Source organism: Polyodon spathula, chromosome 3 (assembly GCF_017654505.1).
Source record: "Polyodon spathula isolate WHYD16114869_AA chromosome 3, ASM1765450v1, whole genome shotgun sequence".
In the NCBI taxonomy this organism is placed as follows: Eukaryota; Metazoa; Chordata; class Actinopteri; order Acipenseriformes; family Polyodontidae; genus Polyodon; species Polyodon spathula.
Genome location: NC_054536.1, coordinates 48,919,659 through 48,980,606, shown reverse-complemented (window position 1 = coordinate 48,980,606; position 60,948 = coordinate 48,919,659). Strand labels below are relative to the sequence as shown.

Below are 60,948 nucleotides of genomic sequence, written 5' to 3'. Positions count from 1 at the left end.
CATTTAGGCCAAATAATTCAATTTTTGTTTCATCGGACCACAGAATCTTTTGCTACATCTTTTCAGAGTCTCCCACATGCCTTTTTGCAAATCTCATGTGGGATTTTACATGGGCTTTTTTCAGAAATGGCTTCCTTCTTGCCACTCTTCCATACAGGCCAGATTTGTGGAGTACCTCAGCTATTATTGACACATGGACAGTTTTTCTCATCTCAGCCATGGAACGCTGCTCTTTCAGAGTTGTCATTGGCCTCTTGGTGGCTTCTCTGATCAATGCCCTTCTTACTCAGCTGCTCAGTTTGGTAGGACGGCCTGTTCTAATCAGATTCTGGGTGGTGCCGTATACCTTCCACTTTTTAATGATCGACTTGACTGTGCTCCAAGGGATATTCAGTTCCTTTTTAAATGTTTTTATACCCCTCCCCTGATCTGTGCCTTTCCACAACTTTATCCCAGAGTTGTTTTGAAAGCTCCTTGGTCCTCATGGTAGTATCTCTGCTTTGAATGCACTACCCAACTGTGGGATCTTACAGAGACAGGTGTATTTAATCTGAAATCATGTGAACCACTTTTTTGCACACATATGGGCTCCATTTAACTTATTGTGTGAATTCTGAAGGCAATTGGTTGCACCTGAGCTTATTTAGGAGTGGGGTGAATACTTATCTAATGAAGACTTTTCAGGTTTTTATTTTTAATTGATTTGTTTTTTTATCCCCCCACTTTTTCACACATTGAAAGTGTTGAATAGGTTGTGTAAATCAAAGGAAATAAAATCCCATCTAAATGCATCAAGATTTCAGGTTGTAATACAACAAACTCTGAAAAAGTCCAACGGGGAGTGAATACTTACTATAGACACTATATATATAGTGTAGCGTTCGCGGGGGAACAGCAAGGCAGCAGCAAGGCTGGTAGGTGACTTAATCACACACAAAGACATAAGCCGGATGTACGCTCCTTGCAAAGGAGCCGGCTCTTTTGTACAGCAGTATCGGCACAGTGCTTTAGTGTGAGGTCCCAGGTTTGTGCCCGCCCGGTCCTCCAACGCCTGCGGAGTGGGCCTCACCCTGTGTGACGGCCAGAATTGGCTTAACCGGTATTCTATATATATATATATATATATATATATATATATATATATATATATATATATATATATATATAATTCAAAAAAAAAAAAAAAAAAAAAACACATCAATAGATTTAATGTGTTATTAAATGTATCTCAATAATACAATTATCATTATTTCTTAAAACCGGTATGCAGACAGTGGAGATGGATCAGAACATGAGTGACTTCACAATGTCTGGTAGTGATTTGTTTTCTCACATACAAGTTCCTATCTCAACCTGAGTGTTGATTGCAAGAAGACCAAAGCAGAAAAGACACATTACAGGACTCTCCACATTCCTTACTCAGATAATAATATATTTTTTTGGTCCAACAGAAACAACTCACTTATTGGTAAAAGGAGCATTTGTGAAAAGCTGGGTGGAACCTGTCTTCAGGGGAAGGAGTAGCCAAAACATTTAAATGAATAATAATTGATAGATAAGCAATGTGAGTTAACCAGAGTGATTAAACAATAGGTTTAATCACAAAAAGCTACACCTGAGTTAATACTTGGTGGAAGCACCTTTGGCAACAATTACAGCTGTGAGTCTGTTGGGATAGGTCTCTACCAACTTTGTATACCAACATTTGGCAATATGTGACCATTCTTCTTTACAAAACTGTTCAAGCTCTGTCAAGTTCCTTGGGGAGTGTTGATGGACAGCAATCTTTAAGTCATGCCACAAATTTATGATTGGATTTCAGTCAGGGCTCTGACTGGGCCACTCAAGGACATTTACCTTTTTGTTCCTTAGCCACTCCAGTGTAGCTTTGGCTGTGTGATTTGTGTGCATTGTCATGCTAAAAGGTGAACTTCCATCCCAGTTTCAGCTTTCTTGCAGAGGGCAGCAGGTTTTCCTCAAGGACTTCTTTGTACTTTGCTCCATTCATTTCCCCTTCTATCCTGACAAGTTCCCCAGTCCCTGCTAATGAGAAACATCCCCATAACATGATGCTGCCACCACCATGCTTCACAGTAGGGATGTTGTTCTTGGGTGAAGCGCTGTGTTGTGTTAGTGGCAAACATAACGCTTTGCATTTAGGCCAAAAAGTTCCATTTTAGTTTTGTCATGGCTACAGAATCTCCTGAGTGGTTTTTTTTGCATACTTCAAACAGGATTTAAGGTGGGCTTTCTTGAGTAATGGCTTCCTTCTTGCCACCCTACCATACAGGCCAGATTTGTGGAGTGCTTGGGATATTGTTGTCACATGCACACTTTGACCAGTCTTGGCCATAAAAGCCTGTAGCTCTTGTAAAGTTGCCATTGGTCTCTTGGTAGCCTCTCTGATCAGTCTCCTTCTTGTTCAGTCATCTAGTTTGGAGGGACGGCCTGATCTAGGCAGGGTCTTGGTGGTGCCATACACCTTCCACTTCTTAATAATCGTCTTGACCGTGCTCCAAGGGATATTCAAGGCCTTTGATATTTTTTGTTTATACTGATATCCTGATCTATGCCTTTTAGCAACTTTGTTCCAGAGTTATTTTGAAAGCACCTTGGTGCTCATGGTTGAGTCTTGCTTTGAAATGCACTACCCAGCAGAGAGAACCTACAGGAACTGTTGAATTTATATTGAAATCATGTGAATCACTACAATTTAACACAGATGGAAGCCACCTAACTTGGTGTGTGATTTTGAAGACGATTGGTTACACCTGAGCTAATTTAGGATTGCTATTACAAGGGGGGTGGACACTTATCCAACCAAGTTATTAGAGTTTTTATTTTTAATTCATTTTCTACAAATTTCTAGAATATTCTTTTCTCTTGGAAGTTGTGGGGTAGGATGTGTAGATAAATGAAAAAAAGCCTACTAATGCATTTTAATTCCAGGCTATAAGGCAACAAAAGGTGAACAACTTTGCTGCTGCCTTCCCCTGTGCACACTGCAATACATTCACAACTTCAGCTAAGCTTATAATGGCGTAGAAAGTCGATACTCTTTCTCCATCGTCATGATTTTTGTGGCGTAGCACACATACCACATGCTATATGCATCTAAAACATTCCTCAAACTTTAAAGGGGGATAAATCACCTTGTCACATTAAAAAGCTGTACAATTGACCAATACCTTTTTTGTGTGTGTGTGTGTGTGTGTGGAAACATATCCGGAAGCCATACCTTATGCTTATGAGACTTCAGCAATGAAAATCCCATTTATGATGTAACCTTGTGGAACTTTCTACTATAGGAAAGACCATACAAAGCAATCCTTTAAGATTTGCACAAATATTTGTTTAATCCTTCTACACTTTTGTTATCTTCGTGTTTGGTGATCAAAAAGAAAAATTACTCTTTAAGTAGCATCTAAAGTATTTGGTCAGTTAGAAAATGTGAGACAAGGTGGGAAAAACACAAAGTTATTTCTAATTGTTTAGTTGAATGATATAAATTAGAGATTCAGCTTTATAATAAAACAACAAATTATTACATAACACGCACAAAATGAAAAACAACATCTAAACACTAATATTTGTATTTGGGCATCCATACATTAGTATTTTGTGTGCTCACCCTTTGCTTTCTTTACAGCTTGCAGTCTGCCAAGGGACACAGACCCTGGGACAGCCTGTTTTGAAGCAGTGACTGTCGCATAAGATTGCGGACACAGTCTCGACTGCGTATGATGGTGCCGACTTACCCCCGCCTGGGCGGGTAACCGCACATTCCACGAGAGGTGTGGAGAACACCATTCTGATCTGATAATGCAAGAATAGCGTTTTATTAACATCTGCTATGGATCTGGAGTTTGTTGATGGGAGTTGCAGTCTTTTTTCCTTTCCATGGTTTCACCACTAGTAGGTATTTGAGATATACAGTGGTTTGCAAAAGTATTCACCTGCCTGCAAATTTTTCACATTTTGTTGGCCTTTGAGTGTACTCCACTACGCTTTCAAATTAGACTTTACACGCAGAATCTACACAAACTACTCAAAAGTAAAAAAATGCATATAGAATATAAATAAGTAAGATTTACAGAGAAAAACATATTAATCTTAGTTGCATAAGTATTCAACCCCTTTGCTACCACAGCCCTAAATCAGCTTGGGTGCAAATGATTTGTTTGAAAAGTCACAAAATTTGTGAAATGGTTTCAGCCTGTGTGTACTCAAAGAGGTTTAACTTGTAGATCACTTCCCTCAGGCATATAAAGACTGTCAAGCTGCAATTCACATAGTGAGCCAACAAAGCAACTATGAAAAGCAAGGAGCTTTCGAAACAAGTCAGAGTAAAAGTGGTAGAGGCACAGAGCAGAAGGGTATTAATGGCAGATAACTTTTGTGATTAACGCAGATATTTCTTGTGAGATTAATTTTAAGGTTATTCGCACTCCTGTCTTGTCCCTCTTAGCATACATTAATTAATTTCCTGCAGCACCATTTTAGTGCATGCCAGGACTGAATGACTGCATTCAACGTTTGAATATAAAATTAACAACGGAACCACATTATGTACAAAGCACTTAAACTGAAGGACTTGTGAATGGCTTTTATTTAGATTTAGTTTTTTATTTTTTTATTTTTTTATTTTGACGGTTCATTGGATAGAAAGAGGGTTAGTTGTATTTACTGTCAAAGTGAGTTCCAGTATCACAGAAGTGTATCTAGTCTGAGGTATCACCTGTGTGTTAAACATGCTTTCATTTCTCAAAGTATATTCCAGTAGTTTCTCTGCTACAGACCACAATGAATGAAACCGGTCAGTTTCGACACAGTACTCGTAGAAACTAGTACTAGTAGAAATTCAGGATTGCTGTGAACCTATGAACCAGGTTAAGTACGATACTATAACCAGTGCTGTTGGACAGCTACCTATTGCAGACCCAGTAGCTTTGTTTTATTTCAATAACCACTTATTTTAAAATTATACTATTTATAACAGTTACTCAGTGAATGTTTTTTTTTATTTAGGCAATTTCAAGTTATTAATAAAGATAATTTAAAATGATTATTATTATTTAAACATCAATGAAAAACACCAGTTTGAGTAAAGAAAACTGATCATTCTAAATGCAGTAAGGTGAGTAATACACTGACTCCACAGTGATTTAGCAGTTGGTTAAAACAATTTAACAACAAATGCTGGATTGTAAATAAATATAAAACTATAAAGAGAATCCAGAAATAGGAAGAGAGGGGTTTTCTGCTGGGTTATTGTGTGGATGATGATGATGATAGTTTATGTGTACTCAGAAGCCAGAGTTCTCCTTTCAATATTCTTTAATTCCTTGCCACTGGTTTACTGCGTTTAGTTATAGCATTAGAATACAGCGCTCAATGGAACTTGCTCAAAGTACCCCATGGTAATGATCTCTCCTTTAATTATACATTATAAGTGACCGCCTCTGCACATGTAGCTTCACTGCTAGTAAAAGTTTATCCTTCCAAGTCCCAATGTCTTATTTGCCCTTTTTCATTTTCACCACCTTCTCTTTTCGTTTCTTGACATGTTTCGGCATCTTGTTTTTCCTTTTCTCCCTCTGTGCTTCTTTTGCCACCTTTTTCCGTTCCTGAAAATGAAGAGCAAAACAAAACAAGGCTTTACATTTTTGTATCTAATAAAGTTGTGGTAAGGTTTTAAAATCCATCAGCCTACCCTCGATAAAGCCCAGGTCACACTTTTTTTGTTTTAATTCAACACATGTTGGCACCCCCAGGAAATATTGAACTCTGTCTGAAAGTTTCGCTAAAGAAGGATGCCAAGCAAGCCACATTTCACTAAAATTACAGCAACCAACAGAAGGTTAAGAATCGGGACTTGTTTGCCAGAATAGACTAAACGTGTAATAACCATGGATTAATTTATCACTCTCATAAACCTCATTGTTTTGCAGTGGACTTTTTCCCCAGACTATCTACTTTCACTGACTCGGAAGACACTTTTCCTTTATTACCAGTAATACAACCCCACCTGATCCTTACACTCATAGGGTTAAGTCCTACTACCTTTAATATAGAAAGGGCATGGAGAAAGGGAACCATGTGCTACTATTAAACTTAGTATTGTGGTAGGACCCACTGATCAAATAGGCCAACAAGTACTAATTAAGGGCAAGTAAATGTTTAAAAGCCGTGTTTTGTACACCTTCAACAGAGACTTCTCTAGTAGAAAAGGACAGGTAACTTTACTCAAAACAGTAGACCTGGAAATGTACCTAGTATATGAATATCAATGTTATTTACTTTTCAATACAAGACACCGAAAGCAACTAGTTACTCAAGAGTTCTGTAAAGTCACTTCAAATGACAGGCTTGTATGTTTACACTTGGGCCTGAGTTGTCAAGAGTACTGTAAACTCAGATTCTTAATTTGAGGCACCTGTTTACTCTTGAGCATAGACTAAAGCTGTACGTGCATGCATAGCTGCTGAACTGCAGCAAGTGGACGATGATGTCATATTGACCCCCCCCCTTGCGTGAAGACATCCCCCCCACCCCATGTGGAAGTGTTTAAATCAATAACAAGCCTATCATTTGCGTCACTTGGGTGTTTCTACTTCAAGGTGGTTGTTCCATGCTAAATTAAGATTTAATTTTTACATCAAAAATGGAGGGCATCATCGAAAACTTGCATATCGGTACCGTCTATGTTGCAGACTCTTCAGATAAGTAAAAAACACCTTTCTTTAAATGCCCACTTTGAAAGTATCTTCTTCAGTGGTATGTGGACATTTAAAGAAATAGGTGTTATTGTTTATGTTTACAACGACAACTGTTCTCAGCTGTAAATGTAAACAATACATTTTATTTTCTTACCCATGAAAAACTTATTTTTTCTATTCAAAAGTGAAACAAATTTGTTTAACAGCTAAAAAGAAACATCTTCGACTTTCAATTGTGTACTACGTTCTCCCTCCCGAACTCAAATTTATTCACCATATCCTAACAATGCATCACAGTACTATCAATGGGCCAATTAAAAAAAATAAAACCTTTCATAAAATCAAAAGATTTCCTTCTAGGGGCGAATACAGTGCTTTGTTAAAAAGTGAAGTGGTTTTGGACCTGAAGAACAAACATATTCACATCACTGCACTTATAATAATATACTTTAAAAACTAAAGCCTATATATTTAAACTGATTAAACTTCCACAAGCTTGCATATTTATTTTCAAACTGTATAATTGCTAGTGCCGTGATGCATATAATTAATTAAGCGCTTGAGCAGATCTAAAAGCCTGTTACTTTTAAACAAAGGACTGTATTCGCCTGTGAAGGAAAACATTCATTTTCTTAGCAACTGTAATGGTTTGATTAGTTCTAGATAGTACACACAAACCTGAACATTTAGTATATTAAATACGTATCAAAATACAAATCACAAGTTACATTTGTGAAATATATTTGACAAGAACAATTTTGGCAACTAGGTTTGTTTCACATTTATCCCACATAAATTACACGTTGAACTGTCGATTCACATTAAAGCACAGATATAAAAAGTGTTTGTATTCTGGAATCATCTGCCTCCGTCTCTCTCGGTGTTCTGTCAAACATGTTTTTTGGTTCTGTTGTCCAAGTAACAATCCCAACTTCCTGTTGCTGTTGTCTGAGCTTGTTTGGCAGGCATTGCCCACGAGTGCACATGGCAAAAGTGAGCCATCTCAGGTACTGATGGGTTCACAGTACAGCAAAAAAGACTAAAGCCGACTTTTAAAGAAAAAAAAAAAACCTAAGCTGCCTCAAAGCCTGCTTAAAAATGGCTAGTGTAAACGGAGTACTAATGCTGAAACAAAAAGTTATTATCTTGAAAAGGGTATCTAAATAGTTCCCACATCCCCAAAACAACTTTGCCCAGGTGTATGACTGCAGATAAACCCACCTTCTTGTCCAAATCAGGCTGCTGTTCTATGTCTTTGGGATGCAACCCCTGCTCTTCGTCTTCCTCTTCCGACCCAGACTCTGAGCTCTCTTCACCCGCAGAGCTGGAGTTCTCATCTCTGTTTGCTGTGCTTTCCAGAAGAGCAGGCACCTAGCACAATCAACGCAGTAGACATACCAGATGTTAGGGAACTGGTAAAATCACCGAGAGGGTGAAAGACCAGCCAGGTTCCTGTGCCTCTATTATCAGACCTGTCCCAGGCCAACATACCATTTAATAAACACAGAGCCATTTCCAATCCTATATATTTAATAGGGTCTCAAATATCGGAACCCCTTCTCTAACGCACATTGTATGCTCTGCATTCTTTCTTACTGTCAGTTGTACGGCAGGTAATAACCTAAGCGTTGAGCATTGAAATAAATGGTTCAATATTTTCTGAGAATGCATATATGGCAACAGCTGAACAAAATTGTTACTTTGGTCAAAAGGGGAATAATATTAAACTGTTAAATTACCACATAGCCACATAGTAAAACCGGCAAAATGTTTAAAGCAATGCAGCAGTAAAAGGGTACATCTTTACAGGACATGGAACTTTAGTAAGACAATCCAAGTATACAGGTGTGTACCAAAGTTTAAGAGAAAGTATATTGTCTCTCTGCAGCTGTAACTGCACATGACCTTAACATGACAACCATATAAGGTCAGATGACAATTTCATGGTCAGCAACGTGTTCAGCATGCAGGGTTTACGGTACGTAACAAATGGTTTGAGACACAAATCTTTGACTGGAAAGGGTTCATTGTTTTTGTACAACAACCACAATCAAACTTAGAGAACAACAGAATACACCTGGGTAAAAAGTCCCATGGCAACAAAATGGTGGCCATCTTAATTTAGGGGTGTCATTCTATTTTCAGGGGTGTGGAATTCATATCGCCCAATGCCCAACAAGATTTGTCTGAGAGACAGCGAGTTTTAACATTATACTATTCCCGTTGGACAAATACTTTTGTATTTATTTTTGTGTTTATTTTGTTGCTAGAAAAACACTCCTGGCTATATTTCTACAGAGCCTTGCAAGTTTGCACAAGTCTGGCACATGCACACAGATATATAATATTGTATAATGCTCACTTCAGATGTATCCATTTCACACTGTAAAAAAAACAACAATAAATAAAACATAGAAGCTGGCAACTGACAGAGAACATAGTGAAAAAGAATCCGTATTTCAGCGTTTCCCTTTTTGACACTTTAAATAAACTTACATATTTACGTAACGTCATTTTACTAACTTTTAAAAAACAGTGTCTGAGTACAATACCTTTATGCTGTGTCTGCAAAATAACGCATTTACTGTAGACATTATGATCATTTTAATTTATAGAAATAATGAAAAAAAATGTGTGATCAGTGCATTTTATCTCACTTTCTCTTTTTTTAGGTAGAGGTATACAAAAAGCTAGCACAGGGTTTAACCTGTTGTAGAAAGAAAGTTCCCATTTACTGACATCAATATACATTTGAGTTTAATTGATGGCCTATCAGCAAAGCATTTTTAACCTTGCCCTATAAAAACTACAGACTGCTAGTAATGCAAATGGATCGTATTCCCATGTGTCTTTATAAGGTTGCGTGGTTTATTACTTGCGATACGTCATCATAACTTGCTGTTATTCCTGGAACTAAGGAGGCTGTGTTGTTTAGTGGTTAAAGAAACAGGCTTGTAACCAGGGGGTCCCCAGTTCAAAACCCACTGGCTTTGTCTGACCCTGAGAAAGTCACTTAACCTCCTTGTGATCCGTCTTTCGGGTGAGACGTTGTTGTGAGTGACTCTGCAGCTAATGCATAGTTCACACACCCTAGTCTCGTATCTTGTAAATCGCTTTGTGATGGTGGTCCACTATGAAAGGCACCATAAAAAAAATAAAGGCAGCTGCATAATAAAAATCACGCTTCAACTTTGGATTCAGGAAAAAAAAAAAAAGCCAGGATATAGAAAAAAGCAATGAAACAGATCAGTGTAAACCTAGAGCCAGTGATAATACTGCCACTTTTTATCTAACGTTTCATAAAACAAAAATGGTTGATTAATTGTGTTCACTGTTAAATAAAAGCACAAGTTATATTCAGGAGGAAGAAACAAATTGCACACCCCTGATTTTGCCTGCAGTATTTACATAGCATGGAAAATGTTAAGTTGACAACTGAAATGGTGTGTGAAATATTAGCACCAGTAGGTGTGGCGGTGGCAGGTTGACAAATTCAAACAGTTTGTACAGGTATGCTTAGTAAGTGATAAAAAAGGCTGCTCACAACAACAAAAATAAGCCCTTTTTATCCCTTTTCTTGTCTGTATGTAGATGTGAAGCCTGTAGATGGCTAAATATTCAAATTTAAATTTATATATATATATATATATATAATATATATATATAGATATATATATATATATATTATTTAATTAGATGTTTTTGCCACTGATCAACACAAAAAAAGTCCATAATGTCAAAGTGAAAAATAAAATCTACAAATTGTTCTAAATTAATTACAAATATAAAACAGAAAATAATTGATTGCATAAGTATTCACCCCCTTTGCTATGACCTCACCCCCTTTGCTATGACACACACAATTCATTCTATATATATATATATATATATATATATATATATATATATATATATATATATATATATATATATATATATATATATATACACACATACACACACACACACACACACATACATACATATATACACACACACATAATTAGTACCTGTGAAATATATTGCAAACAGATGGTGTGAAGGCTTCCCATTCCTTTCAGAAGTTAAAATCCTGTTACTATAGTCAGTATTAACTTTCAGCTCTCCCTCTCCCCCTCCCCCATTAGCAAACCATGAGTCAGTTTGATGTATCACATTACCTTTTGTACTCCAGACAAATCCTTCCTTAGTCCTGTCACTGTCTGATACAGGATCTAATAACCACAAAAAGAGAGAACATGTTACTAGCAGTCCTTTATGAATTATACTTGTTTGTCACTTCATGAATCAACCCCAAAGGCCAGATCAAATAAACAATGTGTTTCTGGCCACAAGAAAAACCTGTATATATTATTCATAATTCAAGAACAATGAAAACACCTGTCTTGGCTGTCCATGTAGGCTTTAACGATACCCTTATGGGGCTTCTAATTTATGTACCTCTCAGGTAACTCTAGAAAAAATATTTTTGTATAGTTATCTGTTTATCAATTATCCTTCCTCTTCCAGGGCGCTGAGAGTGCCACTCTGACCTATTACAGGAGGAAAATGATTTAAAGCAAGTTCTAGCTCACAAGCACATTTAATGAAGAACAGTTTGATGGGCAAGACACTGCCATCTGTATTTACACACCCGATAAGTGAAGTGGGATATTTTTCTTTAACTCAGCAGTGTCCCTACATCACACTGATTGATTCCTGGTATTAATCCTTTACGCTACCCCCGACTTCCAATATGATCAAGTAGTCTTCAAAACATTGTTACTCAAAATAAGCTTGCAAGTCTCTAAGCATAACCCAACCTTAAATTATTGTGACTCACATTATCATGCTGTACATTCAAGACTGTATCCTCTTTCATGTTCATCATGATGTCGACATCCCTCTCATAATTTGTTACTTCAGTCAGCGTTCTTGGAATGTAGGCATTCTTAAACACCTGGTGTACAATAACAATAATAATAATACATAACAACAACAATCTCTACAGGGAATTAAACTGAGGTTCAGGTTAACATGGGTCACCAACAGGTCAATCCAACATTGTTTGGAAAGTATTCTCTTATTTCAAAAGAGGAAAGAACATTCTTGGGATGGTCACCTGGTCAATTTGTCAGGCCTTGAAAATAAAGTGGAACAAACTTGGCAGACGGAACAAAGGAAGACAGTGAAGCAGTGCAAAACAGACACAGTTGTACTAGGCCGAAGCAAGCATTATATAAAGGACTATCTTTACAATTTTTATTATCTAAATTTCTCAGTGATGGGTGGTTGAAACCATAATTTAACAGGAAAACACAATTCTGTTTCAGTTATCTTGCAATATCACCCAAGGATAAGTATTCAGTAATACTGAATACATTTGCTTAGGTTTTCAACTTTTGCCAGAGGTATCTATCTACATCTATGAACACACACACATATAATACAGTAAACTGTCCAAAAATAAACCAATACTAACTAAAGATAAAAAAAAATCACAATGCTTTTTATTGGCCTAATTAACAGTTAGTGTAGCATCCAACTTACCTCATCATCTACTTTATCCCGATTGGATCTTTCCTCCGCTGTTCTATCAGCAGCTTCCTTCATTGCCTAGATCACCCATCACAGAATACAACAAAGGAAGACTGTTTTAATGGGCATAATACAACTCACAACACCACTTTTTTTGTGAGATTAAACAATGGTTGTATACTTTTCATTGTATATATATATATATATATATATATATATATATATATATATATATATACACACACATATAATATATATATATATATATATATATATATATATATATATATATATATATATCCTGCAATGTCCTTTTCCTAAGTATACCTTATGATTGTGCCTGCTTATCTGCCTGTATTGTAGACATAATATTGTTTATTTAAAAAAAAAAAAAAATCACACCTTTTCCAAATATTCATCGATGTTTTCACTTGTGATTGAAGGGTCTGTTACAAACTCAAAGAGCTCCCGTACTGTCATCACTGGAACTTCATGCTTCCAGAAGAAGGCTGTGAAGGAAGTGTACAATACAAGAATATAATGTCAGAAACAAGGGATATTATGATAGAAAATTTAAATGCCAATGTATACTCCAGAACTGTAGATAGTGTGACCAATCACTCTACTTGTTTTTACTGCACATAAATGTGTTGTTTTCTATCAGCACCTGGTGGTTTTAGCAAAACATTACAAGATTATTACAACCCACCATCTGTGGTTACCATTTTTATGTTAATTGTGTATCACCATAAAAAGTTGGGCATCTATTTCTAAAAAAAACAAACAGTCATGTGGCAGTGGATTACATTTAGGTGAAATAATTCTGTCCAAGACAGATGGTGAAATATATATTCTGTATTTTTATTAAATAAGGTTCAAGATGGTAAATTGGAATATTGCCTTCCAAAGTTTTTTTTTTTTTTTTCTCTCTCAAAGTGCATACTCATAGTAATTTAAAACAGATTTAAAATCTGATATTAAAAAAACACAACAAATCAACCACACAACCACACACATCTGGCCATCTCCGACACAGATCTATTAAGGTTAAATGACTTGCTGTTGTATGAATAAGAAATCCAATTTATAGAGGGGTTAATCTACCAAATAAATACATGGCCCACCCACCATTAATGTTAGCACAGTCCTTCCGAAGAAACTCCAATGCATGTGGATGGTCGTGCTCCACAGACTGGGATACATCAATAATTAAAACTTCTCCATTGTGGTACCTTCCAAAAAATTCAAATGCATTATCAGTGAATGATGCATTATTTTTTTTAATGTTTTTTTTTTTTTTATGGAGGCATTGCCTAGAACAGTGGTTCCCAAAATGTTTTAGTGGTCCCATTTGTGGCTATATTTTCCTAAAAATACCAATTATATCATATGACAAAAAGAAAATACAGACATGTACTTATGCATTTCTACATTTTTAAAAAATATATATTTCTATAATAAAGTCAAAGTGTTTCTCATTTAATAAATACAGCAGCCCCTCTCAACTCTACTGGATATTCCAATAATAAACTGGAGACAAAAATCAGATGTTAATCAATCGCTGATATAAATTAATACAATACCTAACAGAGGTCGTGTTATTGCGTCCTAGATGCAAAATATATCCATTAGACGGAAATTTTTTTGATCTTGCGTTCATGGGACACAGACATGCAAATTCGTGGTAATCTATTACACTTCACCAAAATAACTGTAAAATATTTTTTTTAAAAACACTGTTCTCGAATACAACAGCCTTGATTACACTCCGGTCCTGGAGGTGGCACCAATAAGCCTCATATTTGACTTACACAGCAATACAGTCAGCACTCACATATCCGACCCTATAAAAGTTTGACTTTTACACATTTGACACGAGTGTAACGCACATCTTATTATTTCATTTTGGCCCATTCCAACCTTTTCTGTTTTTTCAGGGAACACAAAAAAAAGATAAAAATGCCAAAAATACACAGCTGAAAGGATGGTTTTAAAGCAATTAGGTTTCTTTTAGATGTACTGTAGTTGGTTTAGTTGGTAGAGTACTATATTTAATAGAAGTAGTACTTAAATTCAGAACGATATGATTTTGAAAATATCACTTGCCAAACGAGACGACCATGGACATGTGGACTGTAATACAGTATGTACTTTTAAATCCGGTAGCAGTATGCAGCAGTATGTAAAATTCCCAGTTAAATTCCCCATTAATGACCCAACAGCAAACAGCAAAATGTTACCCATGCACAGAACTGCGTAAAACGTAAAAGGCAATGCGATTCAGCAATTTACAAAAAACATTTTATTTTTATTATGTTATTATTTAAAAAAAAAAAAAAAATTTTTTTTTTTTTTTTTTTTTTTTTAAGTACATATCAAATGTGTGCATCTCACTTACTGTACTATGTTGTTCAGTCATACTGGGGCTTTAAGTGCTAATGGAAATGTTTTGTGTGTACATACTATGTAATTAGTTTATGTTTTATGTTCTTTCTAATAGTATTTTATAACAATTTCAGTGGTAAACGAGCAAAAAAATGCATGTTTCCAAGTAAAACAGTAAAATGCCAGGTGCTGCTTTGTCTTACAGATATGCATTTCAAGGGGTTTGTGGCAGTAGGGCTAGAACAAGGCTGCATTCACACTGGGTCTGTTTCAAATGGACTTGGTTTGGTTCGCTTCATTTGAAATAATGTATCAATGTGCTTGCTGTTCACACTTATCTGCGAGCGAAGGGACTGAGTTTGTTTGGATGCGAGCTAATCATTTTTTTTTTGGTTCGTTGGTGTTGTTTTTTTTGGCCCAGGACAGTTTATTGGTGTTAGTGCACTCGGTCTGTTCATATGGTCTGTGAACGGGATGTTTAAAATATCCTGCAATGTATCTTGAAAGATGGCAGCTATTGAAGTATTGCTTCAGTTTTTAACAGCATGTTTTATACTCTTATATATTGCTGTTGAAGAAAGCATGGGAATGGGGGAAGCATGTCGCTAATTTAATTAAGACATGTGTTGACTGCCTGCAATAGGAGAAACACAGTTAGGCAATACTACAGTTCTCTTACTGTCTGCATTAAACAAAGTAATCTGAGAAAATATATTCTATTTGTGAGTTTTGTCCTGTTCAGCTTGGCTTTTGGTGTTTGACCAAATTTCTATGAGACTTTAGTTCCTCGCATTGTCCACGTAATAGAACATAAGAACATAAGAACATAAGAAAGTTTACAAACGAGAGGAGGCCATTCGGCCCATCTTGCTCGTTTGGTTGTTAGTAGCTTATTGATCCCAAAATCTCATCAAGCAGCTTCTTGAAGGATCCCAGGGTGTCAGCTTCAACAACATTACTGGGGAGTTGATTCCAGACCCTCACAATTCTCTGTGTAAAAAAGTGTCTCCTATTTTCTGTTCTGAATGCCCCTTTTTCTAAACTCCATTTGTGACCCCTGGTCCTTGTTTCTTTTTTCAGGCTGAAAAAGTCCCTTGCGTCGACACTGTCAATACCTTTTAGAATTTTGAATGCTTGAATTAGGTCGCCACGTAGTCTTCTTTGTTCAAGACTGAACAGATTCAATTCTTTTAGCCTGTCTGCATATGACATGCCTTTTAAGCCCGGAATAATTCTGGTCGCTCTTCTTTGCACTCTTTCTAGAGCAGCAATATAATATGGGGTTGCCAGAGTGAAAACTGGAATTTTTTTTATTTTTTTCGTTAATTCACTTATGAACAATAACACTAATAGTCCTGTGAAATCCAGTTTCAGCCAACTTCTCACAAATTATTTGTAAGACGTTCACAGACGTTTCCATCCAAGCTTTTCTGGAGCAAATGTTTTTTGTTCAGTCTGGCTCATGGTGTGTCTCAATCAACAAACCATGAATTAACAGAAATGGCTCAAGTTCCCTGCGGAAGTGAAACCTTCACGCAGGCCTGGTCGTTTGCTACTTCTCTGATTTTCAAGCACCCATCATGTATTTGGTCTCGCTTGACCCAGGTTAAAGAGTGTCGACCCACATCCTGAGGGGTACGTGTCTTCACACTATGTGGGATTGTGACCCAGGTCATGATCCAGGTCGGAGCGCCAGTGTGAAAGGGGCTTTATTTGTTTAATAAGCTATTTACACTTAGGGCTGTGTTTGATCGATAGCCAAGAATTCGAAGGTAGTTCTAAAGGAATTAACTTCTTTATGATTCTCATTCATAACTTTAATAAATCGCAATGATTGACATTTTAAAAAATAATGGCATACCAAAGAAAGAAAGGGTATTACAGCAGTCTGTTTTTTTGGTACCAGAAGAAAAAAAAACTTAACAGGACAACATGTGAATGACTTACAGCAGATTGAATTCACTGAGATCCGCATGGACCAGCCTTGCATCCTGATACATTCTCCTCATGTACTGAATCACCTGCAGGTATAGCTCCCGGGATTTGGACTCTGACAGTTGTGCATTCCTTAACAGTGGAGCAGGCCTGAGAAATTACAGACAATGTAAAAAAAGTTCCAAGCATCATCGGTCTTTTCTATTGTCAACACCTAGTTGATAATCCCACATCTACAAAAAGGCAAAGGCAATCTTTTTTTTCACCCCCAGGTAAAGGGTACAATTCTTTAACATTAACCCTTTACAGTCCTATGTCGGACCAGGTCACACATTACAATTTTCCCTTTGCTGTTCGATGTCATCAAAAAGACGTAAAGCACAGGTCTCTAGTCATTTTTTCTCCGGAAAAAGCAGAGAAAACTGATAAGAAAAAAAAGCCAAAAAAAAATAAAAGGACGTATCCGATAGCCCCATGCAAAGAGATAACATGAACACAACCAAAGGAAATAGCTGCTTCCACATCCAGCTTTCAATGAATATCATGGACGTTTGCAGAGGTTTTTGTGATGTTATAGTAATAAAATAATGACTTGGACCGCATTATTGAGGAGTTGAGGAGTTTGGTGATAAAACGAGTGCCATTTTTCAGAGTAACCTGTATTACTCTGAAAAATATATATTTTAAAAACTGTGTAAAATAAACAGCTCATGCGAAAATAAATTGGACCTGACGCGCCTGGCAAGTGCTGAATAAACGGCCTGCAAAGGGTTAATAAATATCAAATTAACGTTGCTAATTAAGGTCATTTTTGTTATCTGCAGATGACAAAGCTTTCTTTTGTTTGTTTATTTTTCCAAGCTCGTTACTGCGGGCCTGATTTTTATGTTTTTTTAAAAAAAAAAAAAAAAGGCACACGTTACAAGCAGCCATTACATGCTTACTACTGGAGATATAACGACCATGACTTTTCTGCACAGCATTTGGAATAGAATCTTATAAAAAATCTTGATCAAAATATAAATCAAAGCAGGCTATAGTAAACATAGTCTTATTTTGACATACATATAAAGATAAGTAATTGTAAACTGAACGTCAAAATTTAAGTTAAAACTTACATTTCATTCTTGCCAATGAATGCCATGACAAGAACGTGACCTCTCAACATAATGGGTTCTGGACAGGGTATTTTTGCTGTTTGCAGCCTAGAAGACATAAGCAAATGTATTGGCAAGCAAACTACAGAATAAAATATATCTGAAATGTAAGAATACTTAAAGCCACAGACAGCATTAATTTGTAGCTTTCTCATTTTAAAGTTGGCGTCCTAAATATGTAATGAGAATTACTTAAACAAAAAAAAAAAAAAAAGGTAATTCATATCTTTGTAGTCATAAACATATCTACACTTTGCAGCACAACTTTTAATATGCACTAGTTAAGCAGCTTTGTTTGTGGACCAAGTACCCACCTAATCAAGTTCCTCATTTCTTTCTCAGCCCAGGTTCTGACCATTTTTCTTGGATTTCCTTTACAGTAACCATGACGAAATCTTAATTAAAACAGCAAAAAAATTTCATTCATTCATTAATTGCTTTAATTCAGCGGTGAAAGGTTTCACTTTTACTGGACCAACACTGACATGGAACTTAAGTAAGGTGATCAAAGAATACTTTATAACAAACATTAAGATATTAACTCAAGATGTACTGTCTCAATGCAGCGATGGTTTTTTTTTTAATAAATAAATAAATAAATAAAACAAGAAAAACACATGACCTCAATATGGCAGCTATATTAAGGCAGTGGTCAATGTTTTAGTCAGTAGCACATTTAGCATGCAATGTTCATATAACCCTGTAAATATGAAGCAAGTACCTCGCATGCTATGAAACCATACCTCAAAATCATTAGGTCTTTGACATGCAGAAAGCAAAAAGTCACATGACCCCAAATATGGCAGTCAGCTTAGGTCAAAGTGAAGGAATGCTGTTATAGTTTGCACAAGGAGTTTCCATAACACAGAAAATATGAAGTTGCCAGCTTAAATAGTAGGTGCAGCAGTTTATTTGTAAACTCATGCAAGCACCCTTCATGGGGATGCTTCATTAATGAACTTACCTAAACTCACCACTGACATATTTATCCCGATCTTTAAAGATCAAAATGGAGGTTTTATAGATCTTTAAGGCTCTGCTTTCCCCCTGTGCTGTGGTAGCATGGTAAACGTTGGCCTGCATTTGGAAATGAAATGTTACCAGAGGTTTAAAAAGAATAAGGTAAATTTGCAAGTTCACATTCTTGATTTTCTGTAGTTTTACTTCACTCTTTTGAAATATATTATACAGTACTTTATTACCAGAGTATACAGTATTGTAGGCCTAACTTCGGTTAAAATCGGTGGGTAAAAGTCCACAACTGGACAGAATTAGCTAAATCTCCAAGGTAATGTAACCATGTCCTTGTCTTATTTATAATTACATGTGTTGAATCTTAACAGTATCCCAACTCAAAGTTAAGTTTACAAATAAGGAAAGAAAACACACATAATAAATGCTGACAATGGTAACAGAAAATTTTACCTCCTTGCCAGTACTTATGCAACCATTGATTTCTGATATGACCCCTCTGCTCAGCATTTTGAAGAGAATCATCCGAGTTCTTGGATCCAAAACCTTGAAAACAAAATCAATTTAAGCTGTGTCCAAAGGGTGTGATTCTTACCTGTTTTAGCTGTCTAGCTCTGTTCTTACCAGAATTATGACCAGCAACCCCAAACAACCAAAAGCTACTGTCTGTTTCGGGAATACCCCCAAAAAGAAAAGAGGCACTGGCGTAATGCAGCCATTGGGTAGAAACATAGTACATGTTAAATCTTAATTGCAAGATTCAAGGGTATTCTTCTCCATTTCTGATCCAAGACAAACAAATCAAATAACTACCTGTTCCACTGTGGCTCTGTCTGACTTGTCCTTAACTCGATACCTGAAAACAATTTACATTTATTAACAGATCATGAAACTAATAAACTGCAGCATTTTGACATTTGTTGCTCAGACCATCTCATGCAAAATATACAAGAGGTTCATCTGTTACAATGATAAGTATCCACTGAGTTTGGTTGTAAGCAAGTTTTTTTTTTATTAGTGTGAACCCAGTTACTTACACTGCTTCATAGTCTAGTGTAAGCCTGCTTCAGGTGTTTAGCTTTATACTAAATAACATATGTTCTGGACTTCTCTTGTGTAACAGGGCGAGATCCGTGCTGGCTACCTGATGGATGCATAATCCTGTAAGATCTGCCTGTCAGTGACACAGAGATTGGGTTAGGGCGTGTTGTCTCTCCCTCTCTCCGAGTGGTCGGGAGGCAGGTCACTCGACAACAGTGGGAGCCCTGTTCGTAAGGTTTGGATTTGTACACAGAAGATGGCTAGTGTCTGGAGCGAAAGAGAGATAGGCAAGCAAGGCTGAGGAAGACAGCCGGACCAAAAAGAAAAGTGTCAGTTATGTACTCGAGTGGGGACGTGTGTAGTTAGCAGGAAAATCCTGGGCAACCCCAGAGTATAATAGGGGAATAACAAAGCGCAGACTGAAGACTCGAGCTGTGTGGGTAGCGACGGTGGGAGAACTCTGCAAGAGCAGCAACTTTTATTTGTAGTTTTGTTATTGTGTTTTATTTTTATTTTCGCCCTTTTTTTGTGTTATTTGACACACGTGTGTGTGTGCATTAAGTATTCTGCTCCTCCATCATCAGTGGTATTGGAGTAAACCATCAGCACAGTGCCATCTTGTGGCAAAATTAATAAAGTGCACCCCAGCAGGGTGTTTCAACACCACTTTCTATCTTGTGTCCAGTGAATTCCCACACCCTCCCAGACCTTGGAATACCCAGATCCAGTTTGATTTCTAGAAAAGGCAAACACATGGTAATATTACATTGTATTTTAATGGGACAGCTTGATTTAAGTGACAAGTGATGCACAAAATGTATTTTTGTGTGCAACATGCAGAGATAATCAAGAGTTTTGACTTACAGTTCCGCTTCTCTTTGTCTTGACTTTCCTGTTACTCGATTTATTACAGAGTCAGCATAATTTAGTTTATCTATAAAAAAAAAAAAACAGGATTACAGTACTGCACAGTTGATATATGATTTGGCTTATTTACTACAAATGAGTTCAACCTGCAAATTTAAAACAAGGCTGTACATACAGTAAACTTTATCAAGTGGTTCTGGTGACAAGATAAACAACGAGAGTGAACATACAAAGAGAATTAATGTATTTTAATATAAAATTGAAGGGTGTTTGACAGATGGCATAGAAACAGCATGACACCCTTTGTGTTAGAGTGTGTATGTATGTAATGTAATATATATATATATATATAATATATATATATATATATATATATATATATATATATATATATATATATATATATATATATATATATATATATATATATATATATATATATATAATGCTGCTGTATAAAACTCACCTAGATTGATTTTATGCTCAAATTTTCTTAAGACCTTGTCTGTAGGAGTGGACATCTTCAAAGTTTTATTACTGGGATTCTGTCGGTTTGCCTGAAATAAATACATTTAGAATATCAAACCAGCTTTCATCCACTGTGACTCGGTGACTCAAAGTATTCAACCACCCCAGCTACCTTACTAAATATCTTCGTATTCCTCAATGTGTCTGTGGCAGGGCAAAAGCCCTGCACAGGAAAGTAATGCTTTGTTGTGTTTTGTTTATATCTTGTGTTAACCCTCTACCTCTATGGTCCTATATCGGTCCAGGTCCAACATTACAATTTTTCCTTTCCAGTCCGATGTCGGACCCTGTCCGACATCATCAAAAAGACGTCAAGCACCGGTCCCTAGTCGTTTTTTCTAAGGAAAAAGCCGAATAAAGCTTTCAATGGCTAAGTGAGGCCAATAGAAACCGAGAGAAGCCGGACAAAAAGGAGGCAATATGAGCAATATGCATAATCCCTTCACCACAGAGATAACACGGACATAAACAAATAAAATAGCTGCTTCCGTATCCAGCGCTGAAAGACTATCACAGACATCTGCCAAGTTTTTTGAGATGTTATAGTAATAAAATAATGACTTGGATAGCATTATTGAGGAGCTTGGTGATAAAACTTTTCCATTGTAAAAATAAAATAGTATAAAAATAAAAAAAAAATTTAAAAACAAACTTTCATAATGAAAAAATACAAAGGGTAATTTGGCAAAATAAATATTCATTGTATTTTTGCTACAGGTCAGCCTGTTAACAAGAGCTAAATATAGTGCTCGTCTGGGTCCTGTAACTTAGGGTAACCAAGTTCAACTGGATTTCATATGTCTACTGGAGAAGCGAACGTTTAATCAATGCATTTTGAGATTCACGGAGAACTGGATATTACTGCACGGCACTGCTTCTAATTCAGTTAAATCATGACATCCATGATCACTGAAAAATTACAGCCTTATACAACAGCACAAACAAGCAATGTCAGTGAAGGGAAAATTAAAAAAAAAAAAGATATATTTTCAGGAAAACTGGCTGAAGATTTACCCATGGCTGGAGATTAATAATTATAGTGGTCAACTGAGTTGTTCGGTCTGCAGTATAGTGTTTGTTAACAGTTGTTAGAAAACCTGTACAAACAACATGGCTTTGAAAAAAAAAAAGATCCATGTAGAAACTTGGTCAGGCAATGCAGTGTGTGCTGCATCTCAATGGTTTACAGCTGGATTTACATAAGGTTAGACGTTTACATTTGAGACTTTATATAGTTTCACAATTTGTGAAATTTACAGTTGCAAAGGTACAGTTGTTATGGTGCACTGCTGGATAATCAATTCAGGGGAAAAAATTATTGCTGTTTTTAAGCATACACATTCTAACCCCGTGAAAGCACAAGTTTTACTAGTTAAAAAGCAGAACTACACAGGCTAGTGAGAATGCATTACATAAAAACAAATTAAAACAGAAATCGATGCACTTCAAGATTATGTTTCATTCACTATTATGTTATCTCCTTGTACCATATATAGGGTTAGGAGTTTGTCACCGAAAAATTGGACGTAAATCACAAGCAGTCATGGTCAATGTGTTCAAAATCACAGAGAAAATGACAGAGGGAGAATAAAGTCACAGGGATAAAAAATAAATAAAATAACTGTCTTTAACAAAAGCATATTGCAGCGTTGGTGCGCACAGGTTCAGCAAAGAAGCACGAGACAAGCAAATTAAATTTCAATGCGTTGCTTTTTAATTTGCTCTGCAATGGTGACTATCTAACAGTTGCATTTATAAGCGCTGAACTAAGCAATAAAAAGACATTGACAGGGGAAAGGGTAAGCAGACGAGAAGAGTAACACACTGGGGGCGAGAAATACACACACAAGGATCACACAAAGAGGGTGTGTGGCACCCACAACCACCATTACAAAATCCCAGCCCTGACCCTATATGATCACAGAAAACGCGATTATATGTAATGTGGGATATAATACATGTGTTTTTACTAAGCATAAAATTAAAAAAGGAAATTTAAACATAGGTCTACATTACCGGAAGGATATTCACATGTATGTGAAATAGCGGACAGCAAAGCATCGAAAAGAATGCCGTTGCCTGACCATCTTCCTAGAAAAATTCACCTGGGGGTTTTCAGACACGCCGAGTTCAGAAATGATAGCTATTTTTTAATTTTTTTTTTTTTTTTTTTTATTTCCCCTTTGACCTTGCAAAGGTCAACCTAAAGTGAGCAAGGGCCCTTGACAAGAAACATCACCCTGGGTGCAAGTTAGATGCTACCATCGTGTGAAGCACCTTGTTCTACTCATAACGTAAAATTTTTTGCTATTTGTACCAAGTTTAGGCCGTAATAACCTGCGTGGGGGGGACTCAAAAAAATCACCCAGAGATATGTTTGGATAGATGTTGATGAGATCTACAAGTAAAATATGTTGGCATCTGGGGATCTGGGAAATTTGCAGTTGCATTTGTCATGCATCCGAGCATTGCTTATGGCCACTTTGGTGAGGCTAAAGTACCACATAGTTCTATCCAAACTGGCTATTTCTTCAATTGTGCATTCTCTGAGGATTGATCTAGAGGAAAAAGCAACAATGTGGGCTTCCAATGGCACTAGCTTGGAGGTTATGAGCTTGCATATGGGACTTGGGACTTTGTTGCTATGACGACACATTTCAAACTACCAAAACCTTACTTAGTTGGATTTTAAAAACCAAAAAGTTTTTTTTTTTTTTTAAATAAGTTGTGGTGCCTACCTAGGGGGATAATTGATTGACTGACCAACCATTTGTGAAAAAGCCATTTGCTGCATTCTCATGCTAGCCAATCAGTCGATTTCAGGCACAAGTGAAAGTCTTTGGTTTAGGAGGTCTTCAATGACAAAGAGAGGTTGTGACAGAGATCGAATGACTCTGTGTTAGATCTCCCTACCGACCTGTGAGGGCACTATGTAAAAGGAACAGAGTACCCTTAATCAAATGGCATGACAATTTATTCCTTAGGGTTGGTGGAAGTCAGTCATTAGGAAGGGGGCTAAACTACAGCACCCAAGCTCAATGACTTGGATGGGAGACGGAGGATTGGAGGAGTAGGTGCATTCGTTAACCTAGGGTTCATGAGCGAGGGTTTAAATAGGGAGAGTAATGTAAACGATCTGCTCCTTGGTAAATGGTTACTGTTTTAACCTACAAGGAGTCTGTGTTGTCGTATTATGAAACTGTGAGTTTTGTCTTGTGTGTATTAGTGTTTGTTAACTGTTGTCTGTTTGTTAATAGACTACCAGTAGCACGATCAGGAGCTGTAGTGAAAGCCAGCATAAACCCGGACATCACTTTCACCCCTGCATTTCACAGAGAACTGTAACACAACACTAGCACTTATTCACTTGTCACTAGGAACTGTTTTTGGATTTTGTGTTTAGTGCTGGTGTGTAAAAATTGGACTTTTGGGTGACAGGTCAAACCTGGGGATTTATAAATACCAAGTGATACATGCCGCTGTATCACTCCATCATTATTTACATGTGATTGCCATAACGCTCTGGACATTGCAGTAATTTAGTACCCGGATACCATGATATTTTGGTTGACACTGAGCAAGTTTGTGAATCTGTTGCTGTCTGTTATTTCGCACTCTGATAGTTGTCCCTTCCTACCGTCCAGCTTGGGTGCTCAGAGAGGGCGCACGGACAGCCAATTAATTGATGGGGCTCAGTCAAGGTGGCTGTAGGTGCGTATTCTGAGGCACGCATGACCATAGACTGTGGACAAAAGCAACAAGTCACTGAACTGGGATGCCTGTGTGAATTCCAGGAATGCCAGAGCTGAGATCACCGGGCACATGAACCAGGACTTCTTGTGTGTAGGGTGAGTTTATGGGATCCGGTTGCTGAACCCCAAGAGTATAGCGAGGGTTCAGTAAAGCAAACACTGAGTCAACACTGAGGCACAAATTTATGAAAGGGGAAAAAGCAACCGCAAAAAGCCACTTAATGTGTGTGTTCAGTATGGCCGCACTTGTCAAAATAACAACCTATTTTATAAAGCTAATTAGGTAAAGCAGACGATTCCGCAATCAACCAATTTAAATACCCCTCATTGCAATTACTGATGGAGAACCACACACCTCTCACAATAAATAGCAGGTTTGGGTCAACCATGGATGTGTAGGCTACACATTCCTAAAGAAAATTAATGAATGATGATGAGGATGCTCAGAAGCAAAAACTGAGGATATCTAAATCAGTGGATAGCCTATAAACACCGGAAAAAAACTGTGAAATGGTTAATCAACTCATGTTGACTTTACCCTTTTTCCATTAAAAAATAAAACCTACTACAAAAATAATAAAAAATACATTTCCCAGTGCTACTGGGCAATGTCCCGCCTTCCTGACTTGCATCTAGCATTGATTCGTTCTGAATACTTTAAACCTGCCCCAGAGTGACAGCACATTCCTACATTTCTATTGGAGACTCTGCTTGCGAGATTTAAAATGAGATTACAATCAGGATGGAGGCTTGTTAGCGGGATTTAAAGCTGTATTACAGTTAAGATTTGAAGGATTTAAAACAGAATTGTGGCAAAATATACAAAAATGCCTACATACAAAAACCCCAGAAGAATGTGCCTGTGACCATAGGGATTTCATTGTGGAAGACAGCACAGGAAAGAAGACACAATTTAAGTGTGCAAGTACTGTCGAGTACTTATTAAAATAACGGTGGAGGATGAGACCTCATTGTATACGAGTAGGGTCCTACATTATATGCAACCTGTTTTTTTTTTTTTTTTCAATTGTAATTCATCTACTATCCCCTAAATGTCCCTGCAACCACTCAAGTTATAGTAATCGAATTCACAATTAAGAAATCAACACATTATGCTTTGACCAATTAGAAAAATAAAAGCCAATTATGATGAGTATAAATGGTAATTGAATAAAATGATGCGCTAAAAGAAAAAAAAAAAAATCGAAAGACCTAAACATGGAGTCAAAGACATAAAATTCAAAAAGCATTTCATTGAGCGAACGCACGCAACAATATCCACCTGGTGTTCTGTAGACTGAAGGGTATCATTTATTTTGCACAACTTACAATTTATCTTTGGACCACACTCGAAAGTTAACAATAGACTGACATTTATCATCAGAAAAACACAGAAAACAAAAGGCTGAGATTGACAGTTATAAGACGGCGTCCTCCAGTAAAAAACGTAAAAACGAAAATTATGAACGCCGATGAGATGTTATTTTCGATTCGAGTATTAATTGTACACATACATTTTCAAACCTTGAATACAGTATTTTCATTTTCTGACAAGCACGCCATTATGTGCATGATAAATAGCTGAAATACGTTTTCATGTATATGTATACTTTATTTGCCCAGTCTGATTTTCTGCATTTTGCATATTTGACACTGAATGTTATCAGATCTTCAACCAAAATCTAATATTAGATAAAAGGGTCCCCGAGTGACCAAATAACACAATTTTGATACTTATTTCATTTATTTATTAAAGAAGGTTATGCAACACCCAATGCCCGTGTGAAAAAGTAATCGCCCCCTTAGACTCAATAACTGGTTACGCCACCTTTAGCAGCAATAACTGAAACCAAATGCCTCCTGTAGTTACTGATCAGTCTCTCACAGCACCGTGGAGGATTTTTGACCCACTCCTTTATGCAGAACTGCTTCAACTCAGTGACATTTGTGGGTTTTCGAGCATAAACTGCTCGTTTCAGGTCCTGCCACAACATCTCAATGGGGTTTAGGTCTGGACTTTGACTAGGCCATTGTAACCCTTTCCAGACTGAAAAGCATCAACAACTTTTTTCCAGAGGCCTTCAGGAATTTCTTTTGATGGTGGCATGATTTGCCTCTAGAACCTCTGTGCTGACAACTTCACTCTGATGGTAAGGGCCAAAGTTAGTCAGATTTATTTTGGGCAAGGCTGGCCCAAATCAGGTCTGATTGTTAACCAAAGTATTCAAACAGCTGACCCTATTTATCCCTTTGATTGGGTTGAATTAACTAGGGGGGGGGGCAATAACTTTTTCACAACTGAAGATTGCATGTTTGATTACCTTGCACACCAAACAAATGAAAGCACCACCAAACTTTGGTGTCATTTTTTCTCTCAGACTCCTTCTATACACAACTACCATAACCCAGAAAAAGATCTGACCAAATTCAATGCGAAAAATGTGCAAAAATGCAGAAAATCAGACAGGGGGCAAATACTTTTTCACAATACTGTAACTACAACAGCATATATTGAAAGGCTTCGCTTAGCCACTTTATTAGAGACGTGGGCTCTCTGGTTACCATACACATTATTAAACATACGGAAATGAAAAACCATCATGAAAGAATATGCATGTGAGCTAATGTTTTTTTTTTCAGAACAGAGTCTGTTTGTATACATAATGCAGTTTGCAAGTGCACTCAGCCCGTTTATATGGTGTGTCAAATGCATGTTTATAACATCTTGTAAGGCATATTGAAAGATGGCAGCTACTGATGTATTGCTCCAGTTTTTAATATAGCATGTTTTAGATTCTTACACATTGCTGTGGAAGAAAGCACTGGGTAGCACTTTGATTATTTAATGAATACATTTCTTGAATGCCTACAGTAGGATGATGCAGTATTAAAGTAATTTGAGAAAAGATTGGATATGTTTTACTATTTTGGTGTTTAACTGAAGCTTCGACCAGCGCTTCAGTTACTCGCACTGTCCTTGTAGTTTAGGATTACCAGATTTCCACAGTGAAAATAACCAGGGATTTTTTTTTTCTTTAATTTTACAGACACCGTACAATTCTAAAGCTAAAAATAACAGTATATAAAATAACACAATAATACTTTAAAAATTAAACATCGGGTGAACTTATTGCAGATGATAACTAATATTTATGTTTTGACTAGGTGACAATATAAAAACAAGTTAAATGTAAACAAAGCCAGATTTAAAAAAATAAATAAATGAATCAACTATTACATTTTAAACATATGGTATACACATTATCAGAATGGTTAAACAAATACTCCATAAGACTGTTTATTTTATTTTTGAATGGCTATAACACACAACCTATTACATTCCTCTGCTATTAACTTGCAGAGCAGGGTGATACAGTGGGCGCGCTGTTTATTCACCGGTTGCTCCACCAGTGAGCCTATGTGCTCACCAAACTGTTGATTAAAGTCAGCCACCAGACTCACTCCGGTGAGATTCACTGTAAACAATGTATAGACAACATAAACGCCCCCCCCCCATGGCATCTGTCAATGTGGACTGTGGGCAGACTAAATTAATTGTATAGTGGACAAGAATACTGTAAATTGCGAAGTAATAAAACTCCTACCAAATCCCATTAATTTAGGAACTTTTCAACCTTTAAATTAAGTACTCAAATTATAAAAGTACATTTTTTATTATTATTATTTATTGGTCACCAATTGTTTTTATAATTTTTTCTCCAAATTTGGAATAGCCAATTATTTTTAGGCTTAGCTCACCGCTACAACCCCCACGCTGACTCAGGAGTGGTGAAGACAAACAGACGCTGTCCTCCAAAGCATGTGCCATCAGCTTGTCTTCACACTGCAGGCCCACCATGCAGCTACCTCAGAGCTACAGTGTCACAGGACACTATAGTCAACAGGCGCCCGGCCAGACTACAGGGATGGCCGGTGAGCCGAGGACACTCTGGCTGACATTATGTTTGAACAATTCTAGTACTAGTTGCCATATTTAATGTCATCAAACTGTTGTTTTAATCAAGTCACCGGTCAATGTACTTCCGGCTCCCCAATACATTTGCAGCTGTGAATAAAACAATGCGCCCAGTTTTGTACTTATTATTGGGCCAGTTAAAATTGTATCCGGGTCAGTAAAAACACTACCTCAGTGGCCCAAGGGGTCAGTAGTAAAAAATCCAAATGTAGAGCCCTGGAAAGTTTTTTACGCATTTGAAGTTAATTTTAATAATGTGACTGGATTTGTCTCTGATAATGCCAGTTACACGCTCAAGGCATACAATTCTTTGAGGTTTATTGCCAAATTCAGTACATTTGACTTGTAATGCCCACATAATAGCCCTGACAGTAATATCTGGGCAAATAGTTTTCCGAAAGCAGACAAGCTGGTTGCAACCGTTAAAAACAAATTGTTTAAACATTGCCCAACTACATTTTAATGACCATATGATAGAAGCAATCCAACAAGAAGGCTGTACTTTACTCATATTTCACCAAACACTGCAGTGTTAAAGGACCTCCAGAAACTGATCAGATGTGCAAAGTCTAAAATCTCAACTCTCCCTAATTGTAAAGTATGCCAAGGGACTGGTGGATCTTTTTCAGTGGTTTGAAAGCTGTGAAGTGAGAGTCCATCAAACATATAATAAAGAATTAATAAATACACACAGAGCAATGGCACAAGAGGTATGCAGCACATGCTGCAATAAACAAACTGTGTAAAAACCTTCAATAACATTTCTGAAAATCTGACAAATTACTACAACCTGGATCAATGCAAAAAGAAACCATGTTTTTCCAACCAGCTCATAATTTTCTGATGGCAGTGAGGATATTTGACCCATAACAAGTGTGTAGTTTGGATCTGGAAGCTCTCCCAATATATTCTATTCCAGTTTAACACGAAAGGCTAAAATATATTTGTCAGTTGTTACCAATAATGTAGATGCTTCTTATGGCCAAGTTTTCACAGAACAACGTCAATCTACGAAAGAAGGCAGGGTTAACCAACTGACGATGCTTAAGTTTAATAGCAACATTTAATGCATGGGACATTTTCTTTCATGAAACTAAGTGACACAATCTGCTGCTTGCGAACAACCTTGCATTATTATTATTATTATTATTATTATTATTATTATTATTATTAGTAGTAGTAGTAATATTACGTTACAGCATTGATGTTCCGGGAATCAGTGCTGTATTTTTTTTTTTATATATATATTTTGTTGACAAATTATTTATTCTTACTAGTAAACTGAAACATTTAAATAATTTATTTAAACATTCTAAGAAATAATATTGAATAAAACATATTAGTAAAAAAGGAATGCATGACTAAATTGTCTGTAGCTGCTGCTGCCGCCTAATCAACACTTCAATGCATGTTAATAGAATGACTAATTGAGAAGATTAAAGGAATCGGGAGATTATAATCAATTAGTGGTTTAATTAAGCAAACTACATGACCATCTTCCGGTGGGAAGAATGAAGTGCAGCCTAAGAAAGCAGGTCGCATAAAACGCAGGGCCCTACATATAAGACTTTCTTTCATGAGCCTCAGAATATCGTTCCATCTTTCCTTAATCTCCTCCACCGTTCTTTTAATAATGCCTACACTCTAAGAAGTAAAGGCTCTTGTTGCCAAGATCTTTTTAGGTGCTTCTATGAAACTTTTTTACATGGATTTTGTATTCTATCTGCAGACTTTCTGTTTTGTCATGCAAGCTATGAAACGTGTATTGAAAATTGGAGTTAACAAAAAAATACAGTACCGGTATTATAAACCATAATTTAACTGACTTGATCAGATGGGTTAAAAAATGAGATATTTGCAAAATGTTATTAAATGTTTCTTTGTCCTTGAAAACGATGTCACTTTCTTGCTGCAGACAAGCCTCCCACATCACCTTGCCTTTCATATAGCATATTTTCTGACTGTGGCAAATTAACGCCTGCTTTTCAGAGTTCTTAAAATAATCATGCAAATATGACGCCCGCAATTACTGGCAGCTTTAATAAATTAGACAGAATATTTAGTAGACCTCATTTGCAAAATCCCCTGCCAATGTTAGCGGTTTCATTCAGAAAAGCCGCAGAATTACATATGCAAATACAGAATTAAATATGCATCATGGGCTAAAGCGCACAGAGCCATTGCCCCTGCAAATCACATATTAATTGCATGTTTATGCCATTGTGTGTGCTTTATAAATCACATCCAAGAATTCAAAACCTTCAGAGCCCGTTTTACGGTTGTAAAACATACGCAGTCCTTTTATAAATCTGGGCCTGAGTGTTTTCTCCCACACTAGGGATAGCATTGTTGGTATCCTAGTGACAGCCACATACCACTGCACTACAATGTGTAATTGTAGCCTGTGAGGCGTGACAACTCACAACCCTTAGAAAGAACCCTTTCACAGACATAGTTCCCTCTTCAAATCTATCCATGTTATACATTCACCACCAAAGCAGAATGGCTGTGTGGAATATTTTTGTTGTTATTTTTAATTTAGAAAAAAATGCAATTCTCACTTCTTGAATAAATGCAGGTACCTAACCCATTAACTTTACCGCAGCAATCAGGGATTAGGTACCTTGCTGCTGCAGTGATATGGAGTATGCAGTGATATTATTAACTAGCAAGTATTTTAATGCATGATTATCACTGTCTTAAGAAAGCAGTTTATACCATGTCATTAACAAGATTTTACAGAAACAAAACAAAAGTATGAACTGCCACAGACCTGCTGGTGGTTTCCCCTGGAAGCTGTGTAGCGTTTGGTGAGGTCTCCCCCAGCATCATCCCAGTCCCAGTCTTCCTCCTCCTCCTCCTCACTTTCACTGTCAGCTCCATCTTCCCCTGGAGTTGTTAAACTGAGATTCTCCACTTTCCTTTCCACTGCTGTCACAGGAACAGATTTCTGACCAGGACTGTGGTCCGCACTACAAGACAACAATACAATAACCTCAACAGTTGACAGTACTTAAACAGTTATAACTATACATTCACAGACCATGAATATTACACTATTTGGATAGTCTCTGAAACTACTGGTTCAAGCATAAAAAAGTTGATACATTATACACACATTTTTCATATAATGTACTGATGGCACATACATAATTTTTATATAACATCACTATAAAAGGAACATTTGCAGCTAGACCAAACTCTAAGGTACACCAACGAAAGTGTAGGTTTGTTTCCTTAAAGATGGAAAGCTCTTTTTGTCACGTGCCTTGTATCATGGCCAGGTAAAGTGCTGTCCCAGACCTTAATTTTATCATATCAGTGAAATGGCCCAAACTTCTTTAAAAAAATAAAAAAAAATAAAAAATAAAAAAGCAGCTCATAATACAACAATGTACTCTCTTGTACTTACAGCAACTAGCTGTTATTCTATACAGTAATCGAACACAATGTTTAATTTTAAAAAAACAGTAAGCATATCTCTCTCTCTCTCTCTCTCTCTCTCTCTCTCTCTCTCACACACACACACACACGGTATAGTATAAAATATGGGAAAATATGTCTCCATTTAAAGTAAAATGTCTAACAGAAAACACACGTGAGCTTATTTAATAGAAAAAAACTGACGTCACGTGTTCCAGTGTTTTGTGTTAAATCAATTGTCAGATGAGGCATTAGTATACAGATGCTGGATTGCCCTAGTAAATACAAAAATAAACATTATAAATACTAATGTCCTTGCAAAGTAACTATCCCGAGTCCACAGAAGTAAATGCGACGTTTCTGTTTTAGGCCGCCAGGTATAAAGCAGTATGTACAAACAAGTGTGTTGCTAACCCATGACACAGTAACAAAATAGCATACCTGTCAGACACATCAGCATCTTCAAACTGCCCCGAAACGATCGTACTTAGCAATAACCCTTCATTTGCCATACTAGCCACTAATTTATTATCAATATTTCGTACTACCGATTTCTACTTGAGCAACAGGCGCTGCAAAACTACATTAAACGTGGTTATGTGTGCCCAATCCTAGTTACGGGTGCTCAGATAGTTCAAACATACAAGAGCATATACGAACCGCGTTTCTCCAGCCTAGGTACGGGTGCTCAGAGAGTTCCTACTTACACGAGCATTTACGAACCGCGTTTCTCCACCCAGGTTTTAATTACCATGTTCTTCTTCTTGCATTATTTGTTTCAACAGAGTAACGCATTTTATATATGATTATGTGACAGTTTAAACTGATTTTGTAATGTTGTCATGTTATGTATATGCGTTTCCTGATTTTTGTTACGTTGTTTACATATTTATATATCTAATAAATATTCCTCAAAGTTCTGTTTGAACGTACTATCACAGTTGTCTGATTCCTAGACGGATTATTTATGCACTTTATGATTTTAAGTATCTATGAGGAATTATAGCTTAATTTGTATATGTAGGGTATTTTTTTTACCTTCTTTGTAATTGTATATTGTAGCGATCTGAGTTCCCGTAGGAAGGCGCATCACACAGGGCGAGATAATCCACATACAGGCGGAGGGCTGGCGCGAAGGTGGGACCCCTCGCACTCGCAACATAGCACCGATATCGCTGTACAAAAGAGCCGGCTCCTTTGCAAGGATGTCGGGTTTATGACCCTGTATGTGACGCACGCTGTAATATATTTGTGTGAATTTTGGTTTTATTTTAATGCCCTGTTAAAGGTGTGAATGCACTCAAACGTCTGTTTTGGCTCTTTTAAAATATGTAAAATTAAATTCTAAGAACTGTACTTTCATCCATATGGAGTTGCCTATATCTGTAGACGTGACATGAAAAGCCCCTCGTTATGTTAACACACATCAAGTCACATCCTTGCGTAAACTCGTGTCATAGTAACGCAATAAATAAGGACAGGGTCAAGTGTAGGCTACTTTTGTCAGGAATAATAACGCTACTATCATACCGTGCTACCTCTATGTTTGTTGTACACATACCCAATGTTGTCCTCTTAGATTATTTACAGTATGTGCTACACCTGCTATCTAGACTATCTATATACGGTATTGACACCTTTAAATTACTACGTAAAAGTGACATCATAAAGCACTCAAACCATATCAGCAAATGCATCAGATGGTTTTAGTTTTTCAATGTACGGTACTTATTCATCTGTAATTTCAATTCAATGTTCTTCTCGTAGAAAATATTAAAACCGAGGAAGACGTGTGTTTATGGTCTGTGTCCTTGCTTTCGCCAAAAAAAAAAAAAAAAAAAAAAAATCTGTGCTCCTCACTTGAGTTTTCGAAAACTTATGACTACTGATAAATTCCGGCAAATTTCAGGTAAAACAGGAATTCATTGTTTTTTTTTTTTGTTTTGTTTTTTTGTTTTGTTTTGTTTTTTTACCAAAGTATGTAATTGTCTAAAATAGCTATTGTATGATACTGTATTGTGGATATAAATGTTTTCATTACAAAAGTTTATTATTGATGTATATTGTAGCGATCTCAGTTCCCTAGGGCCTTCAGAAAACATGTGTAGTGCCTGTACGTTATTTTGTACTGCATTTTCATGACAAATACGTCTAACGGTTTTTTGTCTGTTTGCCAAAAACAGACAAACAAACTTTTAAAGCACATTTTGAAGTATTAACAAGAGGGCTTTCCTAAAGTATTTAATTATATTGTTAATATACCATGACTTGAAGATAATATACAGTATACCCCCACCCCACTTTGATGTACTTGGATTCAGCAATATTGTAAAATGTAACTCGTTCTGGGACACTTTAGCTTAAAATAAACAACAGCACAATTTGGATTGCATGTAAATTTACAGTACATATTAACATCATTGTATAATAAGTATTAAACATTTTTTATGTTTTTATCTTTAGTTTCAAAAAGCAGTGTCCTAATTATCCAACATGGATACTAAAGGATGATTGAGTACTCACAAACTGTCCCAAAGCTCCATCTTCTGAGGGTCAGTACTTTAGCATACAAATATTACTTTATATACAGTTATGTGCATGAAAAAAGAGTAGCTATTCAAGCTTTGTCTGTTGATATACATATTCTTTTTTTAGAATTACACTCATGAAAATGATTACAGTGATAGCTTCACCAAACTCCAATGTATAAAGGCCTCTAGTTTGCTTAAGGAAGGCACAAATAATCCAAAAGAAGTAATACCCATAATGACCAATATGCCAGCTATTTTAAAAGCCACTAAAATAATCTTCATGACAGAGATCTGCTTTCTGGTAAAATTTAGACGCAAATGCACAACGTGCGTATCAATGCCCCGGAAGCAGCTTGTTACGGGACGCAAATGTTGATTAGATCAAATTTTTGTACATCCCTGCTGCAATCTGACTCATGCTGTGTCTCAATTAACAAAAATATGGCTAAACAGAATAAACAGAAATGTTCCTTGCGGAAGTGAAACCTTCACGCCGGTGTGGCTGTTTGTTATTGCACCGGCTCACAAACGACCATCATGCATTTTGTCTTGCTTATCCCAGGTCAAAGCGTGTCAACCCACATCTTGAAGTGGGTCACTCGGACCCAGGTTAACCCGGATACTACCCAGGTACGTGATTTCACACTATGTGAGATTGTGACCTGGGTAGCCAGTGTGAAAGGGGCTTAATACTCAGATTTCTTGGTTTCATTACTCTCTTTTAGTGTCCTAATTATCATTCATACTTTTTGGATTACATTTGTGCATAATCTGATAAACTTGGTTTTATACACATTTTATAATTTAATTGTGAGACTCCTATGTCAGTTTTTTTGTACAGGTTCTTTCTTTATTCGACTCAGGTAGATGTACTAAGATGGGCCAGTCACAGCGCAAACATATTGTAATTTGCATTTTTGTTCTCTAGCATTGTACATTGCGAGAGTCGTGCAAAATTGTTTATATAAATAACAGGAGTTGAGTTATGGTTTGCTGCAGCAGAGGGTGCCCAAAGGATAACGTCTATACATGCAAGGGTGCAAGAAGCAAAATAACATTGTTTTTGTTAAATGTAAATGTCATCTGTACAATGCATTCTGTTCCGTCTTCATTTTACCTATTTTAATACTGTTGAAAAATGAAAGGCGGTTTAATCCCATCAGATTCTGTAGTGGGGCCCCAACCTTCACCCCCAAAAACCTTTTCATAATCATACATTAGCCCCTCACTAAACCAGACATATTTGTCCGACATAAGGAGGTGTCAGGTTTAAAAACAATACAATAAAATCCCACACACATACATTTATAGTGCTCAGTGCATTTTAAATATAAATCATTGCGCTGAAATAACACTAATGTGTTTTGGGTAGGCTACACAATACATTATGTAAAAATATAAATCTGTACAGTAGGCCTATGCCGTATATAGTATAGTAGTTATACAGTACAGTAGTAATGAATACCTAGCACACTTTCTTTTTACTTTAACCTACCGGTAACACAAAATAAATCATTCTGCTGCATTGTGCACATTGATTATTTAAATTTGTTGTTGTTGTTTTTTTAATTACTGTTTTTAACTTGGCCTACTTAGTAGCCTAGACAATTAAAACAAAATAGACTACCGATGCTGAGAAAGAGCTGGAGGGGTTAGTGGTACATGTGTGCAGTCTATTGCTCCCAACACGTTGGGAAACCAGAAATATGTGGGCTCGGTATGGTACGGATACAGGTACAGGTGGCTCTCCACTGGCTATTTGTCGAGCCAAGCGAGATCCAAACTGTGAAACTCTGGCCTCAAAAGACATCTGAATCTGTCTCGGAACCAAGCCGGGCCAGGACCAGGGTTAAGGATTTTGATCATTACATTGCATCAGTCAGTATGCTCCAGAAAGACAAACAACAAACAACATGGCGGGTAGTGAGGGTGATGAGAGAAAAGTACAGTCTTGGGACTCTGAGGAGTACAAACTGAAGCTGTGCATCAGAAATGAGAAAGTTTATGCCTGAATTTGTAACAGTTTGAAGCAAATGGACATAAACCGTGGGTACGGTACATTTAACTCACACGCATCGAAACACAAAATTCTACCAAATTTCTCATCCTGGACCTTGAATGCAGAAAAGAAAACAATTTTAAACTTATTTACAAAAAGTTAGTAAAACAAAATACAGCTGTACCATACATACAGCTACGGATCTCCTTGCTCTCGTACAGCAGCAGCTTCTTAGCACCCAAACAAAAAATTAAAAAAAAACAACGAGATGTCTTTGGCAAATCATATTTTTAAAGCCTTCTAAAACCTTTTAAAACCTTTCTTCACCCTTCAGCAGAACTAATTAAATTTTATTAAGTCGATATAATCAGTAAAATTTGTGGATTTTAAAGAAATTCCTAAATATATTTACAAAATATAACGATACAAGATACCGTTGGTCTATTAATTTTTGAACACCATTTGTTTGCATATTTTTTGGCAACTGTCTTTTCGTTGCGTGTGACGTCAGTAGCACGGCTTGGCTCTGCAGTGGAAAAAACCCAGGCTTCCCTTAACCGCACCGTGAGGGCTCGGTACAGCCCTGGCACGGCTCAGCTGTACAGTGGAAAAGAGGCATTAGGTACTTAGGTGTTCGCCTCAAAAATACATAGAGCACAACTGGCAACATACAAGAAAAAGCAGACATGCCAGCAACAAATGCGACTTTAAAACATGCTTTCAAAACAACAGCTAACAAATTGATGCAGTTGTAAGTGTTGCAATTGCCGGCAGCTTTAGTACGTCTCATAATAATATTTGAGAACCCTCACTGGCACTATCTCTGCCCCCTTTTTGTGAATTTATACAGGAACGTCCCTAATTACATATTCATTTAAGGTTGAACTGCAAAGAAAAAGTATTCCCTAAAAAGTCGCTAACAGCATTGCGCATGTTTAGTACATTTTACCCTAGACTTCAGACTCTTGCAACAGCCACAAAAAGTACATCTACTACTCAGTTTTCAATAATTACTTAATCAACAATTGTAATAAATATAACAAGTTTTCAATAACACAGCTGAGATTTGTATGTGCGTGTGGCACTTCTTTTATTAATTGTTATTTATTCATTGTGTGTTTTTAGGAGAAAACAAGCAGGTTTTCTGATTATGAAGTCCATGGTAAGATATAATTTGTGAAAGTGATAAATACTTCTATAGGTAATAAAACAGACATTTATAACAGATACAAATGGCTAAGATACAAATTTAACCAGATAGTAACAATTCTGTTTATGGAAAAACAAATTCTGCTGTAAATTGTGTGTGGGAATGTAAGGTTAGCAGGGATGGGGTTAAATCTATCCTTGCCAGAAATCACAGGTGTGACCATACCCCAATTAGGTAATTGGTGCTAATTGGGGTGTAGCCACATGTATAAAGGGAGCCTGAAATTCTTTGTTGGGAAGAGGAGTTTGGGGATATTTGTGCTGAGTGGTTTTTGTTGTGATTTTTGTATTGTTTTGTATCTGTAGTCAAGGCTCAGCCTATAAGTGGTTTATTCTTTTGCTTGAACATTTTATTTTGGCCCTTGTGCCAGTTTATTTTGTTAGTGATGAACCTAATGATCCTTGTGAACCCACAGGGCAGCATTAGATTTTTTCAGTGTACCGATGACAATAACAAATTTAGTGAAAGCCTACTTTGGAGAGTTGCAATTTAGTTTTTCAGCTTCAGAATTCAGCACTACATGGCAATGCCTAGAGGTTGGAATAATGGCAGGATGTACCATTTCTCCACTGGCTTTTACCATGGCAATGGAAGTAATCATTAGGGCATCGAAATGGGTAGTAGGAGGAGAGCACTTGGCTTCTGGAATGCGACTACCACCAATTCGAGCATACATGGATGACATGACAACCATGACTACAACAGTAGCCTGCACTAATCGGTTATTGGGCAAATTAACCAATAATATTGAATGGGCACGAATGCAATTCAAGCCCACTAAATCAAGCAGCATCTCTATAATTAAAGGCAAAGTAGTAGATAAAACATTCTTCATTAATGGTGAGGCAATACCAACAGTCTCTGAGAAGCTAGTGAAGAGTCTTAGGAGATGGTACAACGGGGATCTAAAGGACACAGTTTGTGTGGGAGAAGTTAGACAACAAGCAGTGGAAGGGTTGAAGAGCATAGACAGCTGTGCTGTACCAGGCAAACTAAAACTCTGGTGCTTTCAGTGTGGTCTACTGAAGAGGTTGCTGTGGCCACTGACTGTGTACGAGATTTCTTTGACAACAGTAGAGAAGCTGGAAGCTTTAATCAGTTCATACATCAGAAAATGATTGGGAGTTCTACGCTGCCTCAGCAGAGTGGGACTTTATGGTAAAGGAATACTGCAGCTACCAGTCTCCGCTGTAACTGAGGAATTTAAGTGCACCAAGGTCAGACTAGAAATGACATTAGTAGAGTCACGCGACAAATGCGTAAGGGAGGCAGCACCTGTGTTGAAAACTGGAAGAAAGTGGGCGGCAAAGAAAGCTGTGGAAGATGCAAAGGCTGCCCTTCGAATCAGTGATATTATGGGGCAAGTTCAGCATGGAAGAGGGGGTCTTGGTCTCAGTTCAGCTCCTCCTAGATGGCACAAGGCAGCCCCATCTCAAAGGAGGAAGCTGGTAGTCAACGAGGTGCAAAAGCAGGAGGAGAGGATGAGGTGTATAAAGGCCATTTCCCAGGCCAAGCAGGGAGAATGGATGAGATGGGAGAGTGTGGAACAATGCAAGATTGGCTGGCAAGACCTATGGTCAATGGAACAGAGCAGGAGCAGTTTCCTCATCAGGTCAACATGTGATGTTCTCCCATCACCATAGAACCTAAACCTCTGGGTAGGAGAGGATCCCTCATGTCCTTTGTGTTCATCACCTGCAACATTAAGGCACATTTTGACAGAATGTAAGGTGGCTCTTAGCCAAGGTCGGTTTACTTGGCACCATGACCAGGTGCTGCGATGTTTGGCCTTAGCAATGGAAGACAAGCGTAACCTGACCTTTGACCTGACCTTGCCACCTGTTCCATCAAAACATTACACACAAAAGACAATATTCCTCTGCCCAGGAGAGCAACCACCAAGAAAAGGAGTTAAAACCAATCCTCGCCCAGGACAACTGGAAGCTGCTAGAGACTGGAAAATGCTGGCAGATGTTGGTCAACTTATTTTTCCACCTGAGATTGCCACCACTAACCTTCGACCAGATATTGTCTTGTGGTCTGGGTCAGCACACCTTGTTCACCTGGTAGAGTTAACAGTGCTATGGGAGGATGCTGTAGATGAGCTGTACGAGAGGAAGAAACTGCGGTATGTTCAACTAGCCACTGAAGCGGAACAGCGAGGGTGGAGAGTCTGGGTTTACCCAGTGGAAGTGGGTTGTCGAGGATTTGTGGCACACTCTACAACCCAGTTTCTCAGAGATGTCGGATTCAGTGGCCAAGAGTTGCGTCACACAGTGAAGAACTTATCTGAAGCAGCAGAGAGGAGCAGCAACTGGCTGTGGTTGAGACGGAAAGATTCTGGCTGGGGATCTCAAGCACAATAGAAAGAAAGAAACGTTGATGTACAGGTAAGTAAGCTGGGCTGAGTTGAGTGGGGGACGGAGGGGGGTGATGCTGGGACGCCAGAATCACCATCGAGCCCTCTTGAGGTGTCGTGGGCTAGTCGACCAAACACTGGGGATGGAAGGTGCCCACTTGAAGACCCCAGAGATGTACCCTACTTAGCTCAATCCAGACGGTTGTCATGCTGATGCGCTGGGGAGGCCGCACTGTGGTTGATCCCCGGAGCCAGCATCGCAGCCATTGCATGTGCTGATGCGCCAGGGAGGCAAATAAGCTGATCCCTGGAGCCAGCATTACACTTCAGCCATTAACACCAGACAGAAGGATATCTACATCATTATATGGAAGGAAATGCAAATGGATGGAGACACATATGGATCATATTAGTTTACTGTAAAGCTACTTCTTAGTTGGTGCTTATCTTGGCGAGAGCCGAGTTCAAATCAGCATGAAGTTTTAACAGCTACTCTCATGTAATGGAAATCATTCTGTTTTGAGTTTATTTTCTTATAAATGTGCACGCCAATGCTTAAACTGCACTTTTCTGTCTCTGGGTCTCTTTCCTCCCGGTAAGAGCTTGGGCCATGATGCTACCCTGTCACGTGTGGTGTTAGTGATGGGGAAACCATGTCACGTTTGGGTGCCCTTGTGACCCAGTGTGCGACCAGAGCAAGGACTGCAGTTTAAAAAAAGAAAATGGAGGGGGCTCCTGAGTGGCACATCCAGTAAAGGTGCTCTTCATGGAGTGCAGGATGCGCCCTATGGTATGGACGACACCAGTTCAAGTTCAGACTATTCCTTTGCCATGACATTGGGTGTGTTAAGTAACTGAGCAGGTCTGAGCAAGAAGTTTTCCTCTCACTCAGATCACCAATGAAATCTGCTCCTTAGCACTTTGAGCTGCAAAAGAGGAGCGTAACTGAGTGGTTCAGTTACTTAACACAAACATTCACTTTCTGGAATGCAATGACTTATTGTTTGTAACATATAACATGGCAACACAAATATATGTACAACTTAATTTTAGTTTTAATATTTCCTGCTTGTTAAGATATAAAAGATTAAAGAGTTCTCTCAAGATATATATATATATATATATATATATATATATATATATATATATACTCATATTCGAGAAGAGAAGTTAATCTTTTATATCTTAACAAGCAGAAATATTAACTAAATTAAGTTGTACATATATTTTGTATATATATATATATATATATATATATACATATATATATAAAGTATAGTAAAGTATACGGCCCACAAACACGGGCGAATGCACATTTGTTTGTTTAATTGTTTTAATTGTTTAATTATTAGTTATCCCCTGCACCTGGTGTGTATTGTAAACTAGAGCCAGGTGCAGGGTATTTAAAGAGAGCAGCCAGGCAGTTCAGGGCTGTAGTGTGAAGAGCCCAGTTGTGAGTGTGTGCAACTGTCAATAAGGTACTGTGAATAAACCTTTGTGTGTTTGGTTTTTGTTCGTTTTAAAACAGGTAAACAGCCTATCTGTCCTGCATTATAGTTAGGTTCCTATGTGTGCAGTTGGTGCTCGAAAAGAGCTAGGTGTTGGTTTTGTTTATTTGTTTGTGTTTATTAAAAGTCCACGCAAGCGCTATAAAAATTCAGTTTCCATGTCCTGGGTCCTGTCTTGAGGGGGCAACGAACCATGAGAGTTGCAGAGTCATATCACATATGGTGTCAGGAAGTGTGGGCGCCCCTAAAGACCCAGAAATGAAGGATTTAAAAGAATTGATCAACCAGATCAACAGGAATACCACTGCTCAACGCGAGCAAAGTGAGAGGTGGAGACGGGAGCTAGGGCTGCTGGAGCGGGAGCCGAACGAGTTGGAGCTGCTGGTGGAAGTCGGTGGAAGTCAGTGGGAGAAGCCTCGCTGTCTCCAGCGCCTGGGGGAGAAGCCCCGCTGTCTCCAGCGCCTGAGGGAGAAGCCCCAGCCCCCCACCACCCCAGCAACCCAGTCTGGTGCTGCCAGGTACGGTCCCGTGCCCCTTGCTCCTGGACACCCTACCGGTATGCCTGGACCTCTCTGGACTAGACCTGGAACCCAGGATTCTGCATCACCAGCCACAGTTCCTCCACTGATCCCTGAATCTGCTCTCCCCAAGCACCAAGACGTCGCTGAGCTGCTCCCCCTGGTCACGGTGTTGGTTTTGTTTATTTGTTTGTGTTTATTAAAAGTGCGCGAAAGCGCTATAAAAATTATATTTTCTGTCCTGGGTCCTGTCTTAAGGGGGCAAAGAACCGTGAGAGTTGCAGAGTCATATCACTATATATATATTAAAGGTGGCAGGGGGAGGGTCAGATTCCTCCCTGCCTTAAAACATGTGAAAATGCACATTTTGTTTAATTTATTTGTTAATTGTATTAATTGTTAATTGTCCTCTGCACCTGGAGGTAATTGTAAATTAGAACCAGGTGCAGGGTATTTTAAGAGTGCAGCCAGTTTGTTCAGTAATGTGGCTGTAGAGTGAAGAGCTTGATTGTTGGTGTGCAATTATAAACATAAAACCTACGTTTGGTTTAAAAGTTCTTGTTGTCAAAAGTGTGTTATGTTTTGTTGGACAAACAATGTAGCTGTCCTGCGTGTTAGTCAGGGACCTGCCAATGTTTAGTTAGTGCTCCGTGGGAGCTAGGGTTTTGTTTGTTTCTTTTTTTTGTTTGTTTGTTTTGTATTTTGAATTAAAGTCCACGTAACCCAAAACCCAAATTACGGCCAGCTTGGTATATATATATATATATATATTTTTTAGAGAGAGAGAGAGAGAGAGAGAGAGAGAGAGAGAGAGAGAGAGAGAGAGAGAGAGAATGTAACCAGCATGTAAGGATTGTCTATTTTGTTCCTTTAGGGAGTGACACTGATGATTTATCAGTGACAGAGACACCGCTGTATTCTAATGAAATGGATGATGCATTAGGTGAATATTTGCTGGCTCAATTCAAGTTTCACAATATTTTGGAGAAAGAAGACAACCTAAAACTGAACAACTTGAAAGAGTTGCCTAGAAGTTATGAATTACCATCCTTGACTCCTACTGTTTTAGACGGGCTTTCAACCAACACGTACTCCACCAATACTGGTGAAACAGAGGTCTCCGAAAGAGAGTCTGATGTCATTGGTTCCCCAATAGGAGGGCCGTTGATTTTTAATATGGAAATGGAGAACATGCCAAGGAGTGAATATTCACAAGTTCAGAGTACCTCTGAGGGCACCTCCATTAAAGAGGAATTGTCTGCTGATGATTCCACTGCTACTCTAGAAAGGGAAAACACAGAGCAAATTGAGGATAAACCTGAAAGGTCCCCCCAAACGAAGCAGGCATATTTAAACAAGGAAAAGTGTGCCTCATTTGGGGAAGAAGAGTTTCGTGCCATTGATGATAAGGTAAGAGATGCACTGGACAATGGTACAAAGGTATGGATTCATCCAATTGTGATGTCCGTTCTTTAGCATAAACAATGATGTCACCCAATTCAAATTTTGTGTATGACATTACAGTGACCTACTTTTTCACTTTAGTGACATATAATTGGCTATGGTTGCCAACAACTGCTAGCAATTTCCTTTCGAATGGTACACTGAACGATTTGGTAGTGGGTGCGTTAAGTAACTGAGCTCAGTGAAAGAATTCACTTAACTGCATGTTCAGTTCCGCTCCACCTGAACAGATCAGAGTGCTACAGAGCAGATTTCATGGGTGATCTGAGTGATAAATTATTGGTCTGAGCTGCTCAGTTGCTTAATGCATCCGCTGTTTCTGCTACATAATTAAACTTTTGTTGCAAGAATCTGTGAAAGTCATGGTAATGGCAATGTTGTTTTGTTAAGTGCTTATGGTCATTTCCATTTCAGTTCCACCCAGACTTGGGTGACTTCAAGTCTTGGTGGAACAGACATGCCAACTTGGTGACCTGACTTAAGATATGATAAATGCTAAGTAAATATGTTTGTGTGGAAGGGGTGTGGGTAATTCACTGACTAGGAGACAGACAGGTGTACTTGAAAACACCACACAGGTGCCCAGTTTTATTTTAGATCAGTTCTTGTTTTTCTCCAGTAGAGGGCACTGTTGACCGTGGGCTGCCTGTCAACGATGATAGACAGCACCACGGAAATACGACAGCTGGTACACAAACAGCAAATGCACTCGCAGGTGCTCAAAGAAATAATAATGAAAACAGTAGGCGAAAAGAACAAGGGAAAACAAAACAGTAACAAAACTACAAATAAAAGGTGCTGCACTCGGCAGCGTTATCCCGGTCGCCGCTACCCGCACGACCCGGATCACCGTCCTACTCTATCGGCTATCTAGCCTGCTCTTTCACAATACGCCGGGGTCTGCCCAAGGATTCCCCGCTCTCTCTCTCTGTGAATCTTTATTTCTCTCCCGGCTGATTCCCGGTCCCGAATCAAAGCTTCCGCACTCTTAGCGCGTCTAAGTGGGCAGACCTGAGGAAACAACGGAGCGTTATTTTATAGGACCAACAATCACCCAAGACCCGCCTCTCAACCATTCAGAGAGGGGGAAAGTCCACACACCCACTTTCCCACGTCCCCGTGTCACTGCCATGACTCACAGGCGGTTGTTGGGCGACTGGCGCCCTCTTCCTGCAGCCCGTGAACACGCCAGCAGAGTCAGCACAGATCTCTCCCTGTTACAGTTTGCTCAACAATTTAAAGTGTTGTTGTAGAAAAAAATGACATTATCTTGGGGAATCTAAGCAAATCTGTGTTACATTGCGGAAAACCATTTTGATGGAACTATACTTGGGTGTGTTATCAGATGGTATGCTACATACTGTTGATGATGTGGAGAAGTATCTGAAATGTGTTATAAAAAAGGTAAAAATATACATTTCTGATAAAAGGTCTACTTTTAGCCCCTGTTCTAATCATATTTCAATGTATTTATTACAATTATTTTAACAGGCATTATTATCATACCTATCTTTATCATGCCTGCTGGCAAATGGACATTGAATATTTTATCAGCTGAACACGTACCCACATATTTGTATGTCAATTTTCAGCTGCAAGATGATAGGGATGAAGTCTTACTAATAATGGACCAACAAGAGCAATCTCCAGTATGTGTGTGGGCATCTCAAAACAACTTGGTCTGTAGGTTGGATTCTGTAAAAAATATGATTCAGTCAAACAGGACAACCAATCAGAAAATCAAGGGTGAGCTGATACAAGTCAGTAGAGTAGTTATGTGCACTGGCACTGATCTAGCTGGAGAAAAGGTAAGGAACAGTGGTAGCACCTCACACCTCTTGACCTTAAAGGTTCATATTTAAATATGTTCCTCTTTTGCTCTTTCAAAAGTATTCAGCAAAGGCAGTTAGTACTGTATAGAAACCCCAAATCTATTTTATAAAACTACACAATGATATTGTAGTTTATGGATATAAAGTATTAAAAAGTAATAATTAGTAAAAGTAGCCAAAATGCTTTTGTAACTTTTGTAACAATATATGCAGTGCAGGCAATGGATGCAGTGCTGCCTCAATTTTAAAGTGAAAACAATTTTATTTTAAAATTAATTATAATTGTAAAATTATATATTCTTCAGAGTTTCATGCATTTAAATGAGGATTTTTTTCTACTTATCTACACACCATACTCCACACTGTTAAGGGGGAAAAAAGGTTTTATTGAGAAAAAAATATATATATTAAAAATACAAAACAGAAAGATCATAAATGGATAAGTCTCCACCACCCCTCAAGCTCTGTCAAATTCCCTGGGGAGCGCTGATGGACAGCAATCTTTAAGTCATGCCACAAATTTATGATTGGATTTCAGTCAGGGCTCTGACTGGGCCACTCAAGGACATTTACCTTTTTGTTCCTTAGCCACTCCAGTGTAGCTTTGGCTGTGTGCTTTGGGTCTTTGTCATGCTGAAAGGTGAACTTCCATCCCAGTTTCAGCTTTCTTGCAGAGGGCAGCAGGTTTTCCTCAAGGACTTCTTTGTACTTTGCTCCATTCATTTCCCCTTCTATCCTGACAAGTGCCCCAGTCCCTGCCGATGAGAAACATCCCCATAACATGATGCTGCCGCCACCATGCTTCACAGTAGGGATGGTGTTCTTTGGGTGATGCGCTGTGTTGGGTTTGCGCCAAACATAACGCTTTGCATTTAGGCCAAAAATTTCCATTTTAGTTTTGTCATGGCTACAGAATCTCCTGAGTGGTTTTTTGCATACTTCAAACAGGATTTAAGGTGGGCTTTCTTGAGTAATGGCTTCCTTCTTGCCACCCTACCATACAGGCCAGATTTGTGGAGTGCTTGGGATATTGTTGTCACATGCACACTTTGACCAGTCTTGGCCATAAAAGCCTGTAGCTCTTGTAAAGTTGCCATTGGCCTGTTAGTAGCCTCTCTGATCAGGCCTGATCTAAGCAGGGTCTTGGTGGTGCCATGCACCTTCCACTTCTTAATAATCGTCTTGACCGTGCTCCAAGGGATATTCAAGGCCTTTGATAGTTTTCTATACCCATCACCTGATCTGTGCCTTTCAACAACTTTGTCCCGGAGTTCTTTTGAAAGCACCTTGGTGCTCATGGTTGAGTCTTTGCTTTGAAAGCACTACCCAGCAGGGGGAACCTACATGAGTTGAACAGTGGTATTCCTAATGAATTTATCCTGGAATCATGTGAATCACTACAATTTATCACAGACGGAGGCCACTTAACTTGGTGTGTGATTTTAAAGGCGATTGGTTACACCTGAGCTAATTTAAGATTGTTTTTACAAGGGGTGTGGACACTTATCCAACCAAGCTATTTCAGTTTTTATTTTTAGTTAGTTTTCTACAACTTTCTAGAATGTTTTTTTCACTTGGAAGTTGTGGGGTAGGATGTGTAGATAAATGAAAAAAAAAATTAATGCATTTTAATTCCAGGCTATAAGGCAACAAAAGGTGAAAATTTTGAAAGTGGGTATAGAGTTTCTACAGACACTGTGTGTGTGTGTGTGTGTGTGTGTGTGTATATATATGTATATATATATATATATATATATATATATATATATATATATATATATATTATAATATATATCGAGGAGTGAAGCGAAGTTACTGTTAGGAATTATGAATATGACCTCAAGGAAATGCAAGATACCAAGGAGAAGGCTTTAGTAGAAAAAGAAGAGCTGGAGAGGTCTTACAAAACCTTAAACACAATTTACGCAAATGCTGCTAAGTCACTCCAGGAAGTGCAGCATGAGAACAAGAGCCTTGACATGAAGGTTGCAAAAAAGAGTGAAGATTACACTTTACTCTTGGAGCAGTATGAATCTGATCAGCAGGTCAAGAAGAAATGAATGAACCAATGCGCTGAGCAGCAGTTCTCCTTAATGACAAGGGAAGAAGAAATTGTAATATGCAGCAGATACATAGTGGACCTGAAGCAAAAAATGAAATTCTATGACGCAAATATGGAGAAAATGAAAATCAAATATGCTTTTTTGAACACATCGGTTGAGTCTTTGAAAGAGGAGCTTAATATAAAGGAAGAAAGTTGGAAGAAAGAGAAGGAGCAGCTCAATTGCATGTATTTGAGGTTTTTAGCTGAGGTGGAGACATTGAGGAGTAAGTGTGAAAAAGAACAGGCTGAGGTTGAGAATCTAAAGCATCAGGTGCAGGCAGCCAAAGAGAAGAATGTTCAGCTAAGGCAGATTGCAGAATTGGGCAAGTTGAACAAGGAAGCCCACAGACTTGAGGCTGATAGGTGGAAACAAGATGTCAACAAGATTCAGGAAGAGCAAGTTAAAAAGGTATTCAGGTTTTTGACCCATTTCATTGTCTTCATTTCTCCCCTAGTTACAGTTGTGTTCTGTGTAAATGTATTGTTTTTGTTTTAGCATGGAATTTTGTGAGTTATATACCGAACAAGGTTTTTATCAAGGTTTTTACTCCAAATGGATGTTTCTGCTACCCTTAGTGACAATTGGACTTAAGTGCAAGGGTTCATTTATGTGTTTTGTTTCCTACAGCCTGATTGGTTGGAATCTGATGATTACTACGAGCAGAGAAATAAACAGGATAAGCTTTTGAGTCAAATACTATGTTTGTCATTTCTTTCAAAACAGGTGTCAGTTTTGTTAAAAAAAAAGTCTATGGACAATTCAGCCAAAAGGTTCATCATTTTAACAACAACAACCACAAAGCAATGGAACTAATATGTTTTAAACAATATTTCTCATCAGATTTTCATACCATCCTATCATCCAAGTTTATTAAAGATGCCTGACTCGTAGTCCAAATATATTCTTTAAAGTGCTGTAGTAAAATAGGAACAGTGTCTGTTCTAAATGCCTGTTTAGTACTCCTGAATATTTTAAGAACTGCCTAATTTAGTCTATATTTGAATATTTTTAAATGATTGTGGAAGGGTGGTGGGTAATTCACTGACACAGGAGACAGACAGGTGGATTTGGCAACACCGCACAGGTGCCCAGTTTTATTTTGGATTTCTATTTTTCTTTTAGCCCACAGATGGCGCTGTTGATCCGTGGTCTGATACCAACGATGGTAAACAGAACCACGGGAATACCAAGCGATGGTACACAATACCGGCACACGTGCAGGTGCTTCAAAACAGTAATTCAAAACAGAAGGCACAAAGAAACAGGGAAAATAAAACAGTAACAAAACTACAAAGAAAAGGTGCTGCGTTTGACAGCTATATCCCAGTCGTCGCTACCCGTGCGACCCGGATCACCATCCTACACTGCCGGCTACCTAGCCTGCTCCATTACAATACCTGGGGTCTGCCCAAGGGTTCCCCGCTCTCACTGTCTCACTCAGAAACACTCAGTTTTGTTTTCTCCCGACTGGTTCTCGGTCCTCGACCAGCGCTTCCGCACTCTCGGCGCGTTTAAAGGGCAGACCTGAGGAAACAGCAGAGCATTATCTTATAGGGCCAACAATCTCCCAAGACTCGCCTCTCAGCCATTCAGAGAGGGGAAAAGTCCACACACCCACTTTCCCACCTCCCCGTGTCACTGCCATGACTCAAAGGCGGTTGTTGGATGACTGCCGCCCTCTTCCTGCAGCCCTGTGAACATGCCAGCAGAGTCAGCAAAGATCTCCCCCTGCTACAATGATATATACAATTTTAACATATCCCTTCTTCAACAATTTCAATTGTTTTTATGTTATTAAACTACAATTCTTTTGCTTTCAGGAAGCTAAAATTGAAAATGTTTGGAAAAAAAAAATGGAAGAGTCCAAAATGCTCCTGCAAGATAATGAGAAACTTAAAAGATGCATTATAGAGCAGACATGCAAGGTACTAGAAATTAGGATCACCCGAAAAAAAAAAAAATACAGGAGATGCCATGTGGTCTATTGATGCCACTTGGTGTATTGTTCTGTGATGCAAAACTTGCCAAACTGTTTGAAAACAACATTCCACTCTTGTGATTAACATCCAGAAAATGCTAAGTTGTAAGCACCTCAATATATCTTAATTCCGTAGAGCAGACAATGTGTATATATTTATTTATTTATTTTTTTATTTTTTTATGTATCCTTAAAAAGACAATCAATTAGTCTGTTAATCATTTGTATATTTTTGTAGATAAACTGTTTTGGTGAAACAATTCAAATGGCAGACAAAAGAATCTGGATGTATATGTTGCAGATTAAAAGGTACCATTTGAAACTCTAATATGTAATAAAATGTGTGCCCAATGCATAAATTGCTCTGAAATAAGTGGTGTGGGATATTTTAAGAAGGCAGGTCCTAGAGTAGGACCATGCAAGCCAAGCACTGAAGAAAACATTGTTGCTAATGTTATATTTTAATATTTGTTTGTCTACTGCGCCATGCGTATACTGCTGTATTGTAGTCAAGAACATAAATGAAAACAAAATTGCAGAAGTTTGAAGTAGCACTGAAAGCATCAGGCTGGCATAATATAGTAGTGTTATCCTCTGAAGTTATATACACAGGTAACTGGAAATAGCAGGTAAATAAAGATCCCCACTATATAATATAGTTATTTATAATAACACGTTATTATAGGTGGATAATTAGAAAAATAGAACTTTGACAGTTACTGTTTTTGCACTATTTAGGTTGGAGAAGAGAAACAAACTTTGTTTGGATGCATTAAATGAAAAGAAAAAAAAAACACAAGTTGCTTTTTGTATTCCTCTTTTCTTGTCTGTTTTGTGATATACTCATTTGGTTACCAATTGCTGTCAGTTTTGTAATGCAACCAGGAACTGAGATAAGGGAACACACTAAAGTAACCCATTTTGTTTGGGGATACTGTGCATGCTGTGAATCCCTTAGAGACTTCAATTTGCGTAACAAAATAATCATGTGAGAGCCAGCCCATTTACACAAAAATAAAAATAATATAATATGTAGAATGCAATGTTCTGCAACAACCAGACACTTAACTGTCCTTCCATTGTTTTCTATTCTTGTTATTATTTTCACTTTTTAACACTCAAAAATAAATACAGCAAACATTTGCATTTGTGAACCTGGCAGCCAGTTTATTTTGCTTCTGCTAAATGATTGAACACCCTGCACAGAGCTGCACCATTTCTTTAAAATATCTTCAACAAAAATTGGAAATGTGGGGGCTCCCAGGTAAAGTGCATCTGGTAAAGGCACTTCGCGTGGAGTGCAGGATGCGTCCTATAGCCTGGAGGTCGCCAGTTTGAGTCCAGGCTATTCCAATGCTGACCATGGACGGGAGCTCCCAGGGGGCAGCAGAGGGCTTAGGTCGGCCAGGGTATCCTCGGCTCACCGCGAACCAGCAACCCCTGTGGCCTGGACAGGTGCTGCAGGCTTGATTGTAAGTTGCCCAGAGCTGCACTGTCCTCCGACACTGTAGCTCTGAGGTGAATGCATGGTGGTCCTGCAGTGTGTAAAAGAAGCCATCGGCTTGACAGCACACGCTTCAGGACAGCATGTGTTTGTCTTTGCCGCCTCCGAGTCTGTGCGAGGGTGGTAGCGGTGAGCTGAGCTTAAAAATAATTGGACATTCCAAATTTGGAGAAAATTATAAAAAAAAACAATAATTGTTGACTACAAAATTTAAAGAAGAAAAAAAAATCAGAAATATGTACGCTAAAGATCACTCTGTCTAGTGCAAGAGTATTTCAAGTATCTGTTGTTGTTTTTACATTTGTTTTTATTTTGTTTGATAATTCACTGATGTGGGGGGGGGGGGGAATAGAATGTCTTTAAAATGATTTGATTTTTTATTTTTTTTGTTACTTCCATAGATTTAGCAGTGGAAAAAGCAAACAAGTGAGATTTGAAGTTCAGGTAGGTGTCAATTAATTAAATTTATAAAGTAGTTTTGCCATTTTTCAAAAAGGAAACTGCTGTGAATATTTATGTTCAGGGAAATAGGCAGTGCTTTATTTGTTGTTGACTCTGCAACTGATTTTATGTCCTTTCAGAAAGTGAATGAAGAAACAGATATTAATAGACTAAAAGGACAAGTAAACCAGTTTGAGAAATTAACAGTTCTAGTTTAGAGAGACAAAGATGCTACAGCTACAATAAGCTTGCAGTCTTCTCATTACAAATTGAAAACTGGGACAGCAATAAAATATGTCTATTTAACTCTTGGACTGATCGCAGGTTATTTTTTATATATATATATATATATATATATATATATATATATATATATATATATATATATATATATATACATACACACACACACACACACATTATTTATAAAGGACAGGTTAATGTGACGGGATTCACCCTCAATACTGTGTGTTCTTCAGAGTATGACGTGGGACAAACCACCAAGTAACAAAAGTACAAAACAAACACTATTCAAACATATACAAACATGACAATTGGTTCTACTAAACAAAGGGCAATCCTACAGTACCTGGTTATACTCACATGGAGACTGGGCACTTAAACACATTGAATTACACTATTTACAATAGGGATGCATGCTTTTCATTTTTAAAGTGGGAGGGAGTTTCGGCATGTGTTTTCCCCCAGCCCATGTCGACCAAATTATGTGAGGGGGAACCATCATCCCACCACATACACTAACGGTCCACAATTCACAGCACCCCGAAACTCGACTTACTTGTAGAAATCCTCATCTTGCTCATGTAACAGGGCACAGACGATGGGCACAAACTAGCAACCCTGTACATCTAAACCACAATGCAAAAGAGACGGGTTCATTTGCATCTGTGATTTTCGAGCTTTTAACCTCCTCTTATCTCACCGGCTGGAGAGGACAGAATCCACAAAGGCAGTGTATCACACAGTACTGCCCATTTGTGACAGAAAGACAATAATTCTGTTTCTGTTTTCATTATTATTTTTGAGCACTTGCATGTGCACTGGACTGTGTACCAACCTTGGCAACAGCTTCCTCTGTGGGCTAAAATAAATCAGTGGAAAAAAAAAATAAGACTGGACACCTGTGCGGTGTTTCCAAATACACTTTTCTGTCTCCTCTGTCAGTGAATACCCACACCCTTCAACACGTGGTATTAGAGTGGGATTCACTGACACTGCCCACAAAAAGCAGTGCAATAGGAAAAAGGCAGAATGTACCATCAGCAATTCGCCACTGTGATGGACCTCCTGCTCCAAACCTTAACTGAGGTAGGGCAGGGGGGTGTAAGAGCTGCTGCGATTGATCCCATGCTACAGCGGCCAACGAAAATGATGGCAGAGGATCGGCCAGACCCACACCTGGAGGTGTTCAAGGCTATGGTGATCTCTGCCAGGTGGGCCTGAGAGCATTGTGCTAGCTGCCTCCTGTCAGAGCTGACAGGGGAGGCGCAGGCGGCCGCAAGGGCCCTGGATTCCACGCAATGCTGGACTACCCCACGCTGAAAGTTGCCATCCTTAACCGCATGGGGGCGACCCCGGAGGGTTATCGTCGCAAATTCTGGGAGGAGAGCTTTTCCGAGGAGGAACACCCCAGGGCCATCACGCACTGTTTGCAGGATTACACCTAGAGATGGCTGAACCTGGGAGCAACCACCATGGCTGGGCTGGTGGAGGTGGTTGTAGTCGAGCAGTTCCTGCAATGCTTGGCTCCGGGGCCGGGCTTCTAGGTTCAGTGACAGGCACCCGCCACCCTGGATCGAGTGATTCAGTTGGCAGAGCAGTACCTGGCAGCAGAATCAATGCCCACTAAGCTTCCTGGGAACAGTGCTACATCAGCATTACTCCCTCTCCCGCTCTTAAACCAAGATCAGTAGAAATTGGTCAGCAGGTGACGCGAGTACAAGTGGGGTTGTGTCCTCGATTGCCAGTACCAGTCGTTCTGGGATGGTTGGCTGTAAAACTAAACGGGAGCTTCGGATCGCTAAGAATGAGGGCTGGCAATGGAGGGGGTCCAAGAAGTTTCAGGTGGGGGAGATCGGCGAAGAGTCTGGGGGGGAGGCCGCAGAGCTAGCATAGGGGGCTGGCTCAGTTGCCTCTGCACAGGACCGATCCGATCCAGAGCTAGAAGCCATGGAAGCATTTTTAGCTCATTCCCTTGACTTCAGACTCAAGCAAGGGTGCAACGATGTGCTGGGCAGGCTCTTTGACCAAGCAGCTGTGGTTAATAGTCGGGTGGTCGAGCCCAGATGCGCCACCGCGTACCCTCACTTTGAAATTAATCGAGAACTCTTGTACCCAGTTGAGAAATTACCACAGACCGGGGAAGTGCGTCACCAGTTGTTTATTCCTCAGCCCTTTTAAGGAGGAATTGCTGCAGCTGGCTCACGCTATTCCCCTGTCTGGTCATTTGGGAAGGGAAAAGACCAAAGCTAGGTTTGTGACACGGTTCTATTGGCTGGGGCTGGATGGTGACGTCAGGCGTTTTTGCAAACACTGTGGGGAGTTTCAGAAGGCTAGCCCTAGAGCCATCCCAGGAGCTCCCCTGATGCCATTGCCCTAGTGAAAGTTCCGTTTGAGTGTATTGGAATGGATTTAGTTGTACCGCTAAAGCAAAGTGCGGCAGGATACATCCAACTACTAGTCATTCTGGATTATGCCACGCGGGGCCATTTCCCTCCCCTCTGTATCTGCTAAATCTGTTGCCAACAAGCTAGTGAAGGTTTTCTCCTGGGTGGGGATCCCCAAAGAAATACTAACCGACCAAGTCACCAACTTTATGTCCTGGCTAATCTGCGGAACATGTAAGCTTTTGGGGATTAAGATCATTATGACCAGTTTTTAACCCCCAGACCGATGGTCTTGTAGAGCGTTTTAATAAGACCCTTAAAAACATGGTGCGCAGATTTATTGACAGTGACGTGCGCTACTGGGACCAGCTGATTCCTCCCCTTCTCTTTGCTATTAGGGAGGTACCTCAGGCTTCTACGGGTTTTCACCATTCGAGTTGCTTTATGGGCGAAGACTCCGGGGGGCAATCGATACGGTCAGAGAGATGTGGGAGGAACAGAAGAGCAATTTGACCAATACTGTCCAGTATGTGTTGGACCTGCGCAAACGTCTTAAGTCTGTGGGATAGTGCGCGCATGACAATTTGTAGCAGGCTCAATGCAGACAGGAGACCGGGGGCCTGGTTGTGCATGTTTCAGCCGGGGATAAAGTGCTTCTGTTATTACCCAGCTCCAAACTTCTGACGAAGTGGCAAGGACCTTATGAGGTTACACGTTGGATTGACTGGTGATGTTATGAACCCAGATCTGACCTGCCCTATCAATACAAGCAACTGGTTCTGTTGCTTTGCTCACTATGGGTAAAAAGACACTAATATGAACAATTGAAAAGTGGTTGGGATTATGGTAGCTAACATGCCAGGCCATGCCAGTGTTTAGACAACGTTGTATTCATCTAAAGAATCAAACAAAGTATTATATTAAAAAACTTATATCCAGTGTAATACTGAACTGGAACACAGACTTTGAAAGCACGGACACATGTGATGAATTAGAATTGCTGAGAACTGTAACTCCTTTGCCCTGTGATGAAAGCATCAAACTGAAAACAACTGGCCTTAGTTCCTGAAACAGATGGGGCCATGGAAGCTGATTTCAGCTACAGGAAAGGAAATGTCATAAACTAACAGTTGACCACTGAACTAGGAGCAGGCAAAAAGCAGCTGTATGTGACTGGCATGAAGTACAATATGGTTACTGGTATCTGTGACAGAGATCGAATGATTCTTGGTGTTAGGTCTCCCTCCCAACCTGTGAGGGCACTCTGTAAAAGGAACAGAGTACCCTTAATCAAATGGCATGACAATGTATTCCTTAGGGTAGGTGGAAGTCGGTCATTGAGGAAGGGGGCTATGCTACGGCACCCAAGTTCAATACTCGGACGGGAGACAGAGTGGCATCCGAGGATTGGATTAAACTAGGGGTCATGAGTGAGGATATAAATAGGGAGGCATAGTGTAATTGATCTGTTCCTTGGTAAATGGTTAGGGTTTTAAACCTACAAGGAGTCAGTGTTGACATATTGTGAACCGTGAGTTTTTGTATTGTGTCTGTTACTGTGTGTTAACTGTTGGCAGTTTTTTGATAGACTACCAGTAGCGCGATCTGGAGCTGTATGAAAGCCAGCATAAAACTGGACATCACTTTCACCCTTGCATTTTCATGGAGAACTCTAATACACCACAAGCACTTATTCACTATCACTAAGAACTGTGTTTGTGATTTGTGTTTAGTGATGGTGTGTTAAACTGGACTTTTGGTTGCTGGTCAAACCCGTGGGATTTTTACAAACTAAGTGGTACATGCCGCTGTACTGACCTCCATTGTTTATTATTTACAGGTGTTTGCCATAAGGCTGTGGCCATTGATGTAATTTCAATAAACACCTTTGCACCTGTTAATTATTGTCTATGTGATTTAATCCACTCTGCACCTGTATTCATGCACCACTTTGCCACAGTGTCAAACAGAGTTCAACTACTTTATTGAGAATAAAAAAGACAATGTCTAATCAAGCTGAATTAAAAAGCAGACAAGGGGATAACTGTGGTTTCAAAACTATGGGTGACACAGACACTGATTGCTTAACTTTTCAACCAGTGTGGAGTAGGTAAACTTCCACACCATACTTGCTGGTACTAGCATTTCATTACAGGACTTAACCCCTGGGTATCCCCTACACATCCCCTAGAAGCAGGATGGGAAATGAAACAAGCATTGCCATAGCAGAGACCTTCAAAAGAGAATGGACAAGCAAAAAATCAAGTGGCCCTTAATGCAAGGAGCGCAGCTGTGAAGTTGTGTATTACAATAAAAATAAATAAATAAATAAATAAATAAATAAATAAAACATATAGTACTGATCTGCAAGAAGGACTACATGTAAGGTTTCCATGCTTGGCCTGAAACCTACAATCTTGTACAAGTTGCGGATCAGAGAAAAGAGGAAACACGTAAGTACCAGGAAAAGGAGTTCATCATAAAGCATTGTCACAAAGATGGCTGCAGTGGGTGACATCAGACCAGAAACAGGAAATAAATGACAGAGAGAGGTGGAGTTTAGTGGAGCTGAGAGAATGGTTTCGCTCAGCATTTAATAAATAAACAGACAGACAGAAAAATAAATGGTTGTAACAAACACAAAAACACAGGACACGGCACATTTGCCAAAATAAAAGAGACAAACAAAATCACCGAACTCCCAACCCTGAGTGGGTGAAAACATGTAGCTTTTGTGCAGCTGTACCCTGACTCGATTGCTAATCAATCATTCAATTGGAATCGCGGTACAACTGCACATGAATTAATAAAGTGCAATTCCCCTGCTCACATGTTATTACATTTTACCTGCATGTGAAGTGATGTGCAATCCTCGTGCCTAAATACAAATATACATTTTAAACACTTGTGTTACACAGACCCATTTATAGCCCATGTACCAATGACTATACACCAACATTAACACCAAAATATACACAGGGGCGGGCACTTTGCCACATATACCCCTCCTTGTGCAAAGCACACATGGCCTCAATGGCCACCTCCCCCCTTAAAATCCCAAAAGTGTCGCTCAAAGTCCTGGGCCAAGAACAGGGACTTTAAGGGGTTGATGGGCGGCAATGTTGCCAGTAACCAGGCTGCTACTGGTCATGCTGTCAGGCATGCTGACAGTGGGGCGAATCTCTTCTCCAGCTGTACCACTGGCAGCAGAAATGCTCAAACGTGCCGTCAGCTCCCAGACTGACTCCTTCAGCTGGGGCAAGTCCAGCAACAGAAAAGCTGCTGGGGTTGGTGGTCTCCAGACCCCCCCCAAGATCTCCAGCAGCAAAACTGCTGCGGTGGAAGGTGGGCTCCTGACCTCTCCCCCCTTTATAGATGGCAGTCCCTCTGGGGGGACTCCAGCCCCCAGAACTCCTGCAGTGAAATTGTTGCGGGGAAAGGTGGTCTCCTGACCGCTACCCCCTTTTTCATAGCCAGCAGCTCCCTCTGGTGGTGCTCTGGTGACACTGACCCTTGCGGCGTGTAGTCTACCTTTATTACAGACTGGTGCGGCTCTCCCTCACTTGTAGGGGACTGGTGTGGCTCTCCCTCACTTGCAGGGGAAGGTGATGGAGGCAGAGGAAGCACCTGCTCCTCTCCTCCAGGTGGAGATGGGAAAAGCTTCCTCTCGGGCTTTGGACCCCAGCGGTCCTCCCTCTGGGCTCTGGACTCTTGTGGTCCCCCCATCTGGGCGCTGGACTCTCGCGGTCCCCCCGCCTGGGAGCTGGAGACCCTGCTACCTGGGCTGCTGTTCTGTTTATAGCTGTCTCCAGGTAGCAGAGGACCAACTCCACACCTTCCTCCAAGGAGTTTGGGGTGTGTTCCCTCTCATACGCCTCCCATTGCTCCCTGTCCATCAGCCACAGTACACGGATGGCTATGGGCATGGACTGGGCCTCCAGCACAGCATTGTCCTGGATTCTGTCCCTCATCCTGACGGCATCGAATTTGTTCTGGTCGTTTTTTTTTTTAATCAAGAAATTGCGGTTCCTGCTCTGCGTCTAGTAGGCACTGGTAATCCCCCTTTTAACACCACATAAGAACATAAGAACATAAGAAAGTTTACAAACGAGAGGAGGCCGTTCGGCCCATCTTGCTCGTTTGGTTGTTAGTAGCTTATTGATCCCAGAATCTCATCAAGCAGCTTCTTGAAGGATCCCAGGGTGGCAGCTTCAACAACATTACTGGGGAGTTGATTCCAGACCCTCACAATTCTCTGTGTAAAAAAGTGCCTCCTATTTTCTGTTCTGAATGCCCCTTTGTCTAATCTCCATTTGTGACCCCTGGTCCTTGTTTCTTTTTTTCAGGCTGAAAAAGTCCCTTGGGTCGACACTGTCAATACCTTTTAGAATTTTGAATGCTTGAATTAGGTCACCACGTAGTCTTCTTTATTCAAAACTGAACAGATTCAATTCTTTTAGCCTGTCTGCATATGACATGCCTTTTAAGCCCGGAATAATTCTGGTCGCTCTTCTTTGCACTCTTTCTAGAGTAGCAATATCTTTTTTATAGCGAGGTGACCAGAACTGCACACAATATTCAAGATGAGGTCTTATTAGTGCATTGTACAGTTTTAACATTACTTCCCTTGATTTAAATTCGACACTTTTCACAATGTATCCGAGCATCTTGTTAGCCTTTTTTATAGCTTCTCCACATTGTCTAGATGAAGACATTTCTGAGTCAACAAGAACTCCTAGGTCTTTTTCATAGATTCCTTCTCCAATTTCAGTATCTCCCATATGATATTTATAATGTACATTTTTATTTCCTGCGTGCAGTACCTTACACTTTTCTCATTAAATGTCATTTGCCATGTGTCTGCCCAGTTCTGAATCTTGTCTAGACCATTTTGAATGACCTTTGCTGCTGCAACAGTGTTTGCCACTCCTCCTACTTTTGTGTCGTCTGCAAATTTAACAAGTTTGCTTACTATACCAGAATCTAAATCATTAATGTAGATTAGGAATAGCAGAGGACCTAATACTGATCCCTGTGGTACACCGCTGGTTACCACACTCCATTCTGAGGTTTTTCCTCTAATCAGTACTTTCTGTTTTCTACATGTTAACCACTCCCTAATCCATGTACATGCGTTTCCTTGAATCCCAACTGCGTTCAGTTTGAGAATTAATCTTTTGTGCGGGACTTTGTCAAAAGCTTTCTGGAAAACTAAATAAACCATGTCATATGCTTTGCAATTATCCATTATCGATGTTGCATCCTCAAAATTATCAAACAAGTTAGTTAGACACGATCTCCCTTTCCTAAAACCATGTTGACTGTCTCCCAGGACCCTGTTACCATATAGGTCATTTTCCATTTTGGATCTTATTATAGTTTCCATAAGTTTGCATATAATAGAAGTCAGGCTTACTGGTACCTGGTTCAGTTTTGTTTCCCTTTTTGTGGATCGGTATTACGTTTGCAATTTTCCAGTCTGTCGGTACCACCCCTGTGTCAAGAGACTGCTGCATGATCTTGGTTAGCGGTTTGTAAATAACTTCTTTCATTTCTTTGAGTACTACTGGGAGGATCTCATCCGGTCCAGGGGATTTGTTTATTTTAAGAGCTCCTAGTCCCTTTAACACTTCTGCCTCAGTTATGCTAAAGTTATTTAAAACTGGATAGGAACTGGATGACATGTGGGGCATGTTGTCAGTATCTTCCTTTGTAAATACTTGTGAAAAGTAATCATTTAATATATTTGCTATTTTTTTTTCTTCATCTACGATTTTGCCATTTGTATCTCTCAAACATTTAATCTCCTCTTTGAATGTTCTCTTGCTGTTGTAATATTGGAAAAACATTTTGGAATTGGTTTTAGCCCCCTTAGCAATGTTCATTTCTATTTTTCTCTTGGCCTTTCTAACTTCCTTTTTGACTTGCGTTTGCAGTTCCGTGTATTCTTTCTGCATACTTTCTTTTTGGTCCTTTTTTAATGCTCTGTAAAGTGTCTTTTTTCGCTGAATATTTTTTTTAATTGATCTATTAAACCATTTTGGCCATTTAGTTTTACATTCAGATTTGTCTATTTTAGGGATGTAATTGTTTTGCGCCGCTAATACTACATTTTTGAAGAATAACCATCCTTCTTCTGTGGATGTTTTCTCTATTTTACTCCAATCTACTTCTGTTAGTCTCTGTTTCATACCTTCATAGTTTGCTTTTCTAAAATTGTAAACCTTAGCTTTAGTCATTACTTTTGGGGTTTTAAAAAACGCTTCAAATGAGACCATGTTGTGGTCTGAGTTTGCCAGTGGTTCTCTGACCTCTGTTTTAGTTATTCTGTCTTCGTTATTTGAAAAGACTAAATCAAGGCATGCCTCCCCTCTAGTCAGTGCCTTGAAAAATTGTGTTAGGAAGCAGTCATTTGTCATTTCCACTGTTTCAATTTCATCCTTCGTGCTACCCACCGGGTTTTCCCATTTTATATGGGGGAAGTTGAAATCCCCCATTGGTATGGTTTCTCCTTTGCTACATGCATTTCTAATGTCATTGTATAACAGATTATTTTGCTCACTGTCTGAATCTGGCGGTCTATAGCATGCTCCTATTATT

General features: G+C 38.9%; 1 protein-coding gene across 1 annotated transcript; it reads right to left on the bottom strand.

Annotated features, from left to right (window-relative positions):
- Nucleotides 1-5,319: 5,319 nt before the first annotated feature.
- riok1 (RIO kinase 1 (yeast)) lies at nucleotides 5,320-32,898 on the bottom strand. The gene is made up of 17 exons (XM_041245353.1): nucleotides 32,714-32,898; nucleotides 31,623-31,821; nucleotides 21,060-21,150; nucleotides 20,591-20,660; nucleotides 19,499-19,541; nucleotides 19,139-19,231; nucleotides 18,678-18,790; nucleotides 18,028-18,108; nucleotides 17,675-17,761; nucleotides 16,569-16,706; nucleotides 13,365-13,468; nucleotides 12,639-12,745; nucleotides 12,249-12,314; nucleotides 11,542-11,658; nucleotides 10,880-10,933; nucleotides 7,941-8,090; nucleotides 5,320-5,627 (listed from the first exon to the last, which is right to left on the bottom strand). Exons 1-17 carry the CDS (start codon nucleotides 32,782-32,784, stop codon nucleotides 5,517-5,519), a joined length of 1,695 nt encoding a protein of 564 aa, XP_041101287.1. The 5' UTR covers nucleotides 32,785-32,898; the 3' UTR covers nucleotides 5,320-5,516.
- Nucleotides 32,899-60,948: the final 28,050 nt, after the last annotated feature.

What these genes read in the sequence shown, in the direction of transcription:
- riok1 (XM_041245353.1), bottom strand. Translation starts at nt 32,784, where the DNA reads ATGGCAAATGAAGGGTTATTGCTAAGTACGATCGTTTCGGGGCAGTTT. An exon ending in GCATAAGTACTGGCAAGGAG is followed by an intron (nt 18,791 to 19,138) that starts GTAAAATTTTCT and finishes TTCCAAATGCAG; the next exon opens with GCCAACGTTTACCATGCTAC. An exon ending in ATTTGTCTGGAGTACAAAAG is followed by an intron (nt 8,091 to 10,879) that starts GTAATGTGATAC and finishes TGATTGTGCTAG; the next exon opens with GTGCCTGCTCTTCTGGAAAG.